The sequence below is a fragment of the Oenanthe melanoleuca genome, chromosome 13, assembly GCF_029582105.1.
Source record: "Oenanthe melanoleuca isolate GR-GAL-2019-014 chromosome 13, OMel1.0, whole genome shotgun sequence".
Lineage (NCBI taxonomy): Eukaryota > Metazoa > Chordata > Aves > Passeriformes > Muscicapidae > Oenanthe > Oenanthe melanoleuca.
The window spans coordinates 1,365,263-1,433,447 of record NC_079347.1 but is presented as its reverse complement, the minus strand read 5'-3'; the positions used below and the strand labels follow the sequence as shown (position 1 = coordinate 1,433,447).

At 53.7% G+C, this 68,185-nt stretch overlaps 2 protein-coding genes and 2 non-coding genes across 8 annotated transcripts; all 4 read left to right on the top strand.

Moving 5' to 3' along the window:
• The first annotated feature begins 16,701 nt into the window (after window positions 1-16,701).
• On the top strand, window positions 16,702-38,610 carry HSPA9 (heat shock protein family A (Hsp70) member 9). The gene is made up of 17 exons (XM_056502186.1): window positions 16,702-18,798; window positions 19,976-20,034; window positions 21,499-21,586; window positions 21,672-21,853; window positions 22,485-22,609; window positions 23,071-23,144; window positions 23,230-23,336; window positions 24,120-24,282; window positions 24,891-24,983; window positions 26,550-26,759; window positions 28,891-29,118; window positions 29,920-30,024; window positions 31,165-31,282; window positions 33,463-33,557; window positions 35,075-35,167; window positions 36,821-36,961; window positions 37,846-38,610. The coding sequence occupies exons 1-17, from the start codon at window positions 18,727-18,729 to the stop codon at window positions 37,903-37,905; spliced, it is 2,013 nt and encodes a 670-aa protein (XP_056358161.1). The 5' UTR covers window positions 16,702-18,726; the 3' UTR covers window positions 37,906-38,610.
• LOC130258997 (small nucleolar RNA SNORD63) lies at window positions 29,370-29,441 on the top strand. The gene has a single exon (XR_008841570.1). It is a non-coding gene; the product is annotated as a small nucleolar RNA SNORD63 (small nucleolar RNA).
• On the top strand, window positions 30,531-30,599 carry LOC130258998 (small nucleolar RNA SNORD63). The gene has a single exon (XR_008841571.1). It is a non-coding gene; the product is annotated as a small nucleolar RNA SNORD63 (small nucleolar RNA).
• Window positions 38,611-39,693: 1,083 nt separating the features above from the next.
• Window positions 39,694-66,841, top strand: ETF1 (eukaryotic translation termination factor 1). Of its 5 annotated transcripts, none has more exons than XM_056502185.1 (12): window positions 39,694-40,007; window positions 54,132-54,307; window positions 55,042-55,181; window positions 58,333-58,471; window positions 60,116-60,306; window positions 60,764-60,893; window positions 61,250-61,405; window positions 61,848-61,912; window positions 62,933-63,080; window positions 64,324-65,626; window positions 65,732-65,835; window positions 65,945-66,841. In XM_056502185.1, exons 1-10 carry the CDS (start codon window positions 39,922-39,924, stop codon window positions 64,404-64,406), a joined length of 1,314 nt encoding a protein of 437 aa, XP_056358160.1. In that variant the 5' UTR covers window positions 39,694-39,921; the 3' UTR covers window positions 64,407-65,626; window positions 65,732-65,835; window positions 65,945-66,841. The 5 variants fall into 5 exon arrangements, with proteins under 5 accessions (XP_056358160.1, XP_056358158.1, XP_056358157.1 ...); XM_056502183.1 differs by adding an exon at window positions 65,874-65,906 and having other exon boundaries at window positions 64,324-65,835; window positions 66,021-66,841; XM_056502182.1 differs by adding an exon at window positions 65,874-65,906 and having other exon boundaries at window positions 64,324-65,835.
• The last annotated feature ends 1,344 nt before the right edge of the window (window positions 66,842-68,185 follow it).

Genomic DNA, 68,185 nt, shown 5'->3' with positions numbered 1-68,185 from the left:
ATGGGAAAGGTGAACAGGGCATGGGGAAGGTGAACAGGGCATGGGAAAGGTGAACAGGACATGGGGGAGGTGTCCAGGACATGGCACATCCCACAGGATATGAGGAAGGTGCCCAGGGCATGAGGAAGGTGCTCAGGACATGGCACATCCCACAGGACATGGGAAGGTGCCCAGGGATATGGGGAAGGTGCCCAGGACATGACACATCCCACAGGACATGGGGAAGGTGCTCAGGACATGGCACATCCCACAGGACATGGGGATGGTGTCCAGGGCATGGCACATCCCACAGGACATGGGGAAGGTGCCCAGGGATATGGGGAAGGTGCCCAGGACATGACACATCCCACGGAACACGCGTGGCTGCGGCAGGGATTTCCCCTGCTGCTCATCAGGCTGAATGCAGAATGAGATCCTCTCGACAGAGTTCTGGCTTTTTTATTTTTCCAGCTATCAGCTGGAATTGCACAACAGGGATATAATTCCCGATTACACTTTATGAAATGGCTCAAAGCCGTGTTGTTTCAGCTCGTTTTGCCAGGCAGCTCCCAGCATGCGTGGTGCTGGCCCTGCCCATGCCCTGCTCCCCACGGCTGGGAAACCTTGGCTGGCTCCTGCCTGTCCTTGCAAACAGGCTGCCCTGCTCTGTTCCTCACCAATGGGTGCATCCTGCCCTGGCATAGCTGGTTTCCCTCCCAGGCACCCAAAATCCATCCCGGAGGGAGCACGCTCCCCATCCTGGGGGTTTAATGCATGTCCTGAGGTGGCACAGCCATGCCCGGGGGTGCTGAGGAGGTGGGAGCAGCCTCCTTGGGGACCTCCCCTTCGTCCCGGGGGGATAAGGGATTGCAGGGGTTAAGCTGGGCTCCCGGCTTTGTGCTCTGTGCCCAGGCTTGGCCTTCGCTCTGCTGGGCTGTAGCAGGGCTGGCTCTGCACCCCAGGGCTGGCTCTGCTGCTCCCAGGGGGTCCCTGGAGCAGAATAAAGGACATAAAATGCTCTGCTGGCAGCGTTTTATGCCCGTGTCTTAACTCGACATGGCTTTATATCATCTTGATATTGCAATGAGAGAGCTGAGCTGCGGCTGCCTGGCAGTCTGTGCTAAAAGCACCTGCATTTGCACTTCAATTAGTTTGCTTAATTGCATCGTCCCCTCTCTGGCTGCCTTGTGGGGAGGGCTGGGCTGGGCTGTGCTGCTCTGCTGGCTGCTGTGGCCCCTCTGCCGTCCCTCCCGGGCAGAGGTACTGCCTGCCCTGCCTGGTAGAGAAACACGGATGTCTGTATGTATGTATGTATGTGCGGTGTTTACAAAGCAATCCCAGCTAATCTCTCCATCCAGGCAGGCTCTAGGATGTCCTTTCAGCAGGGATTTGTGGAGTGGTGTAGTTATTTCCTAAGAATGCATTACCCGGGGTTTCAGATGAATAATGTAGGTCCTTGTTCTGCAACTTACTTACAAATGTCGAACCTTAAACCACTGAAGTCAATGGATCTACTTGTGCACTTAAAGTTAGGCACAGGTTTAAGTGTGGCAGTAAATCAGAGCTGTGCTGCCTGCCCTGGTCCTGCTGGGGGGTGCTGATGGAAATGGCAAATGGTGTTAGAATTATGGAATGGTTTGCATTGAAATGCACCTTGAAGATCATCTCATCCCACCCCTGCCATGGGCAGGGACACACCCCACTGTCCCAGGCTGCTCCAAACCCCATCCAGCCTGGCCTTGGGCACTGCCAGGGATCCAGGGGCAGCCACAGCTGCTCTGGGCACCCTGTGCCAGGGCCTGCCCACCCTCATAGGAAGGAATTTCTTCCAAATATCTAATCTAAATGTCCCTTCTCTAAGCTTTAACTCATTCCCCCTTGTTCTGTCCCTCTCTGGCTTCCCTGCATTCCCTCCAGGCTCTGGAAGATGCTGTCATGTCTCCACACAACTTTTTCTTCTCCAGGCTGAACAGCCCCAGCTTTCTCAGCCTGTCTTTGCAAGGTGAGCCGTTCTAATCGTCTGCTCATCCCGGGCTCCAGCAGCTCCAGCTCCTGCCTGTGCTGGGCCCAGGGCTGGGGCAGCTCTGCAGGTGGGGTTTTACAGGCAGAGTTTACTAAACCTCAGTCAGAAAAACAGAGATGGGGATGCATGGAGGGAGCCAAGTGGGAAAACCTGACCAGACTCCCGGTGTCACAGGAGATGCTCCTGTGGGTGTTTGGGATTGCTCTGACCCAGCTGCAGGACCTGCCCTTTGCTTTGCTGCTTCCAAGTTTGCATGGTCTCACCTCTGGCATCCCTCCCTCCATCCTGTGGCTGCACCTGACAGCTCCAGCTCCACACCCAGCTCCAGCTCCCTGCAGAGCCCCAAGGTGAGGGTGCCCTGGCAGGGGCTCCATCCCAACCACGGCCGGCCCCGCTGTGGCAGGGGCTGGGGGAGGCACCGCCGGGCTCTCCCCACCGCGCCCGGAGCCGCCCCGAGCCCCGGCTGCATCCGTGCGAGTGCAATGGATCTCCCTTGGACATTCCTGGCTCCGTGCCGTCCGTGCTGCGGCTCTCCCAAGCCATCGGCAGCGTGACGTGAAACCCTTCAGCCTTGCCAAGTGCCTTTTTTACCAATTATTCCCCTTTTTTGGCTCCTGCGCGCTGCCGATGGGTGGCACCAGCAGAGGAGAGGGACCCGTCCTGGGCACAGCCCACGGGCACACGGCAGGGGCGGCTTTCAGCAGAAATCTAATTAGCAGTTCTAATTAGCCTCGATTTCCTTGTCACCTGCAGGTCTCAGCGCCTGCTCAGGCTGCATTGCAGAGCCAGAGCATCAGCGGGGATGTACGGGCGGGGATCCCTCCCGGTGCCAGCACCCCGGGCTGGCACAGCCCTGCTCGCCCTCCGCTTCCCCGGACAGCAGCGCTAATTAAACTCCTCCCGAACCCTCTGGCTGGCAGAGAAACTCTCCGAGGGGAATCGGGAGTCACGGTAGAGTAAAAAAAATGAGGGCACGGGGTAGAGGGGAAATAAGGCGTGAAATCACAGCTGGGCAAAGGAAGGAGAGGAAGCACTGCACGCTGCGAGCTCTGCTCTGCTTTTCCTTCCCCGAGCGGGCTGGGCAGCGATGCTCCCAGAGCATCCCACACAAGATCCAAAGCTGTCTGTGCCTCAGCCCTGTCGGGAAGCTGGGACAGGCAGGAGGGTGTTTGGGATGCCCTGTGGACAAGGCAGAGCGGGAGGAATCAAAAGCGAGTTTGAAGCTGTTCTGGGAACAGGGAGTCACAGCCCCGTCCGTGCCCCCTTGGAGAGCTGGGGGGCCCTGGCAGCAGCACTGCGAGCTGCTGGCAAAACTCTTCCTCCCCCGTGGCGCTCTCCGGAGAGACTCGTGCTTCCCATGATTGCTTGGACAAATTCTTGTGCGAGAGCCAGCAGCTCTCCTCTTGTCTCTTGTAATTACTGTCCCAGCGTTCTCCTTGAGAGACACCATCTGCTACTCCTCCATCACCAGCCATCTCCCCCTCTCCCGGGCCAGCCCTTTCCCCGGGGAGCGCGGCTCATGGTGCTGACGGTGCTGATGGAGCAGCTCCCGAGCTGCTCGTTATCTCCATCCCACCAAAGGCAGCTGCTCCATCTCCTGATGCTCCAGTCACGGGCTCGGGGGCTCTGCTGAGCCCTCGCCTCCCCCAGGACACGCTGGCCAAGGGGCGAACAGCCAGGCTGGGGCTGCTGTGACCCCCTAAACCCCTGTCCCCTCTGTCCGTGCCTGGCACAGCTGCTGAGGCCGCCCCAGGACCCAGGCAGAAGGTGGGATGCTCCCGGGAAAGCAGCGAGAACGGGCAGCCTGTGGTGGGCACACGGGCACTGGGGCGGCACTGGGATGGCACTGGGCGCGTTTGTGGCTGTTCCAGCTGAAACAAGCACTTTCTGGGTCAGAAACAAGATAGGTTTCAGAGAGCTCTGAGCTCCCAGGAGCAGCAGGGCCGGGCTCCGAGGCGGCAGCAGCAGCGCTCGGCTGCGCTCGTGCCCGGTGCTATCAGCATCCTGCTTTTAATCAACTCCAAATGAGCCTCCGGGGGCCGATTCTCTCCCGGCAGCGCACCGGAAACTTCCACTGAAGTCAATAGAAGTTACTCACACCCTCAGGCACAAGTCCGCGGTCCTGGCAAGTTGCTGTGATTTACGCCCCGTGTCGCAGGCTCGACCACAGCCAGCGCCCGCCTCTTGGTATAATTCACAAGTAAATGTACATTATATAAAAAAATACAGTAAAACCATCACATTTTATTAGGGGAGGGCGCACGATAAATTTTTACGTCGAAGCTTCCAGCAGCCAGAGATGAAAAGCGTCTTCAGGAAAATCACTGCCATGGAGACAGGTTTGCATCCCGCCGTATCAGGCGGCTCGTTTGTGTTTTTAAGGCATCTCATTAGAGCGGTAAATGATCTGTAAAAGGTAAAGCCGCATTTTTCTCAGTGGCTCTGGTGACGGCCAGGCTTCGAGCCCCCGCGGAGCAAGGTTGGTGGGCACGTGGGCCACTGAGCCCAGTGAGACTGTGCCCCAGCCCCATCCCCAGCCTGTCCCCAGAGCCGGGAGAGAGCACTCATCTATTCATGCTGGCAGACATCCTCCTAAAAGCCCCAATAAAACCGACTTTCTCTCTGTTAACCAAAATGATTGTCTACAAAAATATGCGTGCAGCTCCTCCAGAATCCCCCCCAAAGCGGAGCCGTGTGTTCACATCCCCGCGCCCCGGATGGGCCGGGCCGGGCTCCCCCAGGCAGTGTCCATCCCTCGGGGCTGGGAAATCCTCCTGGCTGCGCTCCTGCGCTCCCCGGCCCTGCTGGCCCCGCTCCCCTCGCTGCCAGCCCGTGGGTCCCCCCCGGCAGCGTCTGCTCGTCCATCTGCGAGGCTCCGGCACGGGCTGCGAGCCGCCCTTCTGCTCCAGCTCCTGCTCTTCGCTCCCAAATCCCACACCACGGCGCTGCGAGGCGGTGCTGGGCTGCAAATGAGTGGCTTTTAGAGATGACCAAACACCTACGATCAGAAATTCTTGCATTGTTGCAAGGCCAGAATTAAAAGCTGCACCTGAATTTGTGGAAGTGTTCCAGCGCAGCAGCTCGGGTTTCAAACTGCTGCAGAGCTGGGGAGGAGGCTCCCAGCTTTTACAGGCACGAGGGAAGGAATGAAATGGTTGGGACAGCGAGAGATGAGTGATTTTGCAGACATTTGTCCCTTCCCTTGGCGGCGTTTCAAGGACATCTGGCACCACCTGGATGGGAGCGGCTCAGCCAGCGCAGACACCCTGGGGAGGAGCTGGGGGACCCTCGGGGGGGAGATGGTCCCAGAGGGATGGGATGGGATTTTGGGATGGGATGGGATGGGATGGGATGGGATGGGATGGGATGGGATTTTGGGATGTGATGGATTTTGGGATGGGATTTTGGGATGGGATTTTGGGATGGGATTTTGGGAGGGGATGTGGGCTGTGCCTGCAGCAGGGACCAGCCTCGGAGCAGGGAAACCCTTTGTGCTGAGCCCCCAGGGCTCCGGTGCATCCCAGCCCAGAGCTGCTCCATCCCCAGCGAGCCGGGGCCACTGGAGGAGCCAGCAGGGCTGGGAGGGACCAGCTGCAGAGCTCAGTGAGGCTCTGCCACCCTCCCCAGCTCCCAGCAGCACGAGGGAAGTTCTCTGGAAGCTTCCAATCCCTTCTTTCCTCAGGAGACTGGGTTTCACCAGCGAGCAGCTCTGGGTGTACCTAATGGGAGCCTCCTGAACCCAGCCTGGGCTGGCTGTAAAATAAAGGTGTGAATTATTTCACGCACATTATCTTTTTTAAAAAAATAACTAATTCACAAAAAATCATCCCCACTCCTGCACAAGGACTTGTAGAATTTCTGAAGTGCCCAATATTTTTATGAAGTGTTTCTGACCTTTTTTTTTTTTTTTTTTTTGTGAAGAAAAGCTTGACAGGGGAGCAGCTTACCTGCTCATAAATTAGCAGGCAAATTAAAGAGGTTGTACAGGCTTTTTAAATTTTTCCCTCTTTTTTCCCCTACATTTAATCTAGCCCATGCTTCTAAAATATTTGGGGGTGGTAGTGCTGCAGTGGTGCTCCAGAAAGGGAAATTTGGGCCGAGCAGCACCTGGCTGTGCCCAACTGGCCTCCATCACTTGGGTCCTTGTTTTTCCACGAAGGAAAGGAGCAGTGCTGCTGCTGAAGTGCTGAGTGAGGAAGCCCAGGAGGTTGTTAAGGGCAGGATCACTGGCTCTGTGGCCTGGATCCTATATTTTTCCACTGGCTTTTGCTCCAGGCTCCGTGGCTCTCGGCCAGGCCAGGAGCAGCCTTTGCCCTCTGAAGCGTGGTTGGTGCTGCCCGCTGCAAACACCATTAACCAGAAGTTTAGCCTCTCATTAAAAAGGAGGAGGAGGTGGGAAAGGGAGCCTCAATTAAGCGAGGTGAAAGTTAAAACATCAAGAAAAGCTTTTAATTGAAGCACAGCCCTGCAGGGAAATGCAAAGTCGCTTATTTGGCAGCCTTACACATGGCAGGAATGTCACACTCTGGAGAAAGGAGAGAGAAATCGGGAGCTGGGGTGGTCAGGAGCTTTGAAGAAGTAGGACAGAAGTGTAGAGAGGGATGAGAGGGAGAGGGGAAGCTGCCTGTGCTGACACAGCCTGGCTCCCAGGGCTGGCTCCTCCATCCCTGTGGGCACAGCAGCGTTCCCTGCAGCCACCCTCCCCAGCCAGCAGCCAGGGAAGCCCCACCTGCCCCTCTGAGTGTGAGCAGCTCCCCAGGCTACAGGAAGGCTTCCCCTTCAACTCAAAATGCTAGGGGAAAATGCAGTTCCCTGTTAATCACATCCCATGTGGCAGCCCCAGCCAGTTTGTGTGCCTGCCTTGAGGGAGCAGGACCCTACAGTTCTCCTCTTCCCTGTTTTCACTTGACTTTCTTAACTTCTGCTCTTTCCTCTCCTGCTCCCCAGCTCTTGCTGCATTATGTTGTTGCCCTGTCCTGTCCCTGGGGGATGTCCCAAGTGAGAGGTGACACATCCAGCAGTGGTGTTTTCCACAGAAATATCTTCCCTGTCTTTAGCTTATGACCAGGAGGAACAATCAAAGGAAGATTTGAGTCCCCCTTCCACATCCTTAGAGAAATCACCCCAAAAGCTCATTCCCCCTGCAGATGGGTGGCAATAACTTTGCTGGATTTTGGCATGTTCAGATTTTTGCATCTCAAATAATTCCTGGTGAGCTCTCATCTTTCACTCCCTGCCATCCGAGACCCCTGAGTGCTGCCCCCAGGAGATGTCACCCTCTGCAGGAGGAGAGCACCTCAAGGAGGGGGAGGGATGGCTCAAGCTCAGCTTAATCAGTCTCGAGAACATAAATACTCCCAGAGGGAAGAGTTATGGCTGGGAAGGTCCTGCAGCTCTGGAGCTTCCCCAGGCTTTATCTCAGCTCTGAATTAGTGGGAAGCATCAAGCTGCCACTCCAGCGAGAATGATGCTGCTCCGAAGGGCACCTGGCAACAAGGAGGCGGAAACCTTGGAGCTGCTGGAATGGAGGGGGATGTTCCCTTTGGCTCTGCTGCTGCCCAGGGCTGTTCTCAATTATATCCTGGAGAACTGGTCTGCAGGAGGAGAGTAAGAAAACTAGGATGTTACACCAATCTGAGAACCACAAGATCAGAGAAAAACTGGGAAGAGTAACACTGAAATCACAGAAATCTCAGGGCAGGCTAGGAGCCAATCCAGTGCCACATTAGTGGCAAATCAAAATTTAAGTCATCTTCTCCCCTAAAAGTCTATTCTAGGTTTCATGCTCATCAAATCAAAGGAGCAAAGTCCAGATCTGAGCAGAACTAACCAGGCTGGCCCAGATCTCCAGCTCTGGCTGGTACACACCGTGAGATGCTGAGGAACAGCCTCCTCCTCCCTTTGGGGAGTTATCAGCAACAATGATTCAGTGAGTAGATTGAAACAAGGAATAAACTCAGAAACTTCAGTACTTGTTGGCTGATCACAGGGAAAATGAAGAGAAAGAACTCAATGCCTGAATTATTTGCTATGACTTAATTATGCTGGAAAAGGATGATGGAAGATAGAGCAGCAGTCAAAATTCTCTGCCTTTTCCCACCTACACAGTTCTCTCAGATCCACTCAAAATTAATGTGGAGTTCAATATCAGACCCTCTCAAGTGCTGGGGGAGTCTGAGCCTAAGCATTTTTTGATTTACTACTCTGTCCAGCAGTACTGTGCCTTGGTTTTTTGGATGTCTCCAAGATGTAAATCAAGTGGGAAGAGAAAAGCCCTGAGAAGCCAAGTCCTGCTTCTGCAGGGGAGCTGAGAGCCCTCCCTGCATGGCCCTGAACACTGCAAGGCAGGACAGAGCTTTCACCTTGTTAGAGCAGCCTGGAAACAGAAAACCAGAAAGCAAAGTGCAGGGCCCAGGAGGTGGTGGGAGGGGAGGATGAGGCACAAAGGCCACGAGCTGAGAGCTCCTGGGGACATTGGGGACATTCTCTCCCAGCCCTGTCCATGCTCAGCCCCTCGGCACTGGCACTGGGGGAAGGCTCTTCCCAGGTACCTGCAGGAGTTACACAGCTCTAATTTTCCCCACTAAAAATGGCAGATCTCCCAGGAAAGCTGCTTTCCCATGAGACTTCCCACAGAATCCTGCACATCCCAGGGGGCTGCAGAGCACCCAGGAAGCTCCAGGGTGTATGGGCTCAGCTAAATCCAGAAGCACACAGGGTATTCCCCATGGGAAATGCATTACCTGCTCCTATGCACACAGCAGCTACAGTTGGAGCAGTGATGAAAACCCTGCTGGGATCAGCAAACCTTTAATTAATGTCAATTTTGCAGAAAATAGTGGATGTCCAAAATGACCCTGTGATGAATTGAGGCACGCTCTCACACTCTGTTTCTTTAATCACATGCATCAGGATTTATGGAGACATCCAGGCTGTTTTCTGAGCTTTAGGAGGCTCAGTTTTTTTACAAATCCATGGATTTTTATGCATTTGGTAATGGATTTCTGATGGAATTTTGAAACTGGAGAGAAGCCACTAGCGTGGACTCTTTGGGGCATCATTCTTGGCACCTAAAGAAGGGGAAAAAAATGGAGAGGGAAAAACTTAATGAAAATATGTATTTGTATAAACAATCAATGAAGACCGTGTTTGTGTGTTAAACAACCACCTTGAAATTGGTCTGTCTCAAAGGACTGAGCAATTGCAGACTACCTTAGCATGAATGATTTATGACATTCATGAACTTGGCAACTACATCAGTTTTCCTAAACCTGGCAGCAAACACCACCTGCATATTAAGTGAAGATTTATGATTTATAAAACTCACCTCATTATGCAGAGGAACACGAATTGTCTTATGTGTGCAGTCTATAACTCCTGGGACAGATGAAAAGGCAGCTATGACACACAATTTATGTGTTCTTGCTGCTGAGGTGGTGAGGGAAAAGCAGGGAGAATAACTCGGGCTTTGAGCTGGGTGCCTTCAAAGCTGCCCACATCCCTCTCCTCCCCCCAGGATGATGCTGTGGCTAAAATTGCCTGTTCTCTTGGAGGAATAAAAAAAAAAAATCCCTTGCAAAGATTAATGGTGGAGGTCATTTGAATCAATACTTGAAACTATGCTCTCCCTCCAAAAACCACCAGGACTGGAAGCATCTGAGGGGCCTCTGTGGAAATCACACACTTGGTGCTGAGCTCACCACTCGTATTTTTCCCCACCTTGTCCTTTCCTGATGCTCCTCACCCAAGGACACAGGCTCCTGGCTTCAAGGAGTGGAGGGTTTTGGTCTGGAACAGGCCAGCCTGTGGCTCAGCTTAGGGATGGGGCTCGTGGCCCCCAGCAAGGAGTGAAGCACCCACGTGAGCCCTGGGTACAGCTGGATTCCCTCGCTGAGGGTCAGGGGAGCATCTGAGAGGCTGCAAAACACACAGGGCTGATGGACTGAAAAATCAGTGACATGATCCAAGGAGAAAACACCTCAGGGCAGAATTCACCCCAATCTACTGCATGGGTTTGAGTGAATCGTGGTTTGTGTGTCCTCCTTTCTCCATTTGCTCTAACAATACACACAGCAGCAGATGCTGGTGCAGTTGGATGGGCAGTGCTGTGGGGGCTCTCAGGGGGCCCTGCAGCTCTCTGGAGAGTGCTGAGAGCAGCAACATCCCAGCCCAGGGCTTCCCTGCATGCCCAGGGCACCAGAGGACACAGACACCTCCTCTTTGCCTGGCTGGAGTGGGGCTGCCACAGACTGGACAGGGGTGCTGTGCTGTGCCCAGGCTGGACAGGGGTGGCTGTACTGTCCCCAGGCTGGACAGGGGTGGCTGTGCTGTCCCCAGGTTGGACAGGGGTGGCTGTACTGTCCCCAGGTTGGACAGGGGTGGCTGTACTATCCCCAGGCTGGACAGGGGTGGCTGTGCTGTCCCCAGGCTGGACAGGGGTGGCTGTGCTGTCCCCAGGTTGGACAGGGGTGGCTGTACTATCCCCAGGCTGGACAGGGGTGGCTGTGCTGTCCCCAGGCTGGACAGTGGTGGCTGTGCTGTGCCCAGACTGGACAGGGGTGCTGTGCTGTGCCCAGGCTCCTGGAGGGGCTGAGTTCCCACAGAGACATCACTGCTTGGGGCCAAGGTGTCCCACCAACCCCAGGCTGCTCCTGGAGCTGGCTGGGTGTCACCCCAGGACAAGGGGTGCAGCAGGGCCACCAGGCTGTCACCCAGGGGGTGTGACCCTGGCAGGCAGCTCCCTCCCCACAGTCAGCAGAGGCAGCTCGTGCTGAGGGAAGGGACAGACCTGGGAGCAGCAGCTCAGACACAGCCCCTGAGCTGTCCCTCAGCCCTGCAGCCACTGGTGAGGACACCCAGGGGCTTTGGCTTTTCCTGCAGGAGAAAACGTGTGTGAGCCTTTGGGTCTGGAATTGGCTGCTATTTACTATGTAAATCAATTCAAACTGCCCCCATGGCTGCTCTGGCTGCTCCTGCCCACCCTGGGCTGCCTTGGGGAAGGGAGATTCCAGCAACCCCAGTCCAGCCAAGCACCCCTGCCCAGCTGAGCAGGGACTGCAGGAGCTCCTGGAATTCAGGGTGTGGAGGTTTGGATGTGTCCTCCTTCAGCAGTGAAGGGGTTGGCTGGTGCCAAATGTGTTTGGGCTGTGGCTTGGCCAAGGCAGAAAGCTCAGCAGGAGGAGAGCAGCTGAGGCTGGAGCAGTCAGGATGTTTCTCTAGCTGCTCTTTGGTGGGGACACAATTCACTGTTTATTTTCTGCTGTAAAAACCTGCACTGAGGCTCTTCAAAATATATGTTGGTGCTACTGGAGAGGAGGGAGTTGGGAAAGTGAATGATTTTGTTTTCCTCCCTCATTGTGTTATTGCCAAGGTAGCAGAGAAAGAGAATTTCTTCTGTCTGAGCACAAATCAGGAATTCTTCTCCAAATGTTACCCTTTTGTTCACACCTGTCTCATGAGGCTGATTCCAAAATGAAATTATTGTAACTGTACATTTTAAATAAATCACAGGCTCTACCTGGGCCACAAGTGTTGGCAGCAGCTGATCCAACAGGAGCTCCTGGCCTCTCTCTCCTGGCTGTGCTCAGACAGGCAGCACAGAGCAAAGTGTGTTTGCACAGAGCAGCTGAAGAGGCTCCCAGCTCTTCCAAAGGGCACTGAAGAACAACAAAAGGAAGAGCAGGTATGGATCAGTGGAGTGGTTCCTATTGTTTCCAGAACAAAAAGCTGCGCTCTTCCTCCAAGACAAAGACGCTGGCTGGGGAGTTTTGCATGCTCGGAGCTCGTTGGGAATGGAAGGTGCTGGTTCTTGCTGGTGGCAGAGGCTCAGAGAGCAGCTGGGACCAGCGCAGGCGAGAGGACAGCGGGAATGGGCAGAGAGGGGCTGCTCAGAGGGGACACGGGGACACGCCCGTGTGCTGGTCTGGAGGAGGGAGCACGGAGCACTCAGCAGGCGTGACCCCATAACCCTGCCCAGCCCCATATGGGGCAGAGTGTGACCCCATAACCCTGCTCAGCCCCATATGGGGTATGTGTGACCCCATAACCCTGCCCAGCCCCATATGGGGAATGTGTGACCCCATAACCCTGCTCAGCCCCATATGGGGAATGTGTGACCCCATAACCCTGCCCAGCCCTATATGGGGTATGTGTGACCCCATAACCCTGCCCAGCCCCATATGTGGTATGTGTGACCCCATAACCCTGCTCAGCCCCATATCGGGCAGAGTGTGACCCCATAACCCTGCTCAGCCCCATATGGGGCAGAGTGTGACCCCATAACCCTGCCCAGCCCCATATGGGGAATAGTGTGACCCCATAACCCTGCCCAGCCCCATATGGGGGTATGTGTGACCCCATAACCCGGCCCAGCCCCATATGTGGTATGTGTGACCCCATAACCCTGCTCAGCCCCATATGGGGAATGTGTGACCCCATAACCCTGCTCAGCCCCATATGGGGAATGTGTGACCCCATAACCGTGCCCAGCCCCATATGGGGTATGTGTGACCCCATAACCCTGCCCAGCCCCATATGGGGAATGTGTGACCCCATAACCCTGCCCAGCCCCATATGGGGAATGTGTGACCCCATAACCCTGCCCAGCCCCAAATGGGGCAGAGTGTGACCCCATAACCCTGCCCAGCCCCATATGGGGGTATGTGTGACCCCATAACCCTGCTCAGCCCCATATGGGGTATGTGTGACCCCATAACCCTGCCCAGCCCCATATGGGGGTATGTGTGACCCCATAACCCTGCCCAGCCCCAAATGGGGCAGAGTGTGACCCCATAACCCTGCCCAGCCCCATATGGGGTATGTGTGACCCCATAACCCTGCCCAGCCCCATATGGGGGTATGTGTGACCCCATAACCCTGCCCAGCCCCATATGGGGTATGTGTGACCCCATAACCCTGCCCAGCCCCATATGGGGCAGAGTGTGACCCCATAACCCTGCTCAGCCCCATATGGGGTGGAGTGTGACCCCATAACCCTGCCCAGCCCCATATGGGGCAGGTGTGACCCCATAACCCTGCTCAGCCCCATATGGGGGTATGTGTGACCCCATATGGAGTTCCCCAGCTGTGAATTTGGTGATCCTGCAGACACCAGAATGGGGAGGACAGGAGGGCCAGCAGGAAGGGGGAGGTTTGTGCAGCAGAGGCACGGGATCTTTCCAAAGCCCTTGACAGGGGAAAAGTTTGGCAAGCAGGGACAGGGACACGTTTGGGGCTCATGTCATGTCAGGGGCATGTTTGGGGCTCGTGCTGGGGTGCTGCAGGGTACATGGAGAGTCTATGAGCCTACTCTGAGAGTCCAGCCAGAGCAGGGGGCTGGCTGTGCTGGAAACCCCTCCACAGGCCAGGGAAAGTGGATCCAGCAAGGAGCAGAGGGAGATTTGTGTCCCCTCCACAGGGGGTCCCCAGGACCTTCCCCTGCCCTCGAGGCTGTGCCCTGTCAGCCTTCCCAGCATGGCACAGCTTGGTGACCTTCAGCAGGGCTGGCACCAGCCTTCAGAGCCTTCCCAACAACACTGCCCTTGTACCTCAGCTGCTTCAGAGCAGGGTAAAAAAACATCTACAGAGTGCAGCACTTGGAAATTCTCGTTTGTACTGGGCTAATTGCCCTCATTATTATGGGTCCTGGAGGCACCTCTGGTCCTTGTGAAGGCAGCTGCAGCCATGGAGGGGTGAGATGTGGTTTGTACTCCCTCTGGTCTCCTGCCTCCTCACTGGCTTGTCCTGCAGGAAGGTGGGGGGAGCTGCTGGCAGACACAGGGAGCTCCCAGCCAGCTCCTCGCTGCCTCAGGGTCACTTCTGATTTATTGTGATGCTCTCCAGGCTGTGGTTGTTGCCAGCTGCACTGGGAACATGGGGATGAGACCAGAGAAGCCTGGGAGGATGCTGGGGGGTGACCAGCTCTGTGCTGAATGCCACCCCGAGTCCTCGTGCTCCTGCTGTGGTTCCCCTGAGATGGTTCCTTAGCCAAGCACCCGACAGATCCTTCACTGCACCACCAGAGCAATTAAATACCTGAGTCCAGCACTGCACCCATCCCACCCCTCAGTGGGTTTATTTCTGCCCTCTGCTCCTGCCCTGGGCCTGGAGGATGACCCTGGATGCCAAGGCTGCTCTCCCTGCTGCTCAGCGTGTGGGGTGTGACTCAGCCTGACTCAGGGTGCAGCCTCATGCTGCATTTCTCCATTGCTGCTGTCCCATTTCCTTCCACGCAGCGAGCAGGAGAGCCGCTGAAGTGTGACTGTTTTGGCAGCTGCCTCCACGAGCCTTTTCACACCCAGACACCTGAAGCCAGGCCGGCATCACTCGGGTAACTCCAGTGTCTGGGGCCAGAGAGCAGGAGCTGCCCACAAACCCCTGGCCCTGGGGAAGCACTCATGGCTCACCTCGGCACTGCCAGAGGTCTCTGATGGCTGCTTACATGGAAATCCCTGCATGTTTGTCATTTCTAGTGACAAAGAGGGCGACAGTGGCGTGAGGCCGGGCTGTGCTGCCACCCGCTGTGGTGGCCCCAGCCCTGTGACATCCCCGGGCCAGCCCCACAGCCCCAGGGCAGTTCGATGGCAGTGCAGATGGCCCTGGGCCCCAGGCTGCTGTTCACTGCCACAGCAGAGCCCTTCTGGGAGAGCTGGGAAACCAATTAGCACAGGTGTTAAATAAATTAGGATTGCCCCAAAGAGCCGTCTGAGTGCTCCTGCTGTTCTGCATTGGACTGGGAGAGGGCTCCTCTCTTCCTGGGAGTTTGGGTTCAGGCTGGAACTGCACAGAGGGGACACAAGGCAGGTCTGTCCTGAGGGATCAGTGTGTGGGCACAGTGGAGGGGCACAGGACTCTCAAGTGGGGCAGCGAAAGCAACACCCGAGAGCAGCCTGCAGCCCAAAGAGAGCAGAAGAACTTGTGGCACTTGAGTGGAGGCTGAAGGTGTGTGCTGGCCCTTTGCAGGGGGCCCCAAGGGACCTGGGACATGGACACGCTTTATGCACTCACGCCCCACGGCAGTGCACCCCAAGGCGCTGTGCCCGGGGCTGCTGTGGGTCACATCTCATGAGCAGCCATCACAGGGGACTTTGTGACCTTCAGAGCAGAGTTTCCTTCTACTCCTCAGCCCCTCTGGAGCCTGCTGAAACATGTGCCTGGCGCTCCAGGGCAGCTGTGTGAGCTGCTCCGCCCCAGGCAGGGGCTCTGAGCGTTCCCCGCCCGCGGTCACGGGCAGCAGAGCCCCACGGGCGCTGCCCCGCGTGTCCGCGCTCCCGCGGCCGGAGGTGCCGTGCTGCGCGGAGCTGCCGCTCCCGGCCGGCACTCGCAGCAGGGCTGCCAGCAGCGCTTGCACGGCCGCCTGCTGCCCCTGCCTGGCCGCGCAGGGCTGGCACACTGCTGGCACACTGTGGCACCCGCTGCCACACTGCAGCTGGCCCGTGCGGGACTGGGCTCACTGCGGCAGAGACACCTGAGGGATGAGTCGGGCTGCTGGGAGCCGTGGGGAACACTGGTGATCTGGGCAGCACGGACCCTGCCCAGTTCCAGCACTGGGACTGACTGGCTGGACACAGATCCTGCCCTGGGACTGAGGGGCCGGACCTGGAGCAGGTATTACAGTTCTGGGATCCCCAATATCAGGACCTGGAACTGGGGGAGCAATCCAGAGGAGGCCAGCAGGTTGCTCAGGGGAGCAGCTCTCCTGTGCAGACAGCTTGGGAGAGTTGGATCAGCTCAGCCTAATGGGCACTGTCTTTTAAGGTCTTTTAAGTTCTTTTAAGGATTTATTAACCAATAAAACACTACCAACAAAGATACTTACATTTTTAATTCAATACTAAGGAATTTCATCTAATTACAGTGTGACCTTTTTCAGCCAGTACTGTTCTGACACACAGACCTATTCTAAGACTTTTTGTCACCTTTGCAACCACTTTTATTCCTTCTGTATCTTAAACTCCATAGCTAAACTTTTCTCAACATGTCTCTATTTTAATCTTTAAATCTATATTCTTGTTTTTAGCACTTGAGCTTGGAAGCTTTTCCCAAGGCCTCAGGTCCAATCCTGTATTCTTTTCTAGACTTTGATTTCCAGACTCAGTGTTCCGAGAATTTCTTGCATTTTGAATTCCAACATGTGTCTGCAGGATCTTCTCAGGCACAGAGCAGAGGCTGCTCCCAGCTGGCAGTGCCACAGTGTCCTGGCAGCCATAGCATGGGTACTGGTGACCCCAGGCCTCTTCCTGATGTGCCCCTCACTCCTGGGAACGCTTCACTGCCACAGCCTGGGCTCCCACTTTCACTCCCAGGCCTTTACTGGCCATGAGCCCCCAAGGGCTGAGCTGGTCCTGCTGCCCCTGAGGCTGTGGGGGCACAAAGAGGGTGACAGTGGTGTGAGGCCGGGCTGTGCTGTCACCCGCTGAGGTTCCTGCCTCCCTCCCAGAGTCTCTCCTGGAGGCCTCCATCCCTCCCAGCCTCTCAGGAATCCCTTCCAGCTCGTGGGCACCCAGGAACGCCTGGACGGCTCTTCCTGCTCCCCTCAACATCAGCACCATCCCACGGCCGTGGAGCGCTGCCACGGCCAGGGTAAGGCAGGAACCAGAACTGGGAGCCTGGCTGGAGGCATGAATTACCAAAATATGAGTATTGGTCTAATACCAACACTCAACTGTGATGGACAAAAGACTCTCTAACAGTTTAAAGTTAGAAAGTGCATGTTTATTCAGCGCTGGGCAGCAGCGTGAGGTAATCCTCTAATACACACTGCAAAATCACAGGTCATCACAGAGTCTATTTATTAGCAAGGGATTCAAACAAATACATATTCATAATAACAGCCCCTCCCATCCCCTGCTTCCTATGATAATTAGCTTGAATAGCTATTAAGCATGTGTGATTGACTTCTTAAATTAAGTCTGGGGTCGTTTTTGTGGGGAGGGGTCTTAAAAGGAGGAAGTAAGGCGAGTCTTCCTCACCCTAAACTTTTGACCTTTTCTATCAATGACAATACAAATGATTTCTGGGGATAGTCCAATTTCCCAAAGAATGGGTTTCTGGTTGCATTGTCTATGTTCCTTTGGATCTGCTCACTAATTTCGTCTTTTTCCATTGTAAGCACAGCTAAGCAAACACGAAATGACAGACAATCAATTATTTAAGTTTCAGATAACTACTCCCTTCTAACTTTTAATTGTTTTCAGCAAGGTAACTAAAATCCTAATTTTCTAAGATTGGTGTTTCAGGCAGAGCAGCCCTGCCAGGAGCAGGGGGCAGAGCCAGCAGTGTCCTTTAGCCACAGAGCCCAGGTGTGTGATAATTGACAAATTATTCGTGTTAATCATAGAAGTTTTGGTGTTTGTATAAACCAGAATACTTAAAATAAGAAAAGAACATGGACCTAGATAAAGGGAAATATATGCTTAAACCCACTCTATTTAAATCTCCCTGTTATGAATATTGTGTATACCAGTTTGTAAAAGAAAAAAAAAAAAAAGGGGTTTTCCATAGTCCGAAAGGTTTTTTTGCAGAATCAGATTTCCTGCCTTTGTGTAATTAATCACAAACTGCTAAAGATCAGAATTCCCACTTCTGCTGTTTTTTATCCACCAAGACCAGATGGTTACATGACAATTGTCCCAAGAGCTGTCCCTCGGAAGTTTGGAAGTTTCTTTGGCCACCACTGCTTACCTTGCAGAATTACTACAACAAAACAATAACAATTATTGATTACTTCAAGGAAAACCAGACTATAAAAAGGGAGCTGCAAACCGAGTTCGGTGGAAGTGTGGAGTGGGCGGTGACCCCTCACGTTTTCCCCAGCGAGGCTTGCTCTGTCTACATTAAATAAAGCAATCTAAATTTTGCTAAATATCGAGACTGTTTCTCATTTATAACAGGTGTTCAATAAATTAGGATTGTCCCAAAGAGCCGTCTGAGTGCTCCTGCTGTTCTGCATTTGACAGGGAGAGGGCTCCTCTCTTCCCAGGAGCTGCCTCAGTGCTGGTTTGGGTTCAGGGTGGGAACGCTGCGGAATTCTGAACTACTTGATGTGATTTGATTTAAAGTTCTGCTTCTCCTCTGCGGCTGAGCAAGCATCAGTTTCAACCCTCGCAGGTATTTTTTCCAAGTGCACCTGCTCCCACAGCCCTCTGTAACCCTGCTGCGAGCGGCAGGGCAGAGGCCCGCAGGGGTTTAGGGGCTGCGCTGGAGGTTTTCAGTCAGACTCTCCCGGCACAGAGCGCGCTCCCCGGACCCGGCGCACTGAGGGCCCGGCGCTGAACGGCGCATGCGCGGGACGGGCGGGGCGGCCCCGGAGCCTCAGCGCAGGCAGCGCCTCGCGCAATCTGCGCATGCGCAGCCCACGGCCTGACGCAAGGCCGCTGCAATTGCCTGCGCTTTATCCTGTCCGACCTTGAGTGCGCGGCCGCCGCAGGACCCGGGCTGGCCGTCTCCGCGCCGGTGTGCGCCGCGCCGCTTCACTTTCTCTGTCTCGCCCCGGCGTGCGCCAGCCGGCACAGCGAGCCCTGTGGCGGTGTCGGGAAGTCAGTGTGCAGCTGCGCCGCCATTTCCGGACTCCGAGCGGCGCGCCGAAAGCGAGGGGCCCGATCAGGCATTATTGGTGACAGCCCGCGGCGGGGGTCCTGCGGCGCGGCTCGGCCCCCCCGTGGCCCACGTGGGTGGAGGTTTCCAGAAGAGCCGCGGCCCCGCGCGCCCCGTTCACCGCCGCCGCCATGCTGAGCGCGAGTCGCCTGCCGCTGCTGCTGCCGCGCGCCGCGCCCGCGCCGCCCGCGCGCCCCGCGCAGGTCAGCGCCGGGAGGGGCCGGGCCGCGGCCCGGAGACAGCGGGGGGCCTGAGGCCACACGGGCGGGGAGGGCACCGCGAGCCTTGAGACCCGGAGCGATCCGGGACCGGGGGAAGGCACCGCGAGCCTTGAGGCCCGGAGCGATCCGGGACCGGGGGAGGGCACCGCGAGCCTTGAGGCCCGGAGCGATCCGGGACCGGGGGAGGGCACCGCGAGCCTTGAGGCCCGGAGCGATCCGGACCCGGGGAGGGCACCGCGGGCCCCGAGTCCCGGAGCGTTCCGGGGCACAGAGTGCGGCGAAAGGCGCTGCCCGCGAGCGAGTCCGGGCCCGGGCCGCGGCCCCTGGGGGCTCAGAGTTTATTAGCAGGAAGCTCATGCGGGTGCGGGCGATGCCGTCCCGGGGGTTGAGGCGCATGTTTTACGTGGTTTCAGTAAGGTCGCTCGGTTCCTCACCGCCCGTGTGACGGTGGCTGCGCGGATCGGGCAGGGATGGAAATGTGGAGGCCATTTAGGGACAGGCAGGAGCCGCAAATCCCCCGCGCTGTGCTGGCTTTGCTGGCTCTGCTCTGTCGCAGCCTGGGCCATGCGTCTTTAAATACAGCGAAATAGCTGTAGCTCGGTGCTGCTAACACTAAGATAGCTGGTTAGATGTTGGTTCTTATTCAGAAAGAGGGATGACGTTTCCCGAGCACTCCAGGATGCCGCTTTGCACGTGCAGAGCAAGCTGGGGCATAGCTGGAGTTGTGCAGCAAAATCTCAGGTGCAGGTTCCTGCCGGGATGCAGTGAGGCATTTGTTGCTGACCAGGCACAAAGCTCTGAGAAATGGGGTTAATGTTTATCTGCTGCTGCTCGTGGAACGCTGAAGGTTCTGTGTTGGTTTACTGAGATGTCTTTTGCCGTGTAATGTGCTCACAGCTTCTTCTGTATGGAGGAAATACCTTGGTTCTGGTCATAGAAATCAGGGTTATGGCAGATTAATTAGTGCAGTCATTGTGGTGGGGGGGCTATTTATCTCAATCTGAGTTTTGCTCAAGTTCTTCATTCCTTTGCAGTCAATTTTTTGAAGAGGGTACACTAGTAGGGCAGTGTTGGTCCAGACATTGCCTCTGTAAGCTTTGGTTTGAAGACCTCTTGATGTTTTAAACTAAATTCCCATTAGAATGTCTCTGTTTTACAGACATTTTGGAATGGCCTCAGCCAAAACATCCTCAGAGCAGCATCCAGCAGGAAATATGCGTAAGTGTTCCTTGGGGTGGTCATGTTTGGCTGTTGGTGTTTATATTTTCTCTCTTCCTGATACCAGAACTGATTATTGGAGCCAGGGGTTGGATAACTCAGCCAAACCAGCAGAATAAAACTGCAGCCTTTGCTCATAACTTTTCTAAGGCTGTTTCTTTATCTCCTGTTTCTCTCCAGAGGAGCTTTGAGAATTGCTGTTCCTGCTGCTCCCACCACCAGCAGTCCCCATAAAACGTTGGTTGCTGAGATTTGTTTGATTAAAACCAATCAAAAAAAAAGCAACCCAAACACTGATGGAACAAATTGTTTTACACTGACATGAAATGGGTGATGGCTGGATCCATTTCCCTGCAGATAAAGTTCATTTCAAACATGTGTTTGAATCACTTATTTTCCTTATTGCAGGATAATGGGAGAAGGGAGCAGTTTGTGGCTGATGCTGATTCAGGCCATGGGCTAAAATGTGTTTGTGTTGGGAAAGCTGTGTCTGTCTGATGCAGCTGAATGTTTAAAGCTCACTGCTCTGTTATTGGAGCTGGAGTTAGAGCCTCTGGCAGCTTGGGCACAGAGAAGGTGACATTCCTGGAGACAAACAGCCCTACTCTGCTGCAGAATTCCTTTTCCATCCCAACGTGGCTTTGTTTGTGAGCAAAGATTTGTTTCAGGGATTTTCTGAGCATCAAAAGGGGTAATGCACTCTTCCAGAGGGGAGGGGGGGGTTCAAATTTGTGTTTTGTGAGATGCACTCCCATTTTTCAGGATTAAATTAATCTTTTGCTCCTGAGGATCAGGAAGGTGGTTTGCTTTGGCTCTGGCTCAGAGCACCCTGCATGGACCAAGTGATTTATCACTGTGTGTTCTTCTCCCCATGTTAAGCAATGAGAAATGAACAGCTCCAGGTGAATGTTTTCAAACAAGTTTGAACACCAGGGTTGCCCAGAGCAGCTGTGGCTGCCCCTGGATCCCTGGCAGTGCCCAAGGCCAGGCTGGACATTGGGGTTGGAGCAGCCTGGGACAGTGGGAGGTGTCCCTGCCATGATTGGGGTGGCACTGGATGGACTTTTAGGTCCCTTCCATCCCAAACCAGTCTGGGATTGTGTGATTAAAAGCAGCCCAAAACAAGTCCTGTCTGTAGGGACAAACTTAGTTATGTCTTTCTTGTATACCAAACTCCTAAGGGTTGTTGAGAATATACAAATATGTATATGTAGTAAAGATATTCTGGCGAAGAATAATATTTTATATGCTCATTTTAAGAAGCAAGTAAGTGCTCTGGTTTGGAGAGGCACAAGCTTAAACTGCAGTGTAAGAGTCAGAGAACACCTTAGGTCAGGATCCAGCCTGGATTTGCTTTGACATTGAGTGGAAAATCACTTGGTCGTGTCTTTGGGACTGAAGACTTTTTGCTATGCAGTTGTTTCCTTTGATGGTAACTTGGCTTTGCCCTGCTGTGCCCTGCAGCTCAGAAGCGATCAAAGGTGCCGTTATCGGCATTGACCTGGGCACCACCAACTCCTGCGTGGCCGTCATGGAGGGGAAGCAGGCCAAGGTGAGTGCAGAGGAGCTCCCCAGGGGCTGTCCCCGTGTCCCTGACGGGCTGGGGTGGCACGTGTCAGCGCTGCTGCGTTCCCCAGGTGCTGGAGAACTCGGAGGGAGCCCGCACCACGCCGTCGGTGGTGGCGTTCACGGCCGAGGGCGAGCGGCTGGTGGGGATGCCGGCCAAGCGCCAGGCCGTCACCAACCCCCACAACACCTTCTACGCCACCAAGCGCCTCATCGGCCGCCGCTTCGACGACGCCGAGGTGAAGAAGGACATGTGAGTCGGGCATGGGACGCTGCTAACAGCTGGTAACGCTGCAGGGTGGCACAGCCTGCTCTGGGCAGCTGCAGGAGACACCTGCCCAGGGAGCTTCTCACACAGCAGGAGTGTGTGTGAGCTATTCCTGAGGCTGTGTTCAGCTGCATTCATTGCTCAGCACATTGAGGCTTCCAGAGAAGGAGAGAAAAGGCTCACTGGTGCTTGCAGTGCAGATTTTTCTAGTTCTGGAGGGTGTTTGCAGTCAAAGCTGTGTGATTGTATCACAGGCCTGTGATTAAATGAGGTGTCTGATTAAAGCAACAGAGAACAGTGCTGTGTGTAAGCTCTCTGCAGGGCTGGTGCACAGGCATGAGTCCTGTCTGTGCGTTTGATGGCTTAATTCTCTTCAGACCTTAAATACATACTTTTCTGACTTACCTCAAACCCAAGTTGGTATATATACATTATTTGTGTTTTATAAGTGTTGGCAGCAGCAGTCTGTAATTGGTACTTCTGAGACTCCGGATTTGGGGCTGCTGCTGGCGAGTTCAGTGTTCTTTGGTTAGAACTTGCATGTGTTCATCTGCTGATAGTGCTGGTCAGGGGTTTGTGCTGCTGCAGGAGCTGAGTGTGAGTTCTCTGGTTTCAGTAAGAACGTCCCGTTTAAGATTGTCCGTGCCTCCAATGGGGATGCCTGGGTGGAGGCTCATGGGAAGCTCTATTCCCCCAGCCAGATTGGTGCCTTCGTCCTCATGAAGATGAAGGAGACTGCAGGTGGGTGCAGCTTTGCTATTTGCTGTCTCTGTACTTTGTAGGTGACAGTGCTGCTGCTAGAGTAGCACTTTCCTAGGACTCAACCCTCACAGAACAGGGCTGGGGTTGGGGGAAGGGAACAGGGTGGGCTCCTAGGAAGCCTCAGGGAGCGCCAGTGCCTGCCTCAGTTTGAACCTTGGGCCAAATATCAGTGCTGTACTTAAAAAGATACTCGTAGCACAATTGGTTGCTGATTGAGTCGATTCTGATTTTAATTGAATTCACACTCAGAAGGGGGAGCTCCATTTCCTTGGAAGCTGCAGTCCTTGTGCCTCCCTGGCTGCTGCTGAGCACAGGCTGGGGCAGCCAGGCTTGGATTGGCTTTGTTCCTACTCAGCTGGATCCTCCCACCCATTCTGTGAATCTGTGAGTGATAACTTGGTGTTCTTACAAGGATAACTTCTGTCTCCTTTTTCTTCCAGAGAATTACCTGGGACACACAGCAAAGAATGCCGTGATTACAGTCCCTGCTTACTTCAACGATTCTCAGAGACAGGTACTCATCAGGCTGGGAGCTTTTGGGGTTCATAAATTGCCTTCAGTTTCTTTCAGCAGTCAGAACTCTCCTCTTCCCTCCTCAGGCTACCAAAGATGCTGGGCAGATCGCTGGTTTGAATGTGCTGAGGGTGATTAATGAGCCCACAGCAGCTGCACTGGCCTATGGGCTGGACAAGTCTGAGGACAAAGTGTAAGTGCCTGTGCATAACACCAACCTGTGAAATAAACCTGCTGGGATTTGCCTTCTCTGCTTGCTGGGCTTTAGAGCATTGCTTGGAGTTCTGCCAAGGTGGACTCAGAGGTGTGAGTGATAGCTCAGTAATGTCACCTCTGTTCTGTGCCAACCAACCTTGTTAAAGAGAGAGTTCATAACTTGCAGCTACAACTTAATTATCCAACCCGAGTGTTAATTTAATTTCCTTACCTGCTGGGGCAGGGGTGGGTGTGGCTGAGGACAGCTGGGTGACAGGCTGTCCCCAGAGGTGCTGATGGGCAGCACGGGAGCTGTGCTGAGCTGTCAGGTGTCCTGGTTGCAGATCCCCAGCCTGCATTCAGCCCTCTGTCCCTGTCAGGGGTGGTTACAGAAATGCAGGCTCTTTGTTATAGACATTCTGTATTTCTGAGGTTGTGATAATGCTGGGAAAGCCTCACATTTTGGAAAAAAAGATTCATAATAGTTCTGTTGCCCCTGCTCTTGCTGTTGGACATGAGAATGTCTGGTTTTGGAGAGGCAGGAGCTGCCCTCTGAAAAAAGGGGCAAGGTCAGGCTTTGTGCAGCACATCTTCCAGGGACCCCCACATGGACTGAGTGCTCAGGGGGATTGGCACTGAGATTGTTCACTGCTGTCCTTAGAGAGGCTTTGAGCTTGTGTGGGCAGCAGTGTGAATTGTGCACACCATCTCTGGAGGAGAGGGAGTTGTGAGCCACTCACCTCTGTCAGAAGGTGACCTTGTCCTGCCTCTCTCCCTGCAGCATTGCTGTCTATGACCTGGGTGGTGGCACTTTTGATATCTCTGTGTTGGAAATCCAGAAGGGAGTCTTTGAGGTGAAGTCCACCAACGGTGACACTTTCTTGGGTGGAGAAGATTTTGACCAGGCTTTGCTACAGTATATTGTGAAAGAGTTCAAGAGAGAGGTAAGGTGTCTCTTGAGAGCACAGTCCTGTGTTACACTGCTTTTCAACCTCGCTTTGTAGAAAGAGAATTCTCTTAAATTCTTAGGACTTGATTTGTCACCTCTGGCACAGCTGGAATTTAAGAGGATTAGACACTCTTTAGCCTGGCTTCTACTTCTTACACTTGTTTTCTTGAAGTGGAATATTCCTTTCCTGGAAGACACAGAATACCAGAACTGCTTTTTTTTTTCTTTGTAGCAGGACTGTCCTATTTACTTTTACTTTTAAAGGTAAACATCTGTGGTGCAGTTGAATGTGACAGGACAAATGCAAACAGGGTTGTGGGAGGAAGCTGCAGTAATTGCAATTCCTTTGCTAATTCAGTCTGTCAGTCTGTGCTGCAGCACCTTTCCAGGGCTCAGTCTGTAATTCAGTGTGTGATACTTGCAGAGCAGGGAGGGCAGACTGGAAATGCCATCTGCCCCTGCCAGCAGGGACAGAGCAGCACAGTGCATGTGGCAGTCTGCTCTAGAAACAGCTTTTCAGTTGGGAGCTCTGAGAAGGTGAGCTGCAGGGAGGGACTCCTGAGCAGCTGCTGAGAGTCTGCTAACCCTGTTTTTGTCCCTCAGACGGGAGTTGACCTGACTAAAGACAACATGGCCCTTCAGAGGGTGAGAGAAGCATCAGAGAAAGCCAAGTGTGAGCTCTCATCATCTGTGCAGGTACGTGCCTGGATCCAGAGCATCCACTACAACACTGGGAGACTCTGAGTTCTGCACTGGCTTTCTTTACAAAGCTCTGACACTGTTTTTTCTTCTGTGTAACCCGGTGGCTTTCAGGCCACAGGGAGCTGCTGGAAGCTGAGTTGGTGGGTGCTGGATTTTGGCCTTTCTCTGGCATCACCCCTTCTGATCTTGCAGGGAATGTGACCTTCCCAACCTCTTCTGTACTTCAGAGGTGTGGTGGGCATCAGGGAATTTAGCCAGTGCTGCTGGGTTACTAGGACCACTTGCAGCTCTGTGCAAGAGTTCCAAAACCTTGGTGCTACTCATTCCACTGAAGCAGCTAGTTTGTGTAGTAGTTCCTATACAGAATCTTGACTTCCTTGCCTATAGATGAGTTGGCTGGACAACAGGCAGCAGCCACCCTCCCTCCTTTTTTCCATCAGCTTTTGTATATTAATGCAGTCAAGCATGTCTTACTCATTACTGAATAAGGAACTGGAGAAGCAGCAAGTTTGGAGTGTAATAGTCCTGGCTAAGTGAAATTAAGGTCAATTATATAGTAATTGAAATGGGGACTCTGCCAATTTCTGGGTTCTGAATAAGCATCTTTAATTTTATCTGATGGTGGTCTTTTTGCTGGCCAGTGGGGAGCTCATAGCAAGGAGCTGAGGGCAGTCACAATGGCTGCATAGTTCTGCCAGAGACATTGCAAGCTCTGTTTTATGAGCTCCAGAGCTGGCAAATGCAATTTGTTCATACCAGGAAGGACTGAATTCCTTAACTCTTTAGCAGTGAAGTGAAAACAACTTGCTTTTGGTCCTGTTTTCGCCTAATACTTTTGACCATGCTGTGTATAAAGTGAGTGCATGCCTCTAGTCAGCAGCATGGCTTTAATTCTTGTGTAAACTTAATGTCTAGAGCTTAAAGCACTAATGTTTTAATTGCTTTGGACTATAATGTCTTTGATGTCAGCATGACTCAGCACTTGAATCAGGTGATTTCAGTATAAGATTTGTTTTAAAAATTCAGCATGTGGCAAACAGCCATAAGAAGTGGGGATTATGGTCCCTTGCTCTAATGAATTTTATGTTAAATGGCAGCAGAGTTGTTGAACAAGAGCTGTTGGCATTTAGAGAACAGCCAGGAGGGAAGGAAATACCTTCAAGGAGTTTACCTGGTATGGAATGTGAGTCAGTTGGCAGAATCTCTGGAGCTCTGTATGGGTTGTGCTTTCTTTCTTTCTGGGTGTTGCTGAAGGAGCAGCACTAAGGTTGTCACCTCCACTGTTTCTGCTCTTACCTCTTGGCAAATCGTTTTCCCAACAATGAAAGATGTTGAAGTAACACTGTATTAAAATTGGGGTTTGACAGTTGTAACCATGAGGTGTGGAACAAAATAATTGTCGTTTTTCTGCAATGTCAAATGTAAAAGTCTGCCTGGTGCCACTTAAACTGGGCTGGAGGGTGAACAGCCATACAGGTGCCTCAGTGCTGGCCAAGCAGAAGCTGTAAGCTGATGTAAAGCCCATTGCTGCTTTTCCCTGAGCCTGTTTCCCTGCCACAGACTGACATCAACCTGCCCTACCTGACCATGGATGCCTCTGGACCAAAGCACCTGAACATGAAGCTGAGCCGGGCGCAGTTCGAGGGCATCGTGGCTGACCTGATCAAGAGGACAGTGGCCCCCTGCCAGAAAGCCATGCAGGATGCTGAAGTCAGCAAGAGTGACATTGGGGAAGTCATTTTGGTCGGTGGCATGACCAGAATGCCAAAGGTAAGAGCTTGGGGGCAGGGCTGGCACGGCTGCCCTGTGCTGGCTGGGTTTGGTCAGAGCACAGAGCTGGGAGTGCTCAGAGCACACTGAGTGAGGAGCTCAGCTCATCAGAGCACACAGATGGGAGCTCAGCTGGGACCTGGGCTGGGGCTGAGGTCAGGGGTAAGGGGGACATGCTGGGAGCTCAGCCTGACACTGTGGTGTGCACCGCACACAGCAGCATTGCTGAGACCTACGGGGCATCCCCTCGTGTGGTGCAGGCACACTGCAGTGACAGGCACTTGGCAGCAGTCTGTGCCTTCCAAGGCATTTCCAGCACCTCAGCTGTGAGGAACCTGCAGCAGCAGAGCCCCTCTGGTACCTGCTGGTTGTGTGGAATCAGAGCTGGCTTCTGGTAGCAGCCCCATTTACCTGGCTCTTCCAGACACTCCTTATCTAAAGCCTGGCCCTTATTCTGTGGAGATAAGCTTAGCAGGTGGCTTTAAAGCCTTCTGTGCTGACATGCACACTTGTGCAGATAAGTGCTGTCTGCAGGTGATTTACTGCTCCTGTTCCAGCCATGCTGCTGCTGCTGCTCCTCCATCCCAGAGCTGAACAGGGATGTTCATTGCTCCCTCCAAGGGCACAGCCTGGCCTGTCCTGCAGAGAGCACCAAAATCTCACTCCAGAGGGATCACTCAGGACTATTTGTTGCTTTGTGATTTGCAGGTCCCCTGTAGAACAGTAGGTGTGTACACGGTCCTGTTTGGGGTTGATTTGGGGTTTGTTGGGAGGGATTTTCCTCCCTATATTAGTAAGCCTGGTGGCTGGAGGTGATACTGGTGTGAGCTGTCACCCAGACAGGGGAGCCAGAGCAGCAAGATAAACATAAGTTCCTACTCTGGCCAAAGCTGAGGTGGAGTAACTGCTGTGTGTTCCCAAAGTCCTTGTTCCAACTGGATAAAGGAAAAATGGTGTGATTTCCAATGTATAAAATGATGACAAACACAAAACCTTTTCCTGAAGCATTATGTTCTTTAGGAGTGGACAGTACTTAAATACTGATTTTTATTTTTCCTTCTTCCCCTCATAACCCCAAGCATGTGTGGCTTTGAGCTGACAGAATGCTTTCCTAGTGCCTGTGGTTAGAGCTCTGCCTCTGGAATTGGTGCCAATGTGTTATACACAGCCAAGCCTTCTCTTGGTTACTTTGTTGTGCTCTCTTCCCTCTGCTAGGAGGGAATGTGGCTTCCCTGGAGCTCTCCCATGGCCAGTACTCCAGGAGATGGACTGTGGGTGGTTACAAGTGTTGTTGTGTACTGTAAAACACACCTCCAGAGGGAAAGACTTGCATTTAATGACTTGCTCACACATACTCCTCCTCTGTAATGAGCACTCCTGGCTGCAGTGCACAGTTGGGTGTTTGCTTCCAGCAGTTCTCCAGGCACATCCCACCAGCTGTGCTGGTGTGCCCCACACCTGTACTGGAGAGGAACCCCAGAGCCTTGCAGGGCAGAGGGGGCAGTTCTGAGCTGTGCTCTGGGGCAGACCCTCAGTACATCCCTGTGTGCATGCTTCAGCAGGGAATCTCTTGGGATCAGGAGCACAGTCCTTGGAAATGGGCTGAGCCAGGGCATAGCTGACAGCAGAGCTGAGTGCTGACAAAGCACATTTCTGCTGAAACAGCCCACAAAATAAACAGGAAAATACAGTTCTTCATACCATTCCCTTTTTTTCCCTTTACTGCACACAAACAACATGGACTGTGTTGCTGGACTTTTTACTGTCCCTGTGCTCCTCCACAGCTGTACTCTCCTTGGCAGCTGTGAGCTGCTCAGTTCCCAGGGAGCAGTCCTTGACTCCCAGATAAGCCTGGAATGATCCCTGGGGATGTGGCTGGGCTGTGTGAAGGCTGTGGTGGGGGCTGCCTTGCAGCTGGTACACAGAGCTCTGGAGAAGAGGTTTCTGGGCTGTGCTGAGGACATGCAGTGCTGTGCAGAAGGATGGCATTGAGGGAGCAGCACAGAGCTGGGGCTCAGTGTCTCTGTCTCAGTTCCATGGTGGCAGCAGCAGAAGGACATGGAGCTGAGTCCAGGCTGTGCTTGTCTGTGGTGGTTCCCCCATGGGTGAGCTGTGCTTTGTCTCCTCTCAGGTGCAGCAGACTGTGCAGGAGTTGTTTGGCCGTGCTCCGAGCAAAGCAGTCAATCCTGACGAGGCTGTGGCCATTGGAGCAGCTATCCAAGGCGGGGTCCTGGCTGGAGATGTGACAGATGTGCTGCTGCTGGATGTCACTCCCCTCTCCCTGGGCATTGAGACCCTGGGAGGGGTCTTCACAAAGCTTATCAACAGGAATACCACCATCCCAACCAAGAAGAGCCAGGTAAGAGTTGTCTCTGGATGGGTGGGACTTTGCTGATGCTCTCAGACAGCTCAGGAAAGGCCACCCAGAACATCCCAGCAGATGGTTTTGCCTCCTCATCTGACAAGAGAAGCAGTGGAGGAATCAGGTTTAATATCAGCCACTGAGTATCTCTGGTTATTGGTGTGCCCAAGAGGGGAGGGCAGTGTTGAGTTAATGATGCCAGGATGTGCCAGGGTATTTGTGGCCTGGTGAGGGCTGGTGCAGTGTGTGTGCCATGATGTCAATTGTCAACACGTCATTCTGAAGAACGATTGTGTGGAGCCCTTCAGGGACTGAGCACCACACCCATGGAAGGGGAGGGTGCCTTGCTTGGCTGAGTGCCTCGGGAGGGTTAACTTTGTTATCTTTCCTCTGCATGGTCATGTCCTGGAGGCTTGGCTGTGATCCTTTCCTTCCCTTGGCCCTGTCTGGGCCTGCTGCTGTGTGCTCTGATAACACCTGAGCTGCCTGGGGCATGGGCTGGAGCCTGTTGCTTCAGGGGAGATGTTCTGGGGTGTGCTGGCTGCCCTGGAACCTGCTGCTGCCATGGATTATGGCCAGTGTTTGTGTCCCCAGGTGCATACAGGACAAGCTAATGGTGAGCTTGGCTCTTGCTGGCCTTGGTGCCCTGAATTTCTATCAGAGGAATATGAGAGTGACAAGCATTTCATGGGTTTCCCTTCCAGACAGCTTCCTTTTATTCCTTGTTCAGTCAGCTTGTAACTGCAGATGTCTGTGTTCTAATTAGCTATACAGTAATTTCTTGTTCTTTTTCCATAGGTGTTTTCTACAGCTGCTGATGGGCAAACACAAGTGGAGATCAAAGTGTGCCAGGGAGAGAGAGAGATGGCCAGTGACAACAAGCTGCTTGGCCAGTTCACATTGGTATGTTGGCTTCTCTATTCCTGATCTTAGCCTTGACCTTCTTGGAGACATTCAGAGTCCTCTCCATTCCAGCTGCCCCTGAAGGCAGTGTTGAGGGGGAGTCACCTTGCAGAGGACATTTCACCCCTTTGTAGTACAAAAGCAGCCTCCAGAGGCATGGCCTGGCCCTGGGACAGCCTTTCTGTGGCTGAGGACCAGCTGGCATTGAAGATGGAGCTCAGAGTTCCTGAGCACTCCTGTGTGGCACTGGGGCTACTGCAGCTTTAGGGCCTGGTCACCAGGAAGGGCTCTCTGGGTGTAAAAAACCAGTGCAGTACCAGTACCAGCAGATAATATGAGTGCTGGCCTCTCCTCTGCTGTAGCAAAGATGGGACCTGGGACAGCTCCAGGATTTCTGCAGTCCCCAGAGGAGCCCATCCCAGCCTGGTGGGACCCTGGGAGCAGAGTCAGTGTGAGCCAAGGTAGCCCAGGGTGTTTTTAATGGCCTGGTTCTGATTGCAGTGTGTGTGCCATGATGTTAAACTGTCAACACATCATTCTGAAGAATTGTGTGGAGACACTGTGAGCTGAGCCCACGCCCTGCTCCCTAGGGAACAGATGTGCTGCAGGATTGCTGGGAGCAGAACAGGGCTGCACAGCCAGCTCCCTGAGAAAAATGGGTTTGGTCAGTGCTGGCAAAGTTTGGCACTGTTAAACTGTTCCAGTTTGTGGGACTTCATAGGAAGAGCCCTGCAGAAAGGAAGGACTTTGCCTTTTTTTGCACTCTTGAAGAAAGCTGCCTCTCACTGTCTTAAAATGGTTCCTCAGAGGTGGCCAGTGGAGTTTATGTCCAGAGCTGAGGAAATAGAGCATCCTGCCACAGCTATGGAAGAGGGGCTTGTGTAGCAATAAAGCAGAACCTGTACCAGCTTGGAACCAAACTCGAGGGTTCTCCCTTGTGGTTTCTGTGCACTTGTCTGGGGTAGAATGCTGTCTCCTGTTAATGTGTCAGGACAGCAGTGCACAGCAGGTGCCAGCAGGTGCAGAGGACTCGGCTATGCACTGGTTCGTGGTTCATTCAGTGTCAGGTGCCCAGGGTGATGTGCCCTGAGCTGTGTCCCTGTGGGAGCTGATGCCACCCCTGTGCCTGTCCCTGCCCAGGTGGGGATCCCTCCGGCGCCGCGGGGAGTGCCCCAGATCGAGGTCACCTTCGACATCGACGCCAACGGCATCGTGCACGTGTCAGCCAAGGACAAGGGCACCGGGCGGGAGCAGCAGAGTGAGTGCCCTGGGACACAGGGACAGGGAGGGGACACTGGCTGGCTCTGGAATGCAGTGTGCTCCAGGGCTGCCTGGGTGCTGTCCCACAGCCTGGGGTGGGATGGAGTGTGTGGCTCCATGCTTGGGTCACCCACGCGCTTCACTCTGTTGCTGGTGCAGCTGAAGTCACCTGAGCTTGTGTCTCCCCTGGAAGGCAGGGTGGGCAAAGGGAGAAATGGGAGCTGAGCTCTGGGTTTGTTCTGGGGCAGTAAAGCTGTAAGCATGCAGCTCTGCCCTCTCCAGTAACCTGCCAGTGCATGCTCTCCTTGCATGTTAGGCAGAGATGAAGCACCTGCCTGTGCCAATGGCAAGGTAGCCCTCACTGGCAGGGTTTCACCACATTCCAAGTGGCTTTGCCCTGTGTGATAGTCCTGCCTTGGTGTTGCTGTCTGGAGTACTTGCAGCAACACTTGAGCAGAGTGCAGCTGTTTCCTGGGTTTCCTGCATGGATCAGCTGTGTCCCAGTGCCCGGGTGTTGGGCACACAGGCTGGCTCACTGGTGTTGGTGGGCCATGGTCTGTCACTGAGGTGTTTGAGGCAGTCACATGTGCCCTGTGTCAGCCTGAGGGGACAGAAATTGGGGTTTGGAAATGCAGCACTGTGAGTTGTCCTTGAGCTGTTCTGCTGGGGATGCTGTTCCTTTGGGAACACATGGGGGTTGCTGTCTGTGAGCCTGGATGCATGAAGGGACCAGCTTTTAAAGGAGAATCCAATCAGGAAGATCTGACTCCAGAGTATATGGTGTACAGCTGAGCAGGCCAGCCCTGTGCCAGGACCCTGTTTGTTTGTAATTATTCCATTAGAAAGGGCTGGAGGTTGGGATATTTTGAAGCAGCAGGTTTTCACTGTAACCACCTTGTTCATTTTCTTCTGCTTAGGCTGTAAGTGTTTCCAGCTGGCAGGAGGCTCAGGGAGTTCAAGCTGTCAGTGTATTCTGCTCTTGGTGCAGTGAAATGTTGGGCCCTGTGTGCTGGGGTAATTAATGATAGAGTTGACAGTTTCTAAAGATCTGTGGTGGGTTCAATAGATTAATTTGAAGCATGTACAGATTCCCTTGATAGAAAATAAAACTCTCCTCTCCCTTATAACTGGAAGCCTCTGTGCTGCTCTTCAGCTGTTTCTTGGAGAGAGAACCCCTGAGCAGTGAAATGCTTCAGTTAGCAGAAATATTAACAATGCACAACTGGAAGGTGTGTGCTGCTTTTAATCTCACTGTTTGGCTTTTTGGCAGCAGTTTAGCACCAAAACTACCCTGCTTGTTACTTGGATTTCCTTGGAGATCTTGGATGTGTGGCAGCCTTCTACTGCTGAGTAAAGGTTCCTGGTGACAGGCAACCAGAATTACTTTTAGCTGCCTACCTGTAGGTAGATGTGGTCCTAATTACAAAGCTGAATTGCTCATCCCACATCTGTATCCAAAAGGACTCTGTGTGTGTGTCTTTGTTCAGAGTTTTGTGCCATTGACAAAGGTTCCACAGAAAAGTTCCTTTAAATGGTGATTGTAGCTTGCACTTTTATGGGCATTGAGATGTCCTGGATAATTCCTGCAGTAAAGCCTGAATCTGGACTATGCTTTTTGACAGTAATAGAGGGAAAAGACCAAGGAAGGGAAGTGTAAGAGCTTGTCCGTAGAGTTGTGCTCCATTTCTTTACTAAGGGCAATGTGAGGAGCTGGGTGGGGAATGTTGTCTTACTCTGCCACCAGGCCTGGGCTGCTTTCTGACAGGCAAAGGAATCTTTGGTGAAACCATTCCTTCTCTTTGGATCTTTTTTGTTGGTTGAGTTTTTGCTGAAGAGTTGGTTTGTTTGTTTGAGGAGTTTCAGTTCTGTGGTTCTAATCTGGGATGCTCCTTTGGTTGGAAGTCTTTGGTACACCCTCAGTCTGCAGGAGGATTAACTGAAGACTTGCTGAGCAGCAGGCAGGGAGTGTGTGGCAGAGCTGGGAGTTGCAGGTCCAGGAGATGAGGTTTTACCTTGCCAGCATCATCAGTGGCTCTTGGAAGAGTCACAGATTTGTCCTGCCCATGGGGCCTCCCTGGGTGCAGAGCCTGTGAGCGAGGCTGCTGCTGTTAGGCTGGGGAATAATGCTCTCCTTGAAGGTGAGAGCAGATCCTTCATTCATGCTGTTCTGTGCTGCAGTTGTTATCCAGTCCTCTGGTGGCCTCAGCAAAGATGAGATTGAGAACATGGTGAAGAATGCAGAGAAGTATGCGGAGGAGGACAGGCGGAGAAAGGTAACGCGGGATTGGGGGGGGGGGAATGACACCTTCAGGGGGCAGGGGCCCTGCTGCTGTCACCCCTCTGAGCTCTGCTCTGTGACCTCCTACACAACCCTCTGCTCCTTTCCTTACACTCATTGACACTCCAGGGCTGCAGGGGGGTGTTGGCAGAGGCATTTGGACTTGGGGTTGGGTACCCTGCCCTAGAGCGTGCCCTAAAGCACTTTAGAGCTCTCTGAGGAATTCCTGGGACATGGAGGCAGCAGTGAGCAAACCCACCTGCCTGCTGCTCCTGGCAAACAGCTTTGCAGCTCTGCTGAGGGTTATGCCATCACTGCTCTCCACAGTCCCCCTTGGCTGTGCATTTGGCACCTGGAGTGCTGTGTCCATGTCAGCAGTGCTGGCCAGGAGGAGGTGATGGAAATCCTCACTGGACTTGCCATGGAGAAATGACTGAACCTGTGATACATGCAGGATTAATGGTTGGGACTAATTGGTTTAATGAGGGTCGTACTAATGAATTATGCAGCTAAATATAGATTATTGATTTTTAAGCAGACACAGCACAGGCTGAAATTGATGCATTTTGTGTCCTTCAGTCTGCAGGAGCTTCTCAGGTGTCCAGGCAGTGCTGTAAATCTTACCCCAGTAGGGAATGGATCAGAAGAGTACTGAAGGGGGAGAAGGCTTGGAGTAAATCCTCACAAAGCAGCACCACCTGGCCTTAACCTCTAAAGCCACTAAGCAATGGCTGATGGGCATTTGTAGGTTAGCTGGAGAACCTTCAAAGACCTTGCTCTGAAAGTCCCACTGTTTGAATACCCTTATCGTTGCTGTGGAGCATAGGAGAAGGTCTGGCATCTCAAGAGGCTGCATTGAAAGCTGTCTTGCTGCCTTACTTCATATCTTAAATTGCTGGATAAGTTGCTCTCTGTTGTAATCCTGAGGTGGGACTCACCCCTATCCAGTGAGCTCACAGAGCAAGGTGATCAGGTTATTTGAACTAACACTTCTCTTGACTTGACTTGTACAACTGCAGTTTTCAAAATTGCCTCATTACACTTTTCTAGCCCTGGTTTTACTGCCATGAAAGCATCAGGAATGCATAAATGGGAGTTTTTGTAATAAGGGACCATGAGTGGAACCACCTCAGCATTTGAGTTGTCTCTAGTGCTCCTGTTGCTGAAGAAGCTTCAGGATATTCTCTGCTTTCCCCAGGAGCAGAATGTGCTGTGCTGTCCCTGAGGTGTCTGTCCTTTCCCATGTGCCAGCAATGCTGGTGCATTGGTCATGTGTAGTTCAGGGGAGTGACTGGGTGAAAGCCTGAGGGCTGGCTGGCACAGACTCCTCTCAGGGCCCTGTGGGGCCACAGTGCACCTAGAAATGGTTTGTGTGCGTTTCTTCTTGCCCTGGTGCCATTAAGAAGGACCCTGGGTGGGAACTTGAGTGGAGCTCAGCAGTTTGGGGCAGGAATGTCACCACATGTGTCAGCAGCGGTGTGGGCAGCAGCCCTGACGAGCTCTGTCCCCCAGGAACGTGTGGAGGCCGTGAACATGGCTGAGGGCATCATCCACGACACTGAGTCCAAGATGGAAGAGTTCAAGGATCAGCTGCCAGCAGATGAGGTAGGTGGTTCCTGATCCTGGTGATTTGTGGTCCTGGGGTGCTACAGCACAGAACATGGCTCACATGGCCACTAACTCCCAGCTGGCTCTGGCTGGTGGCTCCAGCTGTGGATGTATTCCATGCTGGGTGGAGGTGGCACAGCCCACTCAATGGAAGGGTGAGTGTGGCCGAGGGGAGGATGGACAGGAATCCTCAGGGGAACAAGGTTTGGGTTGGGCTGGTAAATAACCTATTGCAAGGTGCAGGGTCAGTGTCACCTTGGCTGTGAGTGCCTGGGAAGCTGCTCAGAGGTTTCTGACAGAGCTGTGGCCTTCCAGGGCTGTGATAAGGACTGTGCTGTGGGTGGCTCCTCACAGGGGGGCTTTGCTCCAAGGCTGGAGATTGTGGGCAGTGCTTGCCCTTGTTAGCAGGGACAGAGGCAGAGCTGCTGTGCTCTGCTGGCACTGTATGCACAGCACCCAGGAACCTGGGGCAATAAAAGTCAGTGCCCACTTAACTCCAATTTTTCTCTCTTAAAACTGAAATGGATATTTAATATCCTAGAGTGTTTTTCACACCATTCTTAACTGCATTGTGACTTTCAAAAGCCAAGTTTATAAGAGTGTGCCCAATTACCAATTTAACCACTCTGGGAAGCAGAATTAGAGGGCTCCTGAGAGCTCTGAGGTGTCTGAAGGAGCACAATTACAGTTTGTTGGTAGTAGCCTGTGGTCAGTTGAAGGCTGTTTCTGTCCCAGCAGATGGGGACAGGAGAAGGGGCAGTGGTTTTAAACTGCCAGAGGGCAGGGATGGATGGGATAGTGGGCAAGAATTCCTCCCTGAGAGCATGGGCAGGCCTCTGGATCCCTGGCAGTGTCCAAGGCGAGGCTGGACAGGGCTTGGAACAACTTGGTTGAATGGCCATGGCGGGGGGTGGAATGAGATGGTCTTTAAGGTCTCTTCCCACCCAAACCATTCTGTGATATTGACTGGCTCTTTGTTTGGAATTGTGTGAGATGAGAGAGTTTCCTCTCCCAGGAGCACAGAACCTAAATGCCTGTTCCTTGCATGGGCTGCTCCCCGTGATTCCCTGGGTGAGGGGGCAGCCTGTGCTGGCTGGGTGCTGATGGTGGCTGTCACTCAATGTGCCTGTGTCTGTGAGCCCTGCTGGCACTGCTGTGCCCAGGAGTACTGCCCAGCAGGGAAGGAGGCAGTGCCAGCCTGGGCAGGGCCTGGCAGATGGCTCCAGGCTCTGCTCTGAGCTCCCCAGGCAGCACAGGGACTGGCCAGGGCACAGCAGCCCTGCTCACCTTCAGCATCCATGGGAGCAGCTTGCTGTGCTGCCCTGGCATGGCTGTGCCAGGTGAGCAGTGCCAGGCACAGAGCACAGCCTTGGCCAGCTGCCAGGCCCTGCAGGGCTCTGTCCTTGGCACCTCTGCCCAGATAGCAAACAGGGCCCCATTAAGGCCAAGTGGGACGCTGTTAGTGAGGTGGACAGGTGCCCGCTGGGAACTGGGCACAGTCCTAGGCCCTGCAGGCTCACTTTGAGGCTTCACTTCATGGCTTCTGGCACAAAGAGGGAGTTTTGCTGTGGCCAGCAGGTGGTGAAATGACAGGATGGAGATTAACAATGAACCAAGTGCAGCATTTTACCTTTTGTGTCTTTTTTGCAGTGCAACAAATTAAAGGAAGAAATTGCTAAAATGAGAGAACTTCTGGCTCGTAAAGACAGTGAAACAGGAGAGAGCATCAGGCAGGCAGCAACCAGCCTGCAGCAGGCTTCCCTGAAACTCTTTGAGATGGCATACAAGAAGGTAGGTGCATGGCCAGTTCACTTTCAGATCCTCAGATGGGGAGGGGGGAGTCAGGACACTGAAATGCAGGTAAGAGCTGGGCTGGGAGGGAGTCAAGACACTGAACTCTTGGGTGGGAGGTGGTGCTGGGCCTCTGTGCAGCCCCCTCGGAGTGACACGGGCTGAAGAGGCAGATGTGGAAGGTCAGGGAGAGTTGAAGGCCTGAAATCCTGGCCATGCTACCAGGCTGGGTGTTCTGTCACTGTACAGCATTCCATGGAAAAGGGGGACCTCCTAGTGAGGAGCATCCAGAAGAGCAAGCAGAGAGCTTTCCCCTCAGTGCATGGAGTGCCTGAAGGAGTGGAGTAACTCCTGACCTTACTTCAGGGTGACTATAACACAATTCCTGTTCAGTGTGCTTAAAGCCACAGTAAAGGCCACTGGGCTTTTCTTCTCCACCTCCTTCCCAGTGGAAGGCCCTCTCCACTGGCACCTGGCCAGGCTGTGCTGGCCTGTGCAGGGAGCTGTCCCAGGCCCTCTCCACTGGCACTTGGCCAGGCTGTGCTGGCCTGTGCAGGGAGCTGTCCCAGCGCAGCAGTGGCACAGTGCCCAGGTGACCTTGGTGCTCAGCTGTCCTTCTGGGGCCAGCTGCTTTCCTGATGTCCAACCAAGCCCTCAGTGCTGCAGTGTCAGCCTGTTACATCCCCTGGGAAAGGGAGTCATGGGAAGATTGTTTGCTCCCTTTCAGAGTTCAGGCAGGGATGAAGATTTCCCTTCTCAGTGGACATTGCTGTTTGCACTGGAGGAGGGTTCTGCAGGCTGGAGCTCACCTGAGCTGCCAGCCAGGGAAAAAAGGCCAGGAGCAGTTTGTTGTTACCACAAGTAATAAACCTGTTTGTTCACAGATGGCCTCGGAGCGAGAGGGTTCTGGAAGTCCAGGAGATCAGAAGGAGGAGAAGCAATAAGGAGTCTCTGTCTTGCCTTGATGAGAGAATGATGAAGAGGTCGATTTTCTTGATGCTTGGGAGAGAAGGGACCTTCCTGAGCAGCAAGGGGCAGAATTCAGACTTACTGTGTTTTTGCAGTATTCTATATATAAAATTCTTCAGTGTATAAACTTAGTGATGTGTCTGCTAGATAAATTGTCACTTGATGAAAGTTAATTCATGCCAGACAAAGTTATGAGTTTGGCCCTGACGTGTTCCCCTGAGCACCTGGGGACTGGCTGATCATTTAATACTTGACACAATGGTGTAGTAAATCCGAGATCCAAGCTTGGAAACCATGTCACGAAATTGGAGGGTGGAGATGGAAGCTGTCTGGGAATGGAGAGGAGAATAAGGCCTGCATAGCCCCTCCCTGAGGAGCTGGGAGCAGGTGGAGGTGTGTGAGCAGCAGGGGCAAGGCTGGGAACGTTTCTAGAGACCATTTAACCCTGAGCTAGGCTGGTACCCTTGTTCTGAAGGAAAGGGGCTACTTCAAACTCAGCTGTAACATTATTTCTTACAAAAGAGGCTGTGTGCAAGTTCAATACTTTGCTTGTCTGAGCCTTCTGCTCCATCCTGTGTCTGTTCTCTGCTTATGGTAAAATAATTTTCTTGAAAATAAAACTGTTACTGGATCCATTCTGGATTTTTTTAAAATAAAAGCAGAAAAGTGTCCAACATGGAGTTCCTGGTCTCCTGGCCTTTGATGGAGAGCATGAGCACTTCACTGCCTGTGACAGCTGCAGAGGGAACAGCCAGGCGCTTTCTGGTGTCAGGTTGAGGTTGGGCTCTTCTGAGAGTGTCAGTGCTGCTCTCACCACGTGCCCCAAGTCCTGTGACTGCAGTAGCAGTGGGATTTCATCCTCATGCACTTTGTGCTTGGGCTTAGCCTTACAAAACAGGCTCCAGGCTTGAGCAGCCCAGCCTTCCAGGGAGGTGCATAAATGTGGCTGAGTCTGCTTTTCCCCATCTCTTCCTCTGTGTCTTTTAACTGGAAGGATAACTGGGTTTGCAGCTGCTTTGTCCTGCCAGCTCAAGTACTGGGGGAGGAAAGAATGGTTTTTGTTCTGCTGGGGCACAGAGGTGGCTGAGAGTGTGATCAGGAATAGTCAGTGTGGGTTCATTAAAGGAAAGTCATGTCTGGCCACGTGCTTACCTCCCACAATGGAACAGCCATGGATGGATGAGGGGACAGCGCTGGCCCTTCTCTCCTGGCTTCAGCACGGCTGTGACACTGATGGACTCCACAGGGCCAGGGCCGGGCAGTGTGGGCTGCATGAGGGGCCAGGGCCGGGCTGGGCACTCGGGGCCTCTCCCGAGCGCTGTCCCCACGGTTCAGCACCGGCTGTTCAGTAACGTGTCCGTCCATGGCGGGATTTCAGTGCGAGTTCTCCGGTGCCACAAAGCCGGCAGGAGAGGCCGACTGCCCCGAGGGCGGCGTGCCCAGCCCCGAGCAGGCTGTGCAGCGTCTCTGCCCGGGCGCGGGCCGGTGCCCTCAGTCCCGCCCGGTGCCCTCAGTCCCGCCCGATCCCCTCAGTGCCGCCCCGGCCCCGCCGCCCCTCACGGGCCCTAGAAGCGCGCGCGGGCCGTTCCGCGCCGCTCTCGCGAGACCCGCGCGCGCGCTCCCGCCCCGCCCCGCCGGCGGCCCCTGGACTACCCGCCCCACAGTGCACCGCGCGAGCGCGCGGGGAGGGGCGGCGGCCAATGGCGCGGCGCCCCGCTGCCGGCTCCCCCCGGAAGTGACGTCAAGGGCCCCCATGTGAGGCGATTGCAACACATGGTGCGCGGCGCGGGGGAGCGCGAGCACCGCGTGCGACGTCAGCTCCGCGCGCCGGGGGGAGCGGGCACCGAGCGGCGGGGCCCGAGCGGCACCGGCACCGCCCGGGACACACCCGGCCCCAGCGCCCCGCCCCGCGCCGCCCGCCCGCCCCGCGCCGCGCCCGCCGCAGCGCCTGCCGCCGCGGGAGGAGGAGGAGGAGGAGGAGGAGGGAGAAGATGGCGGACGATCCCAGCGCTGCCGACCGCAACGTGGAGATCTGGAAGATCAAGAAGCTCATCAAGAGCCTGGAGGCGGCCCGCGGGTGAGCGCCGGGCCCGCGGAGCCGCCACCCCGGAGCGCCGGCTGTGCCGGCCGGAGCGGGGCCGCGGCCGGGGCGCTGCCCGGGCCCGCCCGGCGCGGGGGCACGGCGGGCGCAGCCCCGGCCCGGCCCCGGGCCCTTTTGTGCGGCCGCGTGGGGCCGGGGGGCGGCGGGGAGGGCGGGCAGGCCGCGCGGGGAGGAAGCGTGGCCGCGCTGCCCGCACGGAAAAGGGAAAGGGAAAAGGGCCGCGGCTGCCCCGCGCTCCCCGGCCCGGCGCGGCCCCGCAGCCCGCCCCGGCGCGGGTGGCTCAGGTGCGTGTCCCCGCTGCCGGCCCGTGCCAGCTGGCACCGGCGGGAGGCGGATTCCAGCCGGAGGAGACGCTCCTGTGTCCCCCGTGCAGCCTTGGGCTTCTCCCGCGGGAGCGGCCGGGCCGGGGAGGGCGGCGGGGCAAGGGCAGGAGGCAGGGGCTGAGGCAGCGCTTATTCGGTGCTTTCCTTACGGACAGTTATTTGATCTTTCTCACCGCTTCCCCTCCCAGCCAAGGTGCTCAGCTCCATTTCCCTGAAATCAAGCTCTTCCAAAGTTTGGACAGGGGGAAGTTTAAAGTCTCTGATGCTGCTTTAATACCTGCACTTTAATTTTTCTTTGCCCCCTCTACCCCACAGATTGTCTGTTCCTGCAGCCTGCCCTATATGCCAGGGGTGCCTGTTTGAGAGGGCAGCTTGGCACTGCCTGGTTCCATCAGTTGGGCTCGAGGAATTGTGGGAATCCAAGGTTCTGGGGCTGTGAAATAGCAAAGAGAGTGTCTCTCGGCAGACAGCCTGATAAAATAAAAATGAAGGGTCACTCAGTAGCCACCCTTGCGGCTCCAGTTTCCACAGGCTCACCTGAGCAGGTGTTGCTGTAGCTGGGGCAGCACTGGCATCGTTCTGTGGCCCCCCAAAAGCCTGGGAACAGCTGGCAGAGCCTGAGCTGCTGTCTTGCCTTGTCCTTCAGTGCTGGTGCTTGTTCTGTGTGTAGGGTCAGGATGTGGAGTTGTTCAGCTGAAAACTAACCCAAGCAGGAGGGGAACCCGAGCCACAGGTCTCCCTAAATGTATTTTACTCTTATTTATGGTGCAGCTGTGTGAGGATGGCGGGTGGGAGAAGGGACTGGGGACCCTGGGCTGCCCTTCCTGTGGCACAGTGGACTTTGGCTGTCCCAGCTGATCACGGGGCTGTGCCTGTGCATGGTGTGGGCAACACAGGTTGGGCTCATGGGGGTCCTGGGAAGCTGAGAGGGCTTGGGAAGCTCCAGGCATCCATTGGAACTTGTGACATAGCTCTGTGCAAGAGCACTGAGGGAGCCTGGGTGGGTTGTGGAAATGTAAGTTGGAGTTTTTTCTCTCCCTGGTTCCAGCTGTGCCCAGTTGAGTGTCAGCTCTGACGTTGTTTGGGATAGATGAGTGTTGCAGAGAATGTTCCAGCAGGTGTTGGAGTGCTCCTGGCAGGCTGAAGGGCAGGGTCTCTTGTAAGTATCACTTCCTGAGACACAGCCCAGGTGTCTGCCCTGTCTCCCCTCTTGCAGTGGTCCCTGAACAGCTCTGCTGTGCAGCAGAGATGCCACAGGCACAGTCAGATCTGTGTAGGGGGTTTAGCTGTGCCCCCTGGATCCAGCACATCTCCTGGGTGTGGTGATACTGCTGCCCCTTCATTTCATCTGTGCCAGCTGCTAAACCAGCTCCTGAGGAAGGTGGGGTGGTGCCAGCAAGTCTTCTCTGAGCAAGGTGATGCTGGTTCCATGCCTTCCAAGGAGTCCCAGCCAAAATTACCCTGGTTTGGGTCCAGTAAGGAGATGGGGTGCAGCAGCCTCGGCCCCCAGCAGGCTCAGGCTCCCTGGCACAGGAGGTGTGAGGCAGTGGAACTGGCTTTTCCTGCCTTTGGAAGAGTCACTTCCTCTTCCTGGGGAGTAGGAAGACCTGTTCTGGGCTGGGCTGGGGGCAGAGGCTTCCAGCAGGGTGGTGTGGAGGGCCAGGGCCTCGCTGGCGTCCCCACCTTCCCTTACTCATGTGCTCCATTAGTGACCCAGCAGCAGTGTCCCAGTTTCGTGTGCTGTTCCTGCAGGGGATCAAAGGGAGGGAAATGGAGGAAGCTGGAGTCCGACATTCCCTTGGCATGTGGTGGTTGGGGCACCTCTGCTCTGATCCAGCTCTTCTGGTAAAATCTCAGTGGAGTCTGCAGGGTGTTAGCAAAAGACAAGTGAGCAGGAGAGCGAGGAAGTGCTTTTATGGGATTGGTGAGGAAAGGGGCAGTGCTTGGTCAGAGCACCCAGGGGAAGGATTAAAACCTCAGCTTTCCCAGAAGCTGATCAGCTGGAGCCCAGCAGGGGTAGGGTGCCTCTCAAACCTGGAGGTAACTCCTAGCAGGAATGCCCTGTGTTATTTTCCCAGCCCTGCTAAGGAAAGCTGACTTTTCTCACTGATCTCTGTAGTAAGAATCAATTCAAAACAATGAAAAGTAATTTTTAACTCCCTGATCCCACCTCAAAGCCATGTCTCTGCTGACAGGGACTAGAGGCAGTTGTTATCTATGCCTTGCTTCCTAAACCAGAAGTTATCTTCCTCCAGCTCTCCAAAGCTGAGTTGCAGACTGTGTGAGCCTGTACAGAGTGGCTGAGTTGGTGTTTCAGATTTGGTGAGGTGGAGGGGGGTAGCTGGGCTCTGCACAGGGTGTGAGGAGAGAAGAGGGGCCAGTTCAGCACTGCAGGCAATTAACCTTTGTGGCCAGAAGAAGAAGGCTGCTGATGAGCCAGTTGTGGCCTTGGCAGAAGTTTAACCTTGTCATTCATCTCTCAGAGCTTGGAGTGCTCAGACTTTCATCAGACATCTCTTTTCTCCCTTACTGAGGGATTCATTCTGCTTTGAGTCCACAGTTCAGTTTTGTAGAACAGATTTGGGGAAACACCCCCAGAAGCTGCAGCTGTCTCTCTATGTGGAGCTGCAGCAGCCCAAGTAGAAGCAGCATTAGCCACTCTGTTTTCCTTTATCCTCTCTCTCAGGGCTTTTCTGCTGTTGCTTCATGCAGTTTTCCAGTGTCAGTGCTACACTGACAATCCCTCTTTGTTCCTTTGCTCTCTACAGTTCTGAATAGTTAGCTGGGCTATGGGCAGGGTTTTCTGCTAATCTAAGCTGTAAATGCTTGGCAAAATCAAGTATCAGCAACAACAAGCAGTTTCTCTGCTGGGAGAGGACCTGAGATGTCACGTTGGAATCATGTTTGAAAACTTCTCCACATCTTAGAAATTATATCTCTGCTTGGAAATGGTACTGACACCTCCCTGACCAGATGGGCTTCCAGACCCTGGGTGAGAGTGCAGCTGGTGTAGGGTGTGAACTCCTTTACAATGGGAAAACCTTCAGGAACCTGCTCTCTAGAGACGTATCCCCTCCCAACAGAAGCTTGCTCTGTTGGGAGCAGGAGCCCTTGGTTGTTTTACTGAAACAAGAAAAGAGGAGGAGAAGATGGAGATGGAGTCTCTGAAGGCACTGACTGCAAACATGGCCGAGGTTGGTGTGTGGAAGAACATTTTTGCAGATTATGTGCTCTGGAAGGTGGATCAAACAGGGCAAATGCAGAAACGAAGCTTGAACAAGTAACTTATTCTGGTTGTAACTGGAAGAAATGTTTCAAAGCTGGAGGAGGGAGAAATGGCAAGAAAAGGAGATGTCTTGGTGTCTCCAGAGCCTTGGGAGGAAAGCAAAATGTTGCAGTTCCTGGATGGGTTTGGATTCTGCCATGTTGAGACTTCCATCTACTACATGGGAGATCAAAAAGTGAGAGAAATCAAGTCACTGCCAAGGACAGAGGCCTGAAAATATGTGAGGATTCCTGCAGAGACATAGTTCTGCTTGAATTCCTGGGAAATGAAAGAGTTCTGCATGAGGGTGGACATGCTCACCTGTTGCTTAGACAGGAAAGATTTGCCCAGCATCATTTGCAGATGGGTTCTGTTTCAGTCTGTCTGGAGCCTTGCTGGTCCTGATGGAAAAGGCCCAGCCTTGGAATTAGCCACAAGCTGCTGCTGCCTCCCAGCCTTGTGGAACAGGAGCAGGAGGCTGTGCCTCTCCACACCTTGTTCTGGGATGGTGCTGCTCTGGGAGCAGGCAGCTTGGCAGGGCTGAGATGTGCCTTGGACAACCTGGTGGTTCTGAGGAATAAGTTGCTCTTGTCCTCTTCCACTGTGAGAGTGGTGGGCCTTTGCAGAAATGGCCTGAGAGCCCAGCTGGCTGTGAGCCTACACCACTGTGGGCAGCTCCATGCTGGGGGCAGTCAGGGAATGGCTGGGTCAGTGACAGGTATGTCCTGTACAGCTTTGCCTTTTCCCAGTGTCTTTTGAACAAAGTCCTGGGAAACCTGGTGCTGGGTTTCCCTCCTGAATTAGGCAGAGCTCCTGCAGCACTCTGCTGTGGGTGGATTGTTCTGCTGGTGATGCTGAGGTTGGAATTGTGCAGGGATAACTGTGGGACAGTATCACAGCCAAGTAAACTCCAGTGTGGATTGTCCTGCTCCATCCAAGACACAGCCCAGCAGATTTAGGTGTGCTCCTGCTCACCACCACCAGAGTACCACAGCAGCTCTCCTGGCTTGGGGGTCATACACAGGAGGAGCATTTGGTGGGATCTGTCAGCACTGCCTGGTGTCTGCCTGCACTGCCAGGGGTGTGTCAGTCCAGAGGCTCCCTCCCTGCCCTGCTCCCAGCCTGGCAGCACATCTCTTTCCCTGCCTCCTTCATCAGGATTTGTTTGTTGTTGTGGCTGTGCCTCGGATCTGTGCTCTGGGTCAGTTTAACTGTTGATACAGGAGCTGTTTCTGCAGCTTTCACCTCAGCATGGGGAGTAGGATGGAGGCCTGGCCCCAGGCCTGGGTGAGCTGGTCCATCTGGGAAGGGCAGAGCCATGCCAGGGTGGTTCTTGGCTTTCCAACTCGTGCTGTGGTATTTAGGTTGCAGTGCTGTTGTGCTGTGACAGTGCAAGTCTTGGGACAGTCTTGAGGATCTCTCTGAGCTCGTGGCTGCAGTGGACCTCTCCTGCAGAGAAGTCCTGCTCCAGCTGGAACTGAGCTGGGCTGTCACACTGGGAAATGGGAGACATGGGTGGGACAAGGGCTGGAGGAGGAGAATCTGCAGGAATTGAGCTTTACTGTCGGTGAGTTTCCTGCTTTGACTTGGTGATGTGCCATTAGTGTGGAGTGTTCAGGGAAGAGGTTGTGGTTTAAGTTCTTGCTCAAGGCAGATTGCTTCCTCCAGGTCGTGCTTTCTCATCCTGTGGCAAGGGGAGTTCCTAAAGGAGGTCACTGAGGGGCAAAGGCTATAATGCTAATACTGCCTTTTGCTTCTGGTAGTGTGAGGAGAGGAAGGAGGTGTTTGCAGAGAGGCTGGAATAGAAACAGTCCAGGGCAGAAGAGGGAGTTGAGAGCACTGTGGCAGGAAACCACGTGGGATGTACAGCAGCTGCTTCCACACCATTTCCCTGCTCTGTTGGACCTCTGCAGCCTGCCAAAGTCCACAGTACTGGGCTAGAAGTGAATGTGGATTTCATGTAAGCAGGGCTGATCAGACCTCTCAGGACTAAGCAGTGTGTCTCGTGTTTCAGTGGTGCTCAGAGTGGTGGTCTGAGAAAGCTGTGCCAGGTGGGAAGACAGCTGGAGCCAGGGACAGTGTCCAAAGGGTTGTTGACATCCTGCTGGTTGCTTCAGTCTAATGGTTGTAAAACATTTCCTTGGCTCTCACCTGCTTGCTGTACCTGTTCCTTTTGAATTACAGCAACAATTAGGAAGTGCTGTTTGGAGAGTGCTCACTAGCAATGGCTGAGGAGGACCTGAGCTGGAAAAGTGGCTCCAGATCAGAACTCCAGTGAGTGTCTGAGCCCGTGGCTGTTGAGCAGCCTGGTACCTCTTTTACAACTGTGTGAATCATTAGTGAGCAGTGTGATTCATGCACAGATCATCATTCACATCGAGCTAATGAATGAGCCCCTGAGGAATGACGTGGTAGGAGATGGGAACGAGCACCTCAAAAGAGGACAGACTTTTTTGGCTCTGTGGCAACTGGGTTTCTTCTTCCCTCTGTTAGCCACCTATTCCCATGTAGCTCTGGGGCATTAGCATCTTAATAAGCAAATCTGGATTTGTTTCAGTCCCCCAGTGTACATCTTGTACCCAAATGGCCCATTAGCATAATGCAACAAGTCTTTTAAACTTGGAGCATTAATAATTGGAGAAGGAGGAGGGAGTGCAGGGGAGCTGTGGCAAAACTGAGCCTCCCAGTGAGTCACAAATGTCTGAAGTGCAGAAATGTCTGTTCCACTTCCCAGTAATTGGGCATCCGGGCTTTCTGCATGAGGTCAGATGCAGCCAATAAGGCCTATTCAAAACATGCCTGTGCAATTATGTTTTGTGGTGTTGCCTTTGATCCAAGGATTCTGGAGGGGCATTGATTCACCTTCTCCATGGGGTGTGCAGGATGCACTTGTGCTGATTCAGTGCTTGGGATGGAGTAGGGATCTGCTCCTGGAGCTGCACTTCTCATTTGGAATGAGGGTGCTGGTGCTGGCCTGAACAGCAGTGTCAGAGCTGGTCCCAGTTTAGGGACGGAGCCGATCCACTGGTTTGGGGACGGGGCCGATCCACTGGTTTGGGGAAGGGGCCGATCCACTGGTTTGGGGACGGAGCCGATCCCCTGGTTTGGGGACGGAGCCGATCCCCTGGTTTGGGGACGGAGCCGATCCCCTGGTTTGGGGACGGAGCCGATCCCCTGGTTTGGGGACGGAGCCGATCCCCTGGTTTGGGGACGGAGCCGATCCCCTGGTTTGGGGACGGAGCCGATCCCCTGGTTTGGGGACGGAGCCGATCCCCTGGTTTGGGGACGGAGCCGATCCCCTGGTTTGGGGACGGAGCCGATCCCGGTTTGGGGAAGGGGCCGATCCACTGGTTTGGGGACGGAGCCGATCCCCTGGTTTGGGGACGGAGCCGATCCCGGTTTGGGGACGGAGCCGATCCCGGTTTGGGGAAGGGGCCGATCCCCTGGTTTGGGGAAGGGGCCGATCCCCTGGTTTGGGGACGGGGCCGATCCCCTGGTTTGGGGACGGAGCCGATCCCCTGGTTTGGGGACGGAGCCGATCCCCTGGTTTGGGGAAGGGGCCGATCCCCTGGTTTGGGGAAGGGGCCGATCCCCTGGTTTGGGGACGGAGCTGCTGACGTGTCCCTCTGGACAGGTGGTGTGTGGCGGCCCAGGGGCCAAGGGCTCCCTGTCACCTGCCACCTCTGCACCCTCAGCCACAGGAGAGCTGCCAAACCGTGCTGTGTGGAGGAGTACAAGTCCGTGACCTGATTGTTGTCTCACCTCCTTTGTGTCCTGGGAGTGAGGGAGGCTGAGCCCGGGAGCAGCTCCTGGCCGGCGGCTGCTCGGGGGGAAGCACTGCCTCGCCTGACCCCTCTCAGGCTCCAGCCAGCCCTGCCTCTGCTCTTCGCTGAGCAGCCATTTGCTGCCTCCCTGTGGGAAGCTTTCCTGGCTGCTGGAGCCAGGGGTGCACTGAGGCAACGAGGCTCACTTGTGTTTTGTTGGGTGCTTCTCTCCCTGGCTGGCACTGAGTGTGGTTGGCATCTGATGGAGGACTTTTCTTTCTGAGAACATCAGTGGGTGGGGGTAGGAGGACAGGAGACCCTTCCAGGACAGTCTGAGTGTCTGCTTCAAGAAGAACAAGATTCCTGTGGTGGGCTTTGGAGCAGGACTCCAGCAGGAGAGCCTGGCATTGTGTGGAATAGCTGCATGGTCTCATGCTGTGCAGTTAAGTAGTTTTCCTTTGTCCAGGGGAGAGGTGGAATTCAGAGACTGATGGAGGAATTTGGTGTCTGGGGTGTTTCTTCAATTCAGGGGAGGGGAGGCCTCGATTTCTCCAATTAATGCTTATGCTGAAAAGGATTCCTGAAGAATGAATAACTTGGTCTCCTGACTCTGCAAATCCTCTCCTCATACCCAGCCTCAGCCTGCCCCCTCTTGCCCTTTTTCTCTGCTTCAGAGATGTCAGCTGATCCAGAGGTGAACTCTGCCTTACTTTTGCTTGGGAACTGGTCCTTCCATACCTTCAAACCTGGGTGATGTGGAAGCCTTTGAGGAATGACTTGATGTCACTGTTTGGGACATGATCCAGGATTCTGCTGCATGCTGGGGTGAAATGCAGGATGCCTCTGGGGGATTGTGGAGTTCCTGCTGTATGAAGTTCTGCCTGGCCCCTGGCTCAGCCCCACATTAAAGCTCAGAGGAGCTGTGGGTGCCATGGAGCCCCCAGTGCTGTGTGCTCTGCCTGGGTGTGCAGTGCTGCTGTCCTGCTCCAGCTGTGCTCAGAGCCCGTGGGCTGAGCAGGCAGGGGGAGTTCACCTGCTTCTGCTGGAGGCAGCACTAAACCTGGTGCCTCCAGCAGCAGTGGGGCTGAGATCTGTTGGCTGGGTTCATTGCAGAGCATTCACCTGATACTCTCACAGGCTGTGCAGTCCTTGGCTTCCAGGTGATGTGGCCTCTGAAGCACTGGCTCTTCATGTTCCCTGCTCTTTCCTAGCAGCTTTTCCAGGAAAAGTTGTGCAGCTCTTGGATCTGCTCGTCTCTCCAGGTTTGGCATCTCAAGTGGACTAGAGCCACTTTCTGATGAAAGCTTTGTCTTATTAAAGTACATTAGGTCTTTAAAGGGCACAGCTGTGACCTGTTTGTTTCACAGCCATAATTCATAAGTTGCAAGAGCACGTGTAGAACTTCCCTCTGGCAAGGTCAGTGCTCTTGCACGCAGGGCAGGATGAGAGGGGAGTGTCTCATGGCCTGGGTGTTGTGAGGGAACCCAAACTAGCAATTTTGTACTTGCTTGTACCAAAGGACACTTCCTTTTTAGAGCTTTCCATTCAACATCTGCTCAGGTACAGCACCAAAACCCTCAAATATCCTTTCCTGACATCACTGATTTTGTGGGCTGTGCTGAGCTTAATCCTTCACTGAAGTTCCAGGTGCCTGCTGCACTGTGGATGTTGGTTCAGAAGCAGCTCTGGCACTTTAGGATGTGCCTGATGGAGTTCTGCCTTGGATTGCAGAGGTATTGCTGGCACCTGCCTGGCAGCTGGCTGTCCAAGGGGCAAGGTAGCCAAGGTGTTGTGCCTGCCCAGTGCTGCACAGCCCTGGTGGAGAGCAGCAGAGGTGACCTGGGGAAGGTGCCATGGCTCAGAGCAGTGTGTGGCAACAATTGTTTCATAGAAAGCTTCCTGGCTGTGGAAGTGGTTGGGATCAGATTGTCTGGGAGCTGTTGGCTCTGTGCTCCTGCCAGTCTCTGGTAGTCACACACAGGCCTGGTGCTGCCCTTGGTTCCTGGGGAGAGCAGGATGCTCCTGAAGCTCTGCTCTGTAAAAATCAGCCTGTTTTGAGTCCTAGGGAATGACTGCCCTCCCTTGCCTCTGTATCCCACATTCCACAGTGTGAAATGTTTCACTGTGGGACAGCCACAGCTCAGTTGCTGTTTGTCAGGTCTCCTCTGATAGCACAGGGCAGCCAGTCACTGCTATTTATAAAGCAGGCTGTGAAATGAATGCTCTCATGTGCCAGCTCATAACCCAAATAGCAGGAGACAGGTTGACTGCTCCTCCTCAGAGTGCTGGGGATTGTCTGCCAGGTGTGGGGGGAGCTATGGTGGCTGCTGCTGCTGTGGGGTGTGGCAGTGCAGGACCCATTTCAGTGGCACAGAGCTGTGTAAGGAGCTGGGAGCCTTTTGGAAATCCACCACATCCCTGCCTGGTAGCAGCTGAAGGTCTGAGGGTCTGCTCAGCTGTTCCTTCTGATGGCAGGAGAGCAGGAGCGTGGTGACAAAGCCCTGTGGGTGGAGGTGGCCACCCAGAGCAGGAGGCTCCTGTGGCAGCTGTCTGGGGAGCAGGCTGTCCCAGCTGGGTGCAGTGCTGCTCTGTGCTCTGTGCTCCTGCTGTGGTGCCTCCCTCGTGCTGGAGCACAGAGCACGTCCACAGAGAGCCCCGCTCCTGGCACCGAGCGTGGCGTGGGGACAGGGACCCAGCTGGTGCCAGTCCTCAGGGCCATCCCTGCAGCTCTCTGGCCTGCACACACAGCACAGGGAGGGCTCCTGGGTGAGCCCTCTTTTACTGGCAGGGGAAGCAGCTGCTGGGGTGCCACGGCAGCTGCTTGCAGGAGGAGTGGCACAGCTCTGCCCTGCAGCTCCCCGGGATGGGTTAGTGGTGACTGCACTGCCCACACTGCACTCGCTGCCAGCACCTGCCAGCACTTGTTCTGAGGTCAGTCTGTGTCTGGGAAGGCTGTTTGGTGGCACAGTTGTCTGAAATTCCAACTGTAGTAACACTGGAGTTTTAATAATAGAAAGGCTGTCCTATCCACAAACCTTGATTTTCTGAAGAACTTGCTGTCTCCAGAGAGCAAAATGTGCTGATTTTTGCTTCCCCTCTTCGCTCTAACAGCCCTCTAGCATGCTGTGGGAGACAGCTGGAGCTCACCTGCTGTGCTGTGGGGAAGTTGGAGCTTTGATCCTCCTCCTCTCTCCTAGAGATCCCTAATGCTGCTTATGGCAGGTGCTGATAAATCTGAGCTAATTGCCCGTTCCTGGCAGGGCTGGCACCGTGGGCAGTACCCACAGTGCAGGCAGTGCAGCCCTCTGCCTCCCCAGAGCTGGCACTGAGCTGCCCCTTGGTTTTTGGGTCTGGTGCCCCTCGTGCTCCTGATGGCTTGCTCTGCCCCAGCCCCTGAGCAGTGCCACTCGTGCTGCTGGCCCTGGGCAGGGATGCTGCTTCCCTGCAGAGCATCCTGCCCTGGGATGGCCCTGGCAGCTCTTTGGGCAGAGCAGGGACAGCAGCTGGCTGGAGGGTGGGACCTGGGTGTGCTGAACCAGGGGGAGCCTCAGCAGTGCTGTGAAATCAGGGTATAGTCTGGGATCCATGGGGTCCATGCTTCCTTCAGGAGTGCAGGGGGTGATGCAGGGCAGACTCCTGGCACAGTCTGATCCCTGTGAGCAGTGCAGGGATCTCAGCAGATCACTTGGTTGTGCCCCACAGCAGGTGTGTGGTGCAGCTGTACCCCCTTTGGGGAGGCCTTAGCATGGTTATGGGGAAATTCCTTACCTCATTCCCAGGCAACTCTGCTCCAGAGCCCTCAGCTCCAGAGGGGACAGGGTGGCATTTGCAGAAATCCCTTTTATCTTGTTGAGGCTGCAAAGACCCAGAGGAGACTTGGAAATTACTTTACTCTGCAGAATAACCTATTTTTTCCGAGTGTTTTTGAACAGCAGCTTTCTTAGAAACTCTTTGCTGCATTTTGTCTCCTTGGGGTGAGTTTCGCAGATGCACCACAGGGTTTTTAGACCCTGGCATGCTGCATTAGGGTCACAGACAGGTCCAAGCTTGCTTTGAGAGAGGAAAGCTGCTTTTGTGTGGTTGGATAAGGAGGTGTTGGCAGTGTGGGAGGGAGTTCTGCAGCCGCCCTGAGTGCTGGTGCCCATCTGCTTCAGCTGGTGTCAGTCTTGGGTTGTTTAGTGACCCCTTGGGGTGCTGGGTGCTGGGGACATGGTGACAAGCTGGCTGGCTTCTTGTGCTCCAGGCAGCCTGGAAGGTTGCTGCTGTGGCAAGCTGCATGCCAGCTGTTTTGCTGGATTCTGCAGGAATTGGTTAGAGCCTGAAATAGCTCTGGCTGTGTAAATAGTGGTGAAGCATGCCAAAGCCAAGAAGTGCACTTGATGTTGGTAGTGGAAGGTGCTTTTGGATACAAATCCAGACTGGAATTCACTGAAGGACTGGGCCAGGCACAGTACTGTGCTGTGTTGAGCTAGCTGGAGATGTAAATGAGGGGGAGTGCATCCTCTGAGACCCTTTTCATTTATTTGTTTGCAGCAATAAATCACCAGGGCTTGTGAAGGCCACTGTGGTAGCTCGTGTGGGTATTCCTAAGGAGCAGTGCTGTGACCCTGCCTGATGGATGAGGTGCTGTGTGTGGGATAAACAACCCCAGTAGGATCCAGTGGGTGCTCAGTGCTGGCACCAGTGTTTGTGGGGCAGTGGAGCAGAGCACAGGGCCAGGGCCTGCCATCTGAGGGGTGACTTGCTTTCAAAAACTGAAGGGAGCTTTTCAGATGGCTTTTTAGTGAGGAATTGCTCCTGGGAGTGCTCACCCAGCCTTCTTCCTTGCTGTGCACAAAGCTGGGGCACTGCAGAGTCAGTCCTGTGAGGAGCAGCTGGGGGGGCCTCAGCTTGGAGAAGAGGAGGCTCAGGGGGGACCTTGCTGCTCTCTGCAAATTCCTGAAGGGAGTTTGTAGTTGGGGGGATTGGGCTCTTCTTCCAGGTAGTTTGTGACAGGACTCCTCCCTGCTCTTTCCCCCCTGTCCTCAGTTCAGGAACAATTGTCTGCAATCTCTTCCTAGCAGGACGGCCATGGAGTGCCCAAGGGGCACAACGCTCCCACTCCAACACTTTGGGGTGCCCTTAGGGGATGCAGGAAGTTGGGTGTGATGGGCAGAGCTTTCTCATCTCTGGGAAGTTCTTTCAGAGGAGGAGATAACTCAGGAGTGCTACTTTCAGAAAAGTGGGGAAGGGTTGCTTTCATTCTGATCAGCCTCCTGCTCAAAGGAGCCTGCTGGCAGTGATAGCCATTATCTCTCCCTAAGGCTGGTGCCTTTCACTGGGGTGGGTGACACTTTAATTGAGTGGGATATGGAGCATCCTTGGCTGGGGTGACCTGGAAGCCTGAGAACTGCCAGCATGGCTCAGAGCTCCTCCTGGGAATAACACGGGCCAGAGTGGCTTTGTGACTTTGATTGGTGTGTATGGGGAGCTGAGATATTAAAACAAATTAGTTGTCTTTAAGGTCAGAGACTTATTTGACCTACCAGCCTCTGTTTCAACTTGGCCTGGATGGAGGATCTTTGGGAGAGGGCTGTACAACTTGTGTAAAGAGGCTAATGAAGTGATGCTTTTTAAAGCACTTCCCTGCTGCCTCTGTAGCCCAAACACTTCACAGGACTCGGGTGTGTGACAGCCTGAAACAGCAGCGAGCAGGGGCTGGGCTCCTCCTCCCATAAGAAATGTAAAAGAGCAAAACCCTGGGGTTTGATGTCTGAAAAGCATTTTGTTGGCTCTCTGACTCAGAATCCTGAGAAGAGGCTTTTTCACAGAGCTTAGCTGCTTTGCCCTTGAGAGGGCTGGAGGATACCATGAGGGATTTGATTTTTATGCCATTACTCTAATGGGAAGCATGAGGTCTGGGTTAAATCTGAGACAATGCAGAGGCAGCACTTCAGACATCTGGGATACTTCAATGGCAAATGGGAGGTACCTGCTGGAAGGCAGATGGGAGCTTCCCCAGTTTTCCTTTTGGCTTTGGGTGGATTTGAACCACGAAGCAGCTTTGGGGATTAAGATTTCTGCAGGACCCACCCCAAAGCCCTAGGAAAAATGAATATCAAACTTACTTTCCTTTAATTTAAGCCTGTTCTGTGATTTGTGGGGTCTTATCTCCTGACTCTGTGCCTGGGCTTGGTGCTGGTGAAGCAGCAGTGTGTGCTTAGCACAGTTTAGCTAAAGCAGTTGCCATGAGCTGCTCTGGGGAGAAAAGTGACAGTGGGAAAGCAGGAAAGACTCACTGTGACAAAGGGATCCTTCCAGTTCACTTTTCTGTATTAATCTGAGGAAAACAATGTGTTAAGATGGCACTTGGGCTGCTCAGTGCTCCAGCTGTCTGAGAACAAATGGAATGGGCTCTGAGATGTCCTGGAAGTATGTGGCTGCATTGTTTTAAATCATCTCTGCTGGGAGCTGCTTCCATTCCTTGTGCTCACAGCCCTTGGTCTGTACATGTGTTCTTTCTTCCTTGAGCAGTATCCCACAGTACACAAGCAGCTTCTGGAGGACTTGCTTGCTAGAGGCTGAGCACTGAGAAGAGCTTGTTTTGTTTTGTTTCCTTTTCTCTGCCACTGTTGTCCAGCAGAAGGGAATGACTCCAGTCACAGTGAATAAGCACCTTGGGGGAGGGAGGAGAGCACTGTCCATGGGGTGGGGTGTGAGGGTGCTCCCTGCTCTGCTGCCTGCTCACATCCCTGTTTTCCCTCCCCAGCAATGGTACCAGCATGATCTCGTTGATCATTCCCCCCAAAGACCAGATCTCACGAGTGGCAAAAATGTTAGCGGACGAGTTTGGCACTGCCTCCAACATAAAGTCAAGAGTGAACCGCCTTTCAGTTCTGGGAGCCATTACATCTGTACAGCAAAGACTGAAACTCTATAACAAAGGTAACTTCTAGCTTGTATGGATGCTGGCACACTTCCCTTTCTTGGAAGCAGCCTTAAGTTCCTGCACTATGCAGTTTTCTGCTAATCAAATCTGTTGGCCTGTGCTGCTGTTTTGCACTGATATTCCAGGTATGTTGCCCTTGGATGGCTACTTCAGGGGTGGACTTTGGGACTGGAATAGTAAGGTGGTTCTTGTCTTTAAAGAGTGGGGTCATGATTCCATTCTTAGTGCTGACTCTGCTAAACTTGGCCAGACTGAAGAGCTGGATATTCTGCAATTCATTTGTTAAAGTAGTCATTTTCTGTCAGGCAGAAACTCCTGCGTGCCTTATGCATGGCATTGAGCAGCTGCCATCATTTTGGGGGGAACAGACCCAGGCCATGTCAGATGAGCCCTGGGAGAGTTCACTGTGACTGCCTTTGCACTGGCCTGTGGCCTTCCCTGGGATGGTCACTGCAGATCCCTGTGTGGGGACCAGCAAAGCTTCAGGGGCTGCTCAGCCTTTCCCTGGCTGCTGTGAGCTTGCAAACCCGTGGGTTTAACAGGCAGGTGCATGAGTTTGTTTCCCATTGTAGAGACCTGGGAGGGAATGAGGTGGGGAAAAGGGAAAATGTAAAGTTAGGGAACTTGAATTTCAGCTCTGCTAGGAGTCTCAAGGGCTGGCAGTCTGATTGTGATGGGTACAGCTTGCCACATTCCTTAGCCATCTAAACCTGCATTGTGTTGTTTGTAGTACCTCCAAATGGTCTGGTTGTTTACTGTGGAACAATTGTGACAGAAGAAGGAAAAGAGAAGAAAGTCAACATTGATTTTGAACCTTTCAAACCAATCAATACGTCGTTGTACTTGTGTGACAACAAATTCCACACGGAGGTAAGGACTCTGCCATTGCAGGAGCACAGCCTGGCTGGGCTTGAGCCTGGAGAGCAGCAGGAGCAGGCCCTGGGGTGGCCACTGGATGCCTTGGGGCTGGCCAGGGGTGGGGAATGCCTGCTGGGAGGAGCTGAGGGACTGCCCAGCTCCTCCCACCCTGAGTCTGTGTAACCCACAGACAGGATCTCCTCTCTGTAACTGGAGGAGGGGTGGTTTTTTCTGCCCATAGATATTATTCCAAGTCAGGCTTTAAAATACTGCCAAGATAATATCAGTGTTGCCAGTCTTGCTATCTGATGTGTTAACTGAGAGGCTCGATGGAGAACTGGCATGTGCCTAATCTGTCTGGGTGGAAGTGGGCTTATTTTTATCCACCATCTAATTAAGTTAAATGAATGGTTTGAGGCATATTGAAAGAAATGTGGATTACAGCAGTCAGTGTATTGCCTCTGAGGCTGTTTTGACTCTGGCAGGTGCAGAGGTCTCAATGTTTGCAGTGCCCCTCACGTTCTTGATGTTCCCCATGATAAATCTGTGGTCTGAGATTTAATTGCCTGTTGTCAAACTCGTGTGACATGGGCTTGGCAGGCCCTCCAGTGATGTAGTTCTGCTTGTGTCTGTGGAGATGTGATCCATAAGTGGCTTCCAGAGGGCAGGAATACAGCAGGGGAAGGTGTTGCTCAGGTGAGGTCCATCCCTACTATTGTGTCTCCCCACAAAGGATGAAATCCCAACATGTCTTTCACCTCTCAGGAATAAAAACCTGTGCTCAGGCACAGGTCTGGAGTTCTGCTGGGTCCCTGTGTCCATAGATGAGTGAAAGCAAGAGGCAAATAGGAGAATTGAGCAGGCAGCCAGGATGCCAAGCCAGGGAGGTGTTTGTCCCTGCTGCTGTGGCTTTCCTCCTGCCCTGCCAGGAGATGGATTCATTTGGTCTCCCCTGCAGCTGCTGCCTCAGGGCACTAATTCAATACAGACGTGCCCAGCAGGCTGTTCCCAGGAGCAGCTGCCAATCCACTGGTGCTGGTGTGTGCACTGCTCACCAGTGGCACTGACCTGAGGGGAATTTCTGGGAGTTGCTGCTCCTGAGGATGGGATCCCTGCCAGCCCAGCCCTGCCTCCAGGGCTCTGAGCCCTCCCCTGGCTGTGGGGTTGTTCCCCTGGGGATTGCCTGCACTCAGCTGGGGCTGCTGGCAGCTCTGAGCTCTGACTGTAGAGCCCTGAGCCCCATGGTTCCCCAGCTGAGCTGACAGCCAGGGCAGCTGCAGAGGCACCCCAGCTTTCCTGGGAGAGTCAGGGTGTGAAGGAGCAGGAGGGAGAGCTGGTCTTCACCTCTGGGCTGCAGCTGCAGAGAGAAGCCCAGTCCAGGCTGAAGGAACAGAGCAAAGGCAATATTCCCTTCTTGGTGCTTGATAGGTCAAACAATTGCCAGAGCTGACCAGGGAATCACTGATCATTGGGACTGGGTGAAAATAAGAGGAAATCAACAACATCAGAGCCGTGGTCATGTGCTGCCTGGCAAGAGCATCTGATAAAATTTCCTTTAGATATTTTATTGCCTATGTGAAGCTGAAGTGGCTCCCTCAGGGGGCTGTGAGCCCCTGTGTGTCTGAGGGGTAGGATTTACCATGACTTACTTTGATACCTTGGCTGGAGCATTCATTCCAGTCCCACGTTTTGCTTGGCACTGTCCCAGTTAAATAGATTGCAGTGTAATATGCCACTTCCTCCTCTCATTCATCCCACTGCTGAGGAATTAATACAGAATATTTACTTTGGCCAGGAGATTCCATTAAACCTTAGCCTCTGTTTCTTCTAAGCTTGAGAGCTGCAGGCTGGCTTGTGTGGATTTTGGAAGGGGATGACTGATGGGTTTTATCCTTTCAGTTCAGCCCAGTAATCAGGCTGACAGCCCTGCAGGCAGCTCGAGGTCCCGTGCAGTAACCCAGCACCATCACTTTCAGTGTTAAACTGGGGACTTCAAGCAATCTGGAGTTTTGACAAGTTCCCCATCCTACTGATGTGGTTTTGCCAGCCAGAAAGAGGATTCTGGCTATTGCTTTTTTGGGCATGTGTAAGTGAGCAGGAGTGTGTGTGTTTGTGTGTGCTGGATGTCCCTGCCCACTCAGACAGCCCCTGAGGGAACAGCAGCTGAGAGATTGCCTTGAGAAAGGAGTGCAGAGTTTGGGTGCTTAGGCACAATCAACTCAAAAACCTTGATACTGCACTGTGCTTTGCTTGGGCAACTTAAATGACCTTATGGGGAATATTCAGCTGCCTTTTTTAGAGGGATGAAAATTGAAGGATAACTTCATTTTGCAGCAAATGTTCTGGCTGCCTTCTTCACAGCCAGTTATGCACAGGGCAATTATTGCTGCTGTTCCATGTGCTCTGTAAGGCTGAATTTGCCACAGCCACTGAAGATTTATTTCATCATTCTGCCTGTGGGACTTGAAGTCAGCAGGTACAGCAGACCAGTGCTGGTGGTAGGGAGGCTGTGTCAGTGCTTTGGAGTACAAAACTGAACTGACAATGAACTGAGCAAGTTCTGCTTTCCTGGCTGGAATGCCAGGAGAATTACTGCTGCAGTTGTGCCAGCCAGAGAGGTGAGGCAGCCTCAGAGAGCTGGGGTCCATTTCACTGCTCACTCTCCAGAGCCCATCTCCAGGGGTTTGCTGTCACACCTGCCTGTGACCTCAGGTGGGGAACAGGCAAAGCTGGGAAACTGTGATCAAAATTAAACTTGAATTTTCTTTGTGCTCTTGATTGTGTTACATGGGATGGGATTATGTATTGAAGAAATTCCTCCCTGGCAGGGTGGGCAGGGCTGGCACAGGTGCCCAGAGCAGCTGTGGCTGCCCCTGGATCCCTGGCAGTGCCCAAGGCCAGGCTGGACACTGGGGCTGGAGCACCTGGGACAGTGGGAGGTGTCCCTGCCATGGCAGGGGTGGCTTGGGAAGGTCTTTGAGGTCTCTTCCAACCCAAACCATCCTGGGATTCTGTAGTGACCTGGAATGGTAACAGCTCCTGAATGTGCTGCTTTTCTCCAGTTTATTAACGCAGAAATGGCCCTGAGCAGCAGTGGCTGAGCCTGTGGGGCTGTGCTGTGCCCTGTGTGAGGCAGCCCTGCTGACTGCCCTGTCTGTTGCAGGCCCTGACAGCGCTGCTCTCTGACGACAGCAAGTTTGGCTTTATTGTAATAGACGGGAGCGGGGCCCTCTTCGGAACGCTCCAAGGAAACACACGGGAAGTGCTGCACAAATTCACTGTGGATCTTCCAAAGAAGCACGGTAACAACTGGCACTGAGTGCAGCCCTGTCCTGGGCTGGGCTGTGAGGGTGGAAGTGGGGACCTTGGCCTTTGGGGGTTTAGCTCTGCTCAAGTCTGTGCTCCCTTGGAATCTGACAGCAAAGCCTCCAGTCTGAGCCTTCTGTCACAATTAATGAATCACAGCAATATGCAGTTCAGATTAGAAGTGGCACTTTTTATTTCTTGTTTCATTTGACCCTTTGCTTGGTTTTGGGACAGTTATAAGTTAGTATTAGTGGCACCAGCAGCAGTGCCACTCAGTGGGATTTAAGGTTTGATGTGCAGGTGTTGTGTGCACACCAGAGGAGCAGTGAGCTGCTCTCTGCAGGAAGCACAGGGCCTTGTGGAGCAAGGGAGATGGAGTTCTACTCTGTGGTGCTGTGTTGTAGCCAGCCACTGGTGAGTTCAGCAAATTATCTGCTGGTTACTCCTGGCCTGCTGTCCTTTGTAAAGTGGGATGGGACAAAATGAAATCAAAGCACTGCCCCCAGTGAGGCTGTGCAGCAGAGACTGCTGGGCTGTGCTGTGTCAGCAGTGTACAAAGGACATGGCTTCTCCTGAAGGTACAGGGAGAAAGAAAGTGCTCAGGTGTTCCATTTCTACAGAATGTGAGCTTTTATAGAAAGAGAAGAAACATTTTCCTCTGTGGAGAAAAACCTGGTGGGAATGAGCCTTTCATATTCTGAGTGTTCCATGGCAGTGCTGCAGCATGCAGGGGCTACAGTGCCCCTGGCTGTGTCAGTGGGGGCAGCTGTGTCCTGGCTGCAGTGTCCCATGGCTGTGTCAGTGGGGGCAGCTGTGTCCTGGCTGCAGTGTCCCATGGCTGTGTCAGTGGGGCCAGCTGTGTCCCATGGCTGTGTCAGTGGGGGCAGCTGTGTCCTGGCTGCAGTGTCCCCATGGCTGTGTCAGTGGGGCAGCTGTGTTCTGGCTGCAGTGTCCCATGGCTGTATCAGTGGGGGCTGCAGTGTCCCCATGGCTGTGTCAGTGGGGGCAGCTGTGTCCTGGCTGCAGTGTCCCATGGCTGTGTCAGTGGGGGCAGCTGTGTTCTGGCTGCAGTGTCCCATGGCTGTGTCAGTGGGGGCAGCTGTGTCCTGGCTGCAGTGTCCCATGGCTGTGTCAGTGGGGGCAGCTGTGTTCTGGCTGCAGTGTCCCATGGCTGTGTCAGTGGGGGCAGCTGTGTCCTGGCTGCAGTGTCCCATGGCTGTGTCAGTGGGGGCTGCAGTGTCCCATGGCTGTGTCAGTGGGGGCAGCTGTGTCCTGGCTGCAGTGTCCCATGGCTGTGTCAGTGGGGGCAGCTGTGTTCTGGCTGCAGTGTCCCATGGCTGTGTCAGTGGGGGCAGCTGTGTCCTGGCTGCAGTGTCCCATGGCTGTGTCAGTGGGGGCAGCTGTGTCCCATGGCTGTGTCAGTGGGGGCAGCTGTGTCCCATGGCTGTGTCAGTGGGGGCAGCTGTGTTCTGGCTGCAGTGTCCCATGGCTGTGTCAGTGGGGCAGCTGTGTCCTGGCTGCAGTGCCCCATGGCTGTGTCAGTGGGGGCAGCTGTGTCCTGGCTGCAGTGCCCCATGGCTGTGTCAGTGGGGGCAGCTGTGTCCTGGCTGCAGTGCCCCATGGCTGCCATCCCCCTGCAGGCAGAGGAGGCCAGTCTGCGCTGCGCTTCGCCCGCCTGCGCATGGAGAAGAGGCACAACTACGTGCGCAAGGTGGCCGAGACGGCCGTGCAGCTCTTCATCTCCGGGGACAAGGTCAACGTGGCCGGGCTCGTGCTGGCCGGCTCGGCCGACTTCAAAACCGAGCTCAGCCAGTCCGACATGTTCGACCAGGTGAGTGCCTGCCTGGGCTCAGCCCTGCCCGAGTGCTGGCCTGCTGGTGGAGCAGTGCAAGATGCTCCTCCATGGGGATGTAGCTCTGAACAGAGGTTTGGTCAAATCTAAAACTGTGATGTATCCAAAGAACTCTCCCATTCCTAATACCTCCTGCAAGAGCTGAGAACTCCTGTCCTTACAGCAGGGCTAAGAAGAAGTTTGCCCTCCCTGGTTTGGAGCTGGCATTCCCATTCTCTGTGCTCCCAAAGCAGAAGCTTTGTTGGAATTACACTCCAGTAAACCGAGCCTGTGTCCCAGTTGCCTGAAAATTGTGGTTCAGTTCTGTGCATTCCAAGGTCCCTGTCCCCAGGGGAAGTGCAGGAATGGGTGCAGTGACTCCCCTGGCAGGGTGAGGAGTCTCCCAGCCCTACTCTGGACTGGATTTATGTTTGTGTCTCCTCCTTCTCTCCTTCAGCGGTTGCAATCCAAAGTGCTCAAACTAGTTGATATATCATATGGAGGAGAAAATGGCTTCAATCAAGCAATTGAGTTGTCAACTGAGGTCCTCTCCAATGTGAAATTCATCCAAGAGAAGAAGCTAATAGGTATGTGGTGCTCTGCAGCCTCTCCTGAGGCAGGTGTGAGGCACTGAGCGTGCTGCTGCTGCTCTGCCCTGCTGGCAGTGCCCTGGTGCTGCCCCAGCCCTGCCATGCTGCCTCAGGGTGGCACTTGCAGTGCTTCTTTTTGCCACCTGCACACCTCAAGTGCTGGTATGAGGGGGGTTGGCTGGTTTCTTTTTCCCCACCAGACTTCTTGGGCCTTCTCTATCCTTCCATAGAGATCCCTTTAGTTTCAGGCCTTCTGGTTGCAGCTGCCCCTGGCAGTTTGCTGCATTCCCTGATGTTCATTTGAGTGTGTGTGCTGTGCTGAGTGCTCATGGCAGGCTCTGTGTGCCCTGCAGGACGATACTTCGATGAGATCAGCCAGGACACAGGGAAGTACTGCTTTGGTGTGGAAGATACACTAAAAGCTCTGGAAATGGGAGCAGTAGAGATCCTGATAGTCTATGAGAACCTGGATATCATGAGATATGTCCTGCACTGCCAAGGCACGGAGGGTATGTGCTGCTCTGGGACTCCAGAAGCTCTCAGGGTTTAACACCGGGGGTGCCTCACTGGGTGGGTTTGCTGGAGGAGCTCCCTGAGCACATCTGATCACAGGGATCTGTGCAGGTCTGTGGGAGGGCACACCTGGTCACAGGCCCAGCCTGGAGCCTCCTTCCAGCTTTGTGAGTGTGATACCAGAGGGGAGACTGAGGTGACCTTGTGGCCACAAACACAATTCCTGTGCCTGCAGCCAAACCCTGGGCTTCAGGAGGATCCCCTCTGTGCTGGCTCTGCTGCTGTGCCCTGTGGGGTTGCTCAGAGAGGAAGGCAGGCAGTGGCAGTGCTCAGACCCTCTGTGTTGTAGTTACTGGCTGTGCTCAAGCTCCTGCTGTCTTTAAACTGCATCTTGCAGCCTTACCCAAACTTATATTATCATTTTTTCTCCCTTCTCAGAGGAGAAGATCCTGTATTTGACACCAGAGCAAGAGAAGGATAAATCCCACTTCACAGACAAGGAGGTATTTCAGCTTTGGGTTCTGGGTTTATTATCAGTGTGTGGGTGCAGAGCTCTGGGCTGTTGGTCCCAAGCACCTGAGCACAGTGACCCTCTGCACTCAGTGACACCTCTGTGGCTGTTCCTGTGTAACCCCTGGATCCTCACCTGCTTTCCTCCACTCTTCCCTGCTGCCAGTGCCAAGGCTGTGTAAATGGGCAGTGTGGGATCTTTGATCACCACCAAACCATCACCTACAAGGGTTTGGTGGCCACCATGCAGGCAAGGCCCAGACCATTGCTTCTTGTGTGTGCACGACTGATTTGGTCATGCAGAACCATTGTGAGGTCAGGAACCATGGTCTGGATCAGCTGCCAAGGGAGTTTCTGCTTTGGGATCATCTATCTGACAAGTGGAACTGTCATTGGCTGCCTGAGTTTCCTGCCCTGTGCAGGTCAAACAGCTCTCTTGGACCAGAATAAACTGGGAAAGACGTGTCCCTTGGCCAGAGGTGGGGATCTGTCCCACCTGGGTTGTGCCAGGGGCCTTTCCAGCTGCTTTCCCTCCTGGGGAGAGGACTGCCAGTCCCTGCTGTGCACAGGGGTTGCAGTGTTACCTGCACTGAGCTGTTTCTATTTCACAATAATCACTGCACTTCTTAGATGAGGGAGGGTGGAATCTGTGCAGGGGGCAGAGCAGGGCTGAATGAGCTGTGAAACTGAGCTGTAGCATGGGGTGACACTGGAGCACAAGAATCAAGGCAGTTTTTCTCCTGCTTCTGCACTAAATTTCCTATTAGAGCCCCAAAACACTGTCAGTGATTAATTTGGTAGCACCAGGAGCTGGAGGTTGTGCCCACCCTTGCCTGGTGCAGTTGTGCCAGGAATGCCTTCCCCCAGGAATGTCCCTCTGGAGCATGAGGGCTGCTGTCCCTGCTAGGGCTGACAAAGCCATGGAGCCAACTTTGGGGGGATTTTCTCAGTGCTGAACACTGTGACTCTAACAGGTTTTGATTATTTATTTCTCCCTTCCAATGTCTCCACAGACTGGGCAGGAACATGAACTCATAGAAAGTATGCCACTCCTGGAGTGGTTTGCAAACAACTACAAGAAATTTGGAGCAACATTGGAAATTGTTACAGACAAATCACAAGAAGGATCCCAATTTGTGAAAGGATTTGGAGGAATTGGAGGTAAACTGCAAGAGGGAAATGTGTTTGTCTTTAGTGGCACCAGATTATAATGTTTGATAATCTGGTTTTGGTAGTTTGGTATCTGGTGCCAACAGGAGTGGGATTAATCTTATTGTTAGTCGTGAAACCAGTTCAAGGAGCAGCTGTGTTCACCAGGCTGGATTCATTCCTTGTCACTTCCAGCTGTTCCTCAGTCCCTGTGTCCTCTGGAGGGCTCAGGGCTGGGCTGTGCCCCTGTGCAGCTGCTGGAGCTCAGCAGGGCCCTGAGCTGCCTGGCTCTGTCAGCACAGGGCTTTGGTGGCAGCCCTCCCCTGCCCAGGGGGCTCTGGTACCCCCAGCCCTGCTCCTGAAGCACTTGGAGCTGTTGCTCATCTCTCAGAGCCTCCCTGTACTTTGCTCCCTGATCTTCTGCTTCTTTTCTAAACACATTTATTTATAGTCCCTCCTCTGGAGCAGTGAGGCCTCTGGAAGCCAGTCCTGCTCTGGAGCTCTCTGAGCATCAGCCATGCCTGGCAGAGGTGCAGGGGGCTCCTGTGCCAGTTTGTCAGGTCCTGGGCAGGTGGAGCCACACCAGTGCCAGGCTCCATGGCCTGCCTGGGCAGGGATTCCAGGACAGAGCTGTGACATCTGCTCAGCTTTGGTGGATGCATTGTAAAGAGGAATTTCTTGGGCCTAGACAACACCAGTCAGGAGGAAAGAACCTTGGATGGTTTGGCTCCATGAGGAGCAGCAGGTCCCGAAGTTTTCAGTGTTTGAAGTTCCAGGAGTCTCTCATTTCCTGCCAGATCCAACCTCTTTGCATGGTGGGATCCTCTCTGCTCCCATGCCCTGTAGGCTTGAAAGGGAATACCCTTGAACGTCTCCTTCACCTCAGTAAATGATTCCAGGGATGCAGGATTTCCAGAACCCTGGCTTGGTGTTTGGGGTGGGGAGAGGAAAACAGCCACGAAATCCTGCTTTGTAGAAGTGGCTGCAGTGCCAGCTGCCCTCTGGATTTAGTGCCAGGCCTGGGTCTGAGCAGTGGCCCTGGGACCAGTGCTGTGCCACTGGAGTTTTGTGGAGCTGCAGCCCCAGAGCAGGCTCAGCTTGCCCAGGAGGAGGCTGGGCAGGTGGGTGCTGCTTCCTTGGCACTGGATTCATTCCCTGTGGCATTTGCTGCTGCTGCCAGCCCCAGCTGGCTGTGCCTGGAAGCTCTGGGAGCAGGCTGGGCGTGCTGGGAAGCTAAAGGCTCTTTCTTTGGCAGGTATCTTGCGGTACCGGGTGGATTTCCAGGGCATGGAATACCAAGGAGGAGACGATGAATTTTTTGACCTTGATGACTACTAGGTAGTCGAGCTGGGTCCACGTGCCTCGCCCCTCCAGCATCCAACCCAAGGAGCAAACTCATGGTGGAAAACACAACAGATCCCTGCCTTAGAATTGGAACATTTCCAGAACTTGATCCACGAGCATTTGGATTTAAGAAAGCAAAACCCTACACTGATTTGTCATAGTGTCAGTACAGCAGCAAACTACTAAGTTCCTATATGCCACTTTGGACTAATTTAAAAAGAATCCCAGTTTTTACTTTTACTCAATGGTGAAATTGGTTGCTCTTGTATTTTATGGAAATGATTTTTTTAACCTTCATGATACATTAACTGCTGTAAACCTCTTCCTTCCAAAATTAATAGAAGTAAGATCCTACTGGTTTGTTTCTTTATACTTTGATTGGAGAAATCAATTGCTGCATTTGGCAGCGTGACCCATTTACATGGCATTCTCAGCTTAGCCTGCAGAAGAAATGGAACGAGGTTGGAGCCATAATTCTCTTCAAAAGCTTGAGGAGGCACTGACCTGAGTGCTGGTTCATTTCATGTGGCTTGCAAATTCTGATGGTTTGGGGAGGCTCACCAGCCAAACGTGCTTTAATCTATTTGCAGAAACACTGCTCTTACAAACTAGGAAATGCACTTCATGGATTGCAATGAAAATGCTGCTGGAGTCTTGGGCTTAATTTGGATTTGAGCAGTGCAGCCTTCAGGAATTTATTTTTTTTCAGTCTTGACAAAAATAAACATGAGATTTCAGTGAAGGTACACTTGGCTTTTTGTTCCTCAGTAAGTTTTTCTTTTTGCTTTAGGACTGCGTAAGGTTTCCTTGATTATGTGAATTTGAGCCCACAGGTCTTTAATGGAAGTGGGTGTTTGACAGGAATACTGAGTCAGTGGAGTGAAGGCTGAGTTAGTGCTGGGAGTGTGGAATGTTTGATTCTGATCTGTGGAGCTCTGGCACAGCCCTGGGAGCAGCCAGTTCCCAGCAGTGCCTGTGCTGTGGGGATGTGCCCTTTGGGGGTAAAGGATCCCCTCTGCCTGATCCCAAACTGCCCAGGGATCCCAGGCCTTGTGTCCTGCCTGTTCCATGGAGCACCCTGACATCAGGGAGCTCATCCTGGGCTGTGGCCAGCCTGCTGTGACACTCTGGGGGTCAGGGGCTGTGTAGGCCAGGGGAGCAGGGACACCAGGGCAGCTCCTGTCCCAGGGGAGCAGTGACACAGCTCAGCTCCTGTCCCAGGGGAGCAGTGGCACTGCAGAGCTCAGCTCCTGTCCCAGGGGAGCAGGGACACTGCAGAGCTCAGCTCCTGTCCCAGGGGAGCAGGGACACCAGGGCAGCTCCTGTCCCAGGGGAGCAGTGACACAGCTCAGCTCCTGTCCCAGGGGAGCAGGGACACTGCAGAGCTCAGCTCCTGTCCCAGGGGAGCAGGGACACAGCTCCTGTCCTGTCCCAGGGGAGCAGGGACACTACAGAGTTCAGCTCCTGTCCCAGGGGAGCAGGGACACAGCTCCTGTCCTGTCCCAGGGGAGCAGGGACACTGCAGAGCTCAGCTCCTGTCTTGTCCCAAGGGAACAGTGACACAGCTCAGCTTCTGTCCCAGGGGAGCAGTGACACTGCAGAGCTCAGCTCCTGTCCCAAGGGAACAGTGACACAGCTCAGCTCCTGTCCTGTCCCAAGGGAACAGTGACACTGCAGAGCTCAGCTCCTGTCCCAAGGGAACAGTGACACAGCCCAGCTCCTGCTCCCTCCCTGGGGCCCTCCCGGTGCTTCCCTCAGGAGCAGCTCCTGTTCCAGCTGCAAACCTTTGCCTCTTTTCCTGGTTCACTTGAACAGAGGGAGCTTCTCCTCAAATTTCTGCCATGCTGTTGTTTGAGGTCCAAAATTGCTGTCCTTGTGAGCAATACCATTTGTCCCCTGGTCCCTGACCTGGCAGCAGCTCTGCTGCCATCCTCACATCCCAGCTGGAATCTCTCCCTGGAGGTGGGGCTGGGTCTGCTCAGGGTTGAGCACAGCCCTGGCCCCCACAGCAGTATGTTCTGGATTTTGCCATTGTAAATGGGTCTAATGTGACATGACAAGACCACAAAAATTGGATGTAAATTTACATTTTTGAATATACTGCTTGTTGTTTCACATGATACATTAGGGTATGCAGCTCCTTTTTGTAGTTTTTATTTTTACTATTTAAGTTTGGAAATGATGCCAAATTTTTGTATTTCTTTAATCAATGTGTTCTCTTCAGTGATATATATTGCATTATATATTGATGTGTATATCAATATATACTGATATGTATTACACTTACACATGCAAACACACTCAGTGGGGGTGGGAGATCCTAGCCTTTGCATACTATATAGCCTCTGCAGAGAGATCCCAAGCAGTGATATCTTGGTGTTGTGATGTACAGAAATGGAGAAGAGTATTAAACCATATTTAAGAATATAGTACAGACTCCTGGTTTATTTTCTCTAGTCCAGGAAATTCCTGCTTTTTGCTCTCAACTCGGTGCCAGCTTCAGGGCTGGAGGTTGGAGGCAGCTCTTGCACAGCTTAGTTTGTGTTTCTGGATGTTTCCCCCTGTGCTGAGGGCTGTGTCCAGTTCTGGCCCCTCACTGCAGCAAGAACACCGAGGGGCTGGAGCCCCAGGAGAGGCTGAGGGAGCTGGGAAGGGGCTCAGCCTGGAGAAAAGGAGGCTCAGGGCCCTTGTGGCTCTGCACAGCTCCCTGCCAGGAGGGGACAGCCGGGGGGGTCGGGCTCTGGGAACAGGAACAGGGACAGGAGGAGAGGGAACGGCCTCAGGCTGGGCCAGGGGAGCTCAGGGGGGACAGCAGCAGGAATTTCCCCATGGAAAGGGAGCTCAGGGATTGGAACTGCCCAGGGAGGGTTGCAGTGCCCATCCTGGAGGTGGCACTGAGAGCTCTGGGCTGGGGACAGGGTGGGGATGGGGCACAGCTGGGACTGGATCTTGGAGGGATTTTCCAGCCTCAGTGATTCCATGGTTCTGTGTTTTTCCAGCACACTCAGTAGCTCTTTGAAGCTGGAGCTTAAAACTGTGACTTCAGAAGGAGGGAGAAATTCAAGAAAGAGTCTAAAGGCCAAAGGCAGGTGCTGAGAGTGTTACCTGGGGTACCTGAACACCTGAGGCAGGGCAAGGACAGCCTGCAGCAGCACTCTGCCCTTAACAATAGGGTGGTTTTTAAGAATTATTTTATAAAAGTATTTTCCTGCTCTGTCTCTTGGGGCCAGGCCAACCCAGGAAGAAGTGTTCTGGCTCTGTGGGCTGCCCTGACCTCTCTGGCTTCTCCTGTGGCCAACCCACAAGTGTCCATGGCTGGCCAGGGAGCACCTGCCTCCTCCCCCAGCTGGGCAGGCAGTTTGAGGGACACCATCAGTACCAGGGCCTTTAAAGGATGTTTTAAATCCCCTCAGCAGGTGTTGCTTGGCTGAGATTCCCTGAGCCTCCCCTTGCATGGGAACAGCAGGATCTGGGTGTGAGGCTCTTGTCACACTTGGGCTTGTGCAGTTATTCCTGGCTGAGATTTCCACGTTTGTGCTCTGCCTCATACAGGCTGATCTCAGCTGTGGCAGGAGGGACTGCCTGGCTTGTTCTCCATTCTCTGGATTCCCAAATTTTGGACATAGGAGGTTTCTGCTGGAGGAGACATAAAAGTTATGCACAAATCTTGCACTATCTGTGACCCAGGTACACAAAAGTGATATTGTTCAGCTCGTGGTGTAGATAAAGGCATCAAGCTGAGCTCAGCACTAAATTAAAATATAAAAATAATC

Coding starts and splice junctions, on each gene's coding strand:
- ETF1 (XM_056502185.1), top strand. CDS start 39,922: ATGGCGGACGATCCCAGCGCTGCCGACCGCAACGTGGAGATCTGGAAG. Junction 58,472..60,115: donor GGATCTTCCAAAGAAGCACG/GTAACAACTGGC, acceptor ATCCCCCTGCAG/GCAGAGGAGGCCAGTCTGCG. Junction 63,081..64,323: donor AGGATTTGGAGGAATTGGAG/GTAAACTGCAAG, acceptor TTTCTTTGGCAG/GTATCTTGCGGTACCGGGTG.
- HSPA9 (XM_056502186.1), top strand. CDS start 18,727: ATGCTGAGCGCGAGTCGCCTGCCGCTGCTGCTGCCGCGCGCCGCGCCC. Junction 21,587..21,671: donor TGGAGGGGAAGCAGGCCAAG/GTGAGTGCAGAG, acceptor TGCGTTCCCCAG/GTGCTGGAGAACTCGGAGGG. Junction 33,558..35,074: donor AGGAGGACAGGCGGAGAAAG/GTAACGCGGGAT, acceptor TCTGTCCCCCAG/GAACGTGTGGAGGCCGTGAA.